The sequence below is a fragment of the Glycine max genome, chromosome 5 (genome assembly GCF_000004515.6).
Source record: "Glycine max cultivar Williams 82 chromosome 5, Glycine_max_v4.0, whole genome shotgun sequence".
Classification (NCBI taxonomy): Eukaryota; Viridiplantae; Streptophyta; class Magnoliopsida; order Fabales; family Fabaceae; genus Glycine; species Glycine max.
Genome location: NC_038241.2, coordinates 10513749 through 10585837, shown reverse-complemented (window position 1 = coordinate 10585837; position 72089 = coordinate 10513749). Strand labels below are relative to the sequence as shown.

At 35.4% G+C, this 72089-nt stretch overlaps 5 protein-coding genes across 12 annotated transcripts; 4 read left to right on the top strand and 1 right to left on the bottom strand.

Moving 5' to 3' along the window:
- The first annotated feature begins 6745 nt into the window (after positions 1 to 6745).
- Positions 6746 to 11782, top strand: LOC100808993 (sulfite oxidase). 8 transcript variants are annotated; one of them, XM_041015326.1, is made up of 10 exons: positions 6746 to 6957; positions 7058 to 7120; positions 8569 to 8605; positions 8706 to 8787; positions 9106 to 9224; positions 9341 to 9436; positions 10375 to 10485; positions 10572 to 10673; positions 10876 to 10923; positions 11449 to 11782. In XM_041015326.1, exons 2-10 carry the CDS (start codon positions 7107 to 7109, stop codon positions 11488 to 11490), a joined length of 651 nt encoding a protein of 216 aa, XP_040871260.1. In that variant the 5' UTR covers positions 6746 to 6957; positions 7058 to 7106; the 3' UTR covers positions 11491 to 11782. The 8 variants fall into 8 exon arrangements, with proteins under 8 accessions (XP_040871260.1, XP_014631444.2, XP_040871259.1 ...); XM_014775958.2 differs by having other exon boundaries at positions 6747 to 6957; positions 11446 to 11782; XM_041015325.1 differs by having other exon boundaries at positions 6872 to 6957; positions 7058 to 7218; positions 11446 to 11782.
- Positions 11783 to 21729: 9947 nt separating this feature from the next.
- On the top strand, positions 21730 to 22311 carry LOC113001654 (uncharacterized). Its single transcript, XM_026128549.1, has one exon. It carries the CDS (start codon positions 21730 to 21732, stop codon positions 22309 to 22311), a length of 582 nt encoding a protein of 193 aa, XP_025984334.1.
- An 8302-nt stretch (positions 22312 to 30613) lies between these two features.
- Positions 30614 to 31662, top strand: LOC102667302 (protein MAIN-LIKE 1-like). Its single transcript, XM_006580668.1, has 3 exons — positions 30614 to 30745; positions 30832 to 31491; positions 31612 to 31662. The coding sequence occupies exons 1-3, from the start codon at positions 30614 to 30616 to the stop codon at positions 31660 to 31662; spliced, it is 843 nt and encodes a 280-aa protein (XP_006580731.1).
- Positions 31663 to 40792: 9130 nt separating this feature from the next.
- Positions 40793 to 47006, top strand: LOC100775478 (uncharacterized). Its single transcript, XM_014775533.3, has 7 exons — positions 40793 to 40899; positions 41087 to 41266; positions 42572 to 42707; positions 44335 to 44419; positions 44536 to 44583; positions 45736 to 45836; positions 46704 to 47006. Exons 2-7 carry the CDS (start codon positions 41101 to 41103, stop codon positions 46843 to 46845), a joined length of 678 nt encoding a protein of 225 aa, XP_014631019.1. The 5' UTR covers positions 40793 to 40899; positions 41087 to 41100; the 3' UTR covers positions 46846 to 47006.
- Positions 47007 to 62986: 15980 nt separating this feature from the next.
- LOC100776024 (ATPase family AAA domain-containing protein FIGL1) lies at positions 62987 to 69771 on the bottom strand. Its single transcript, XM_003524565.4, has 13 exons — positions 69332 to 69771; positions 67818 to 67956; positions 67291 to 67677; positions 66643 to 66881; positions 66074 to 66201; positions 65859 to 65977; positions 65688 to 65780; positions 65365 to 65466; positions 65090 to 65192; positions 64193 to 64276; positions 64018 to 64113; positions 63502 to 63629; positions 62987 to 63420 (listed from the first exon to the last, which is right to left on the bottom strand). The coding sequence occupies exons 1-13, from the start codon at positions 69589 to 69591 to the stop codon at positions 63319 to 63321; spliced, it is 1980 nt and encodes a 659-aa protein (XP_003524613.1). The 5' UTR covers positions 69592 to 69771; the 3' UTR covers positions 62987 to 63318.
- Between the last annotated feature and the right edge of the window lie 2318 nt (positions 69772 to 72089).

Genomic DNA, 72089 nt, shown 5'->3' with positions numbered 1-72089 from the left:
TGATCGTCACGCGAGTATAAAGTCTGCTGTCGCTAACGAACATCTTGGTTGGCAACCTCCCCACGGTTATCATGTGTACTGCGTGCGACACATAGCCAGCAATTTCAATCGCAAATTCAGCAACGCGAAACAAAAAGAGATGTTCAAGAAATTGGGTAAGGTTTATTTTATACATTAATTTAATTTGAGTTTGATGTCTACGTACAACTTTTGATGATAACAAATTTGATGCAGCGTACACTCCTTGCAAGCATGTGTGTGATCAAAACTTAGAAAAATTTCGTCAACTGAGTCCAGCCATAGCAAGATGGATTGATCGCATTTCAAAGGAAAAATGGAGCATGGCTTACGATACATCTGGACGACGATATGGTCACATGACAACCAACCTATCAGAATGTGTGAATAAGGTGTTGAAAGATTGTCGCAACATTCCAATAACAGCGTTGGTCAAGTCAACATATAGTAGGTGCCGAAAGTACTTTGTTGATCGTGGTCGCCAAGCCCAAAGACAATTAAGAGAAGGCCAAGTTTATTGTTCTAAGCTTGTTACAGAACTTAGGAAAAATCAAGAACAAGCTTGTTCGCACATCGTTCGCGTGTATGATATCCACTCGACAAGGTTTGAAGTAGAGGAGACCTTCAATCCTATAACGCAACGTGGCGGACAAAAATGGGCAGTTAACTTGAATGGCCATTATTGTCAATGCGGAAGGTATTCTGCGCTTCACTATCCATGTTCACACATTATTGCAGCTTGTGGTTACGTGAGCATGAACTACTACCAATATATAGATGTTGTTTACACCAATGAACACATCTTAAAAGCATACTCTGCACAGTGGTGGCCTCTTGGGAATGAAGCGGCAATTCCTCCTTCTGATGAGGCATGGACACTAATCCCTGACCCAACTACAATTCGTGCGAAAGGTCGGCCAAAATCAACAAGGATAAGGAATGAGATGGATTGGGTCGAACCATCTGACCACCGACAAAAATGTAGTAGATGTGGAGCTGAAGGGCACAATAGGCGCTGATGTCCAATGCAATCTGACCGTGGGAGTAATTCATTTAATTAATTTATGTATGTTACATGAGTGACTTGTATTGCTTTAGGTTTTGTTCAATGTATTTACTTGTTGGTATTCAATGAAATCGTTAGTTACTTTTTGTTGAATGTGTGCTTCTAATGAAATAAAATTACATTTAGAAGTTGAAATAAATGGAGTGGATCAATCGAGGTTGAGTGACATTGGTGTTGATCGTTAGTTAGAAACGTTAATGTCTAAGTATTTTGTCTACCTTAGTTTTTTTTAACTATCTACAATGACAAACTATGGACTTAGTCATTATGGTTTAGTGTCTAAGTATTTTGGTTTAGTGTTTAGGGTCTAAGCCTTAGGTTTTAGTGTTTAGAACTATGGGATTAGGGTTTACGCTTTATGTTTTAAGTGTTAGAAGTTGAAATAAAATTACTTTTTTTTAAGGGTAAGGGTTTAGTTCTTATTTGTTAGGGTTAGGCTTAGTTTTTTTATTTTAGGGTTAGGGTTTAGTTATGAAAATTTTAGGGTTAGGGCTAATTTTTAGGGGTTAGGGTTAGGTTTTTTTATTTTAGGGTTTAGGGTTTAGTTCTTATTTTTTAGGGTTAGGCTTAGTTTTTTTATTTTAGGGTTAGGGTTTAGTTGTGGGGAGTTTTAGGGTTAGGGCTAATTTTGAGGGGTTAGGGTTAGGTTTTTTATTTTAGGGTTTAGGGTTTAGTTCTGAACATTTTTGGCTTAGGTCTAATGTTTAGGGGTTAGGGTTAGGTTTTTCTATCTTACGGTTAGGGTTTAATTCTGAACATTTTAGTGTTAGGGCTAATTTTTAAGGGTTAGGGTTAGGTTTTTCTATTTTAGGGTTAGGGTTTATGGCTAAACATTTTAGGGTCAAGGCTAATTGTTAGTGGTTAGGGTTAGGTTTTTTATTTTAGGATTAGGGTTTAGTTCAGAACAGTTTAGGGCGAAGTGCTTATATTTTACAGGTTAGGGTTAGTGTTTCTATTTTAAGGGTTATGGGTTACTTTTTATGTTTTATGGGTTAGGGTTTAGTTCACATTGAAGTTCATCGTTACTTAGAAACATTAGTTTTTTCCTTTTGGCTACCTTTGTTATTTGGTTTAGGGTTCATTGATTATTATAGTTTGATACGCGACATAAATTCTATCCATAAGTAAGCCTTAATAAACTGAATATCATACATTACGCCATGAATGTCAAATTACAAATATACAACAAAGCCTTAATAAACGGAGACATGCAAATCATTCATTTTGGTGTCCGTGATGCCGTGAGGATGTGCCACATGGTCGATCCTATCTTCGTGCTTGGCGATCAGGATTTCTTCTGCCCCGATGCCTCCCCGCTTCTTCTTCGTCAGCCTCCGCAGAAAATGCGTGACGCAAATCAACACCGAATAAGTCACCCGTATTAGGTATTTGTTCCGGTACATTCCATTGTGTTCCTAACGGGGCATTAGGTGTTGGAATTGGGCCATGATATTGTTGTGAAGGGGTCATTGTGGGCCATGAAAAATGAGCTTGTGTTTCCGCAAAACCACCGAACGATTGCTGGCTTGCAGAAGTATCAGTGTGATGATCCTGAAAAGGATACTGATACATCTGTGTCGGATACTCAGCAAATGTTTGTGGCGTGTAATACATTCCATGGCCACGCTCCGCCATTTGTTGGGAATATTCTTCCGCTTCAACAGTGTCCCTTCTTCTGTCTATCCCCTGAGTTTCAATACTTGACTGAAGCATGTGAAACTGTTGTGCGGGAAATTGACGCTCTGATGCGGGACCATGTGACACTGGCTCAGTGACTCTCTCTTGCTCTTCGGATAAAATTGTAATTTTTTCCACATAAGGCACGAGATCATCAATTGTCCATGTATTCCTCCCTTGAGGAGACACCATGTATTGTAATGTCTCCGCAACTTCAGCCTGCATTTATAAGGGTAAGAAAATTAATGGCCATCATTAAATAAAAGTTCAAGTTAAAATTTGAAACAAATTAAAAAATACCAATGTAGCCGTCTTTGCATTTTCTGGGTCAACAAACATCTTTGTCTTTCGCCTATACCAGACCATGTAGTCCGAGTTAAAACTCAATAAGCCTTCTTGTCGGGGATAAGCGTCGACCCTAAATGCATGGCGATTATTCCACTGCTGGATCATTGGGGCGAACAATTGCCCCCAATTTTCGTCATGTTTCCCTTTTAATGTTATGCCATGAATGTTTAAGGGTTGTGAAGGAGACTCTGGAACTGGTTGTTGCATCCCAAATTGTCTCAACACTCTGTCCGGTTGGTGCCACTCAATAACTTGGAAACAAATTAGTGGCACCACCGCGTACCACGCGAGACTTCCGACTAAACAAACGGGAGGCAACAATGATATAACGGTTGATGGGTAAGGCTCCCACACAAACAAACTGCATATAACAACATAGTTGTGAACATTGTAGTAAAATAAGACATAATTTTGTATTTTACAAATACAGTAGCATGGTTCTTACCTCATGACGTTTCATAATATCCAACTTGCGACGAAAAACTTTCACATCATCATTGCCGATATGTTGGTTTCCACGTCGCAGCCACCTACAAAGAATAAAATTTAATATACCCTAAAACCATTTATTCTATTGAAATGAAAGACGCTGTTAAAAATGACTGACCTGTGCCCTAGTGGTATATTTTCTATTTGGGAAGGAGTCCTCTTTGGAGTCAAGGTTGGACATCGTTCCCATGCCCACAATTGTAGTAAGATGCACATACCTCCGATTGATTTAGTTTTATAATTGGTGGCACTGCACATCTCTCTGTATAGAAAACCAAGTACATCAGCTCCCCATGCATATCTGCTACATTCTTCAAAGTCACGTAAAAATTGAAGGTACCTTAGCGAAACTCTGTTACTGGTTTTGTCAACGAACAAGACACCTCCAATAAATCTCAGTATCCATGCACGGGCAAACCTTCGTACTTGTTCTTCGTCGTCGTCATTATTAATTTGATCAAAATGGTGAGCCAACCAACTTAATTTAATCACACTACCTTTAATTTCACCTTCTTGTGGTCTGACTCCCAATAATTCCTCACATAAATAAGCCCAATCAAGATTTGTTGGACCGATTAATGGTAAACCATCCACACTTATACCTAACAACACAGAGACGTCTTGTAGAGTGATAGTACACTCTCCGCATCTCATGTGAAACGTATGTGTTTCCGGCCTCCATCTTTCTATCAGAGCACTAATTAGTGAGACATTTATTTTTAAGTATCCCATCTTGATAATCCACCCGAAACCAGATTGTTGAAGAAAAGGAAAAATTTGTTCTGGAATTTGTTCTTCCCCTTGATACGTGGGGACAACTCGTCTGATATGTAATTTTCTTTCTTCTTCCCCATTCCAAACATGTTCTGAAACATGCTTAGGTTGCATCCATAATACATCAGTATCGATGGGGCCAGATTTAATGTTAATATGTGATGAAGATGATGATGAAGATGTCATTGCTACTGCAAAATAAAATATAATACATGTGAAGAAAACTTTAATTTATTAGTAAACTTTAAATATATAACAATAAATTTGTAAAAAATCAAACTGGGCAATTTTTAATATATTCTATACATAAATTAAAATACATGTGAAGAAAACTTTAATTTATTAGTAATTTTTTTTCTACAATTAACAAATAAATAATTGAATAAAATATGGACTAACAAATTATTTATAATACAAACAAATATTGAAATGCAAAAAATCATTTCAATAATATATATACAAAAATAATAATAATGTACAATGTATCATATATTTAATCACTTAAATTTTCTAAAACAAATAATATTAACGTACAAATTAAAACTAACAAATAATATATATATCATTCTAACTAAAAAATAATTAACTCAAATAATATTAAATTATCAACTCATTTATTTAAAATACAAAATTATAATACTAAAAAGATAAATTTACGTGTGTCAAGTGTCTAATATTACAATTATTTATTTAAGTGTCAAATATTTAATATTACAAAAACTATACCTAAAGCTAATATTAACTTGTGTCTAATACTAAAAAATCTAATATTACGTATGTGTATCATGCATGTATATATATTTATTAGACTAAACTATCATCCGTCTAAATATATACCTAATACTACAAAACTAATATGACATGTATAAAATTTAAGAATATACACAACAACTAAATATATATACACGTAATATTTTTATACTAACTAAACAAATATATAATATTCTTTTCAATTATACTTACTCATACAATTTTTTTACGAGAGATTAAGTTATAAAATAATTTCTTATTTAAAACTCATAAGAATAATTAGTTTTTCAACCCCCTGCAAAATACATCATATATTTTAATTCTACGAATAATTAAGAATACAATTAATTTAGATTATATACAACATATGTAGTATACAAATAAAATAAATTTAGAAAAATAATTGAAACAAGTTGATAAGAAAGAATAATTATTTTAGAAAACTTTATATTTCTTGAGTTAGAATATATTTTATTTTACAGATATTTCTAGAATTCATAATAAAATTCTCATTCTTTGATAAAAAAAAATTAATAATAATATTCTATGCTATGCTGTAATTACTACTAATACTAAAATATTATATACAATAACCAAATAACATCTAACAATATATACAATAACAATAACTAAATAAAATTTTAATTCTAACTAACCAAATAATATTTTCATACTAACTAACCTAACCAAATAATATTTTCATACTAACTAACCTAACATTGAAATATTTATTAATAAGTAAAAAATAATAACACAATAGCTACTCATACGAACTAATTTAAACTTAGAACTTTTGTTAATAATAACTAACCTACTATTTACATACTAACTAACTTAGAATATTTGTTAATACTAATACTAACTAACTTAAACTTATAATATATATTAACATATTTACTTTGAAAATACATACCAGGAATTTAAGGGCACTTAAAGGGCACTTGAAGGATGAAAGCACAAAACAGCACAGCAAGCACAACACAAACACAATAATCTCTCAAACTCAAGAAGAAAGAAAGAGAAAGCAAAGTAAGCTGTGTAAGCGTAAAGAATGAGTTCAACATTTTTTTTATAGCTGAAAAATTAAACACCAACGTTCAATTTTTTTTAACGTTCACATGCTATATAGTATAGCCTTTTCAGAACTGAAAACTAAACATTGCAGGGTGCAGACCGTGAAAGCCATCAACGTAAACCCTAGGTGCAGGCTTAGGCTTTTCAGAACTGAAATAAAGCTTGAACACGTGAACCATGGGTGCAAAGCTTGAACACGTGAACGTGCAGTCTCATCAAGCCTATCCCGCAGAAGCCAGTGGCGGCATCCCTCTCTCCCCCGTCCCGCAACAGCCACTGGCGGTACCCCCTCTCTCCTCCTATCCCGCAGAAGCTACTGGCGGTACCCACTCTCTCCCCCTATCCCGCCATTGCTGTTGGCGGTACCCCTCTCCCCCTCTCTCCTAGTCAGCCTATTCAAGCTTCCCGCCAGTGTTAATGGCGGCACCCACGTAAGAAACTGACCCCCTCTGTAATTTGTTATAAATGAGACCCCATTCCGTAAATAGTTTCTAAAAGAAACCCTGTAAAATAAATTTGCCGAACCCTTCTCTTCTCATCAATGCCAAGGCAACCCCAACTATCCCTTCCTCTCTCCTTTACCCCAAAACGCTAATTACTGTAATTAATTACCACTTCATTGTTTTTTGTTTCATTTTTTCTCAGGAACCTTTCAATGCGGAGCCACCGCGTGCTGCGTTGGTTGCCTCTTATGTCACCCCTTCCGATTTCTTCTACAACAGGAACCACGGCCCTATCCCCATTGTTGAAGACATCAACAGGTCCCTTTCTTTCTTTCTCTTTAACCTTCTTTGCTGTGCTTTAAAACCTTGTGGGTTTAAGTTTGACTCGTTTTGCGATGCGTTTGCTTGCTTGGAACAGATACTCCGTGACCGTGTCTGGTTTGGTGGAGCGTCCCAAACAGCTCTTCATGAAAGATATCTGGTTAGTGCGTTCGTGCGTCTTTGGAATTCAATTGCCACAATTGGTACTCTTGCACAGTGAATGTCAGAATTCCTTTTAGGATTCGCCATGATTCAAAGGTGAAGGTAGAGTCGATTGTCAAGTTAGTCCTTGAATGATGTGAATTGTGCCTGAGGTTTGTGATTGGTGATCAAGGTTTTAAATTGCCGTCATGGTCGTGGTCGTGGTTTCCTACTTTCCTTATATGGTGGGAAATTACATACAAATGTGGCTGATGCAGCCACAATTGCAGTTGTATTGTGGTTGCAGAAACTTCAAAAACTTTGACATTGTCGCCATAATTGTGGTAGCGATTGGAAGTTCAATAATTTTTTTGTGCAGCCTAATCTAATGTATTCATATTTTATTCGGAAGTTCCTAGATGAAACTAATTTTACCTTTTTTTTTATAGAGAAAAAGTATTATTATGTGCTTACTCTATTTCAAATCCTGTGAGCAGTCATTAGCATTTATTAGGCAATATCCCGGCAATATAATATACTGGTATTTTATTTCTTTTTTATTTTTTCGAAAGGTCTATTTTCTTTTATTAATTTCATTGAATATTAGTTTGAATAGCAGAAAAAGGAGAATTTTTTTTTAAAACCTTGTTCATGACTAAATGCATATTTAGAGACCACAGGTGTAATTTCAACTTCCGAGGACTAGCGTGACATTGACTTTATCTTTCAAGCATGGTTGTTAGAGTTTTATGGTTCACAATACGGTTTGAATGCAATTTGGCTGGCAACCATGTAATGAAGGTTTTTGAATTGTGTGGTACATGGATGAATTCATGTGTTTCCTCGTCACCAATATGAATCACACAATTAAGCAATTTGAAGCTTTTTTTTTTTAATTTTTACTTTGGTTTCACCAGCCATATCTTATAAAAGAAATTGAAAAGTTATGTGAGCTTAAATTGTTAAATGAAAAGGAATGAAAGTAGTAGTGTTGAACACAGTTTGATTATTGAAATGCTCTATTTCATTCTTCTTAAACAAAGGTTTCATGCTATCACTCCTGCATTCTGTGCTCTATTTGGCTGTTCTATTTTTTCTGTTTTCAGTCTTCAGAAATAGAGGCTTCTTTTTCACGGGGCTTGTATATTCATTTTCTAGTTATAATTATTACTTTCATGATATATTCCAAGCTGTTTTTCATTGTGTCTATAAAATTTATGATTCGATACGATTTATGTTTCAAAATTCAAAAATTAGCAGGACAGGTGATGATTTTAATTATGATTCAATAGCCTTTATTCAAGACTTATTTGACTATTTACTTGGTGGAAGTTGGATAAGTCAAAGTGATAGTGGCCTCTCATTTATCCAAGAGTTAATAACAACACAATCTGTTCTGAAAAAAAGAATTCTGGATTTAGTATTTTTGTTGTTATGCAAGAACGTGACCATGTTATTTGATGACAGGATGCTTCCAAAATATTCTGTCACTGCCACGTTGCAGGTGTGTGTTCTTTTGCAGAACTTGGATTGAATTGGAGCCATGTCTATTTTGGTTCTTTTGTTGTTGATGGGATGGTTGCATCCTGCAATGTATATCTCAGTGTGCAGGTAATCGAAGGACTGCTATGAGCAAGATCAAAACAGTAAAGGGAGTTGGCTGGGATGTTTCTGCTATTGGAAATGGTTAGTATTGTCAACTTTGTTGGATTAGTGAGATGAAAATTGATGTGATCAAGGAATGAAGAAGCTTGAGTTATTTATGTTTCACCTTGAGTCTCGATGGACTTTTTCTGTTTGGGAAGGAAGTCTAAGTTCTGGTATGAGAAGGGGGGAGGGGATGCCAACATGTAAGTAAATCAAAGTGTGCTAGGATTGAATCTCTGGATTAAGTATTTCACAAAGCAACTACGATGTCCCTTGAGTGCTTAGCTACAAACTAAATTTTTTAATATAATAAGTCTTGTGTGCTAATCACTGTTTCATTATATTTGCCTTTCTCAGCTATTTGGGGTGGTGCCAAATTGTCTGATGTTCTAGAACTTGTTGGAATTCCAAAGTTGACTAGTGTCACTCGATTTGGTGGAAGACATGTGGAATTTATAAGCGTTGATAAGTGCAAGGTGATGACTATGGCTTGTATGTTTACTCTATAGACACCTTGAATTCATTTTGATTACTTGTACCATTCAATTGAAAATGTTCTGTTGATTCCTTTCAATATTAAAAAAACTTATAGGAGGAAAATGGGGGTCCATACAAGGCTTCAATACCACTCAGTCAGGCCACAAATCCTGAAGCAGATGTTCTACTAGCTTATGAAATGAATGGTGAAGTAAGTGAATCTGACTTTTTGTATGCTATCTTCTTGCAGTACTAAAGTTTTCAAGTTTTTTGTTTCTGAGATTTATTACTTTCTATAAGAAACAAATATAAAAAATATTCTCTATGATTCATGCCACACAGTAGGTTTCTCATATTTTTATAGAAGAGCTGCAGGTTTCATTGTTTAATTTGTCAATAAGAATGATATGAAATGTATTATAATCCAAAACAGTAACACCTATTTATTCCAATAAGTCAAGCACTAGTGAAATACATCTAATATAAATCAAGTATCTTTTTTACCTGAGATTGATAATTTTTGGGGAATAAAAATCGAGTAATTTTTTTTTTGTTTATATAAAATAAATATAGGACACTAAAAATAAAGAAAAATATATTATTCTTTATTTAGATAATGTCCAAATTTTTTATCCCTAAAACCCCATAAATAGCTTGAACTGTATAGTAACAACAATCAATTTTAGCTTGAATGGCTTGTAGAGGAACCCTACCTTCTCTGATCCACTCAACAAGTGCAATTTCTTTTCCATCGATATGTCCTGCATATACCCTATAAATTCAACTTTAGCTTGAATGGTTTGACGAGGAACCCTACCTTTTTCTCTTTTCCTACATTTTCACCCATACCCTATAAATTCTCAGTAGGATAAATAAGATTAGCTATCAAATAAAATACTCAGTTAAAAAACATCTCTTCAGGGGTAAAGTGATGAACATCTAGGGAGATGCATGAGTAGTAGTGATCGTAGGCTAGCTTTGTTGATCAAACCATAAGCATCTTTAATCTTTGTCCTTTGTAAAACTTATCCATTGTACTTTCAGTGGGAAATTACAACTGGATTTTTCTTTTTGGTTTTGATTGGTGAATTATGATATTATATTAGTTAGTGTTTTCAGCTCAGTTAATAACCCATTCCCTTTCATTAGCCTCTTAACAGGGATCATGGGTATCCATTACGTGTGGTTGTTCCTAGTGTCATTGGGGCCCGGTCTGTTAAATGGCTGGAAGATATCAATATCATTGCAGAAGAATGCCAGGTCTAATATATATGATGTAAAATGGTATTGACATTTTAAAAATTTCCTTTCAAAGTGGCCTATAACTTCACATTATCATGTATAAGGGTTTATTCATGCAAAAGGACTACAAAATGTTTCCACCATCAGTGAATTGGGATAATATTGATTGGTCAACCCGGAGACCGCAAATGGATTTCCCAGTTCAGGTATGCTGATTATTTTACTCTTTCTGCTTTACCTAACTTAATTTTTAACAAACAAAAACCTATCAATTAGTATTTTTAAAGCAAGTTTTGTACATTTAATGTATTACAAGCTGAGAATCAGGCCATGATGAACCAAGCAGAACAAGTTTGTGTTTTTTTATGCAAACCTTTTGTAACTAAAACTTATTACTTTTCGTGGCAGTGTGTTATATGTTCTCTAGAAGACGTGAGCACAGTAAAGCCTGGGAAGGTTAGTTTATTTAATCACGCTTATAATGAGCTATTCATGCATGAATGTCTGTGGGGAGCATTATTTCTCTGCTTTTAATTTACATGAATGTGTTTTTATAATCAGAAATTCCAAAACATGCCAATTTTGCTTTGTTTTTTCTTATCTTGATCTCATTTACATGGCATGCACATTGGGAACTTTGACTAAGCTTTTCAAGTGCTCAGTTATCATCACTGTATGTGGCATTTGCTCCAAAATATATTGATGTTCGCTAATCTATTTCCAGTTCTAAGAAAATTATTTTTGTTTTCCTCAAAAGTAATTTCAAACAATATTTTAAATTTGTTTCCTGAAAAAGAAAACGCATCCTTTCTCAGTAGAAATGAATTTTCAATACACACCTGTCCACCTGAACTCAAATTTTGGCATATGTTCCTTTTGATGATTTTTACCTCTTTCTTTTTCCTTACATATTTTGTCCATTTGGTCATTAACTCAAATCTTAATTCTTGCATTTCGTTGTCCAAACTGGCGAAACAGCAGGATCAGGAACGTTTTGCCGTCCAAACTGGCGAAACAGCGTGATCAGGAACGTTTCACCGTCCAAACTGGCGAAACAGGGTGCAGCATAGGGGCAGGTTGCAGGCGTAGCGTGCAGTGGGTAGGGGCCAGCTTTTGCTTGTTTCGTTGAAGGTGGGAGGGAAATTAATCCTCCATTTAAATTTTGGCCCCCCACCCTCTCCCCCTCCCCTTTATATAACACCCTTCCGTGGTGGTGGGGAAACGCTGGTGGTAGTGGCAAAACGCTTCTATCTACACATTGTTGGTACCGGTAATATGTATTTTTTGTGTTGTTATTTAATTTTTTTTGTTATTATAGAGGTGTATGATATATTTATTTTGCATTATTATGTATGATAAATTTATTAATTTTTATAATATAATTATTTTTAAAAATTATATTTAGATTACTTTTAATTGATTACTAATGTAAAAAAATAGACGATCTTTATAATAATACATGGAAATTAAACTCTTAAAAAATTAAAATTTTCCTAATCTTATTGTTACCATGCAGATTATCAAGGACTTTTCTATTAGTAATATAAATCATGTCAAAATTTCCTTTTTTTTCCTCGTTCGTTACATGCAGATGGCCATGAAGGCTTTTCTATCTATATTACCAATGACCAAATAACTAACGAGAAAGTCCACTATAAATATTGAAAGTGGCATTGATGAAATCATGAAAAGGCTTTCATGCAATTCTTTGTCACTTATTGTATTATATTTTATTTTGCAGTATTAATGGTATTTTCATCATCTTCATCAAATATAAAAATTAAATCTAGTCCAGTTGACGATGACGTGTTATGGGATGCTTATTTCACAACATATTTGAAATGAGGAAGAAGATAAAAAAAATTATACATTAGACGAGTTGTCCTAACATATCAAGGTCAAGAACAAATACCAGAAGAAATTGTTCCTCTACTTCGGCAATTTGGTTTTTACTGGATTATGAAAATGAGATCTTTAAAAATAAATGCAACATTAATTAGCGTCTTCATAGATGCCCAAAACACATATTTTTCACATGAAATGTGGAGAGTGCACTATTACTCTTCAAGATGTATCTGTTTTATTAGGTCTCTGTATGAATGGATTACCATCAATTGGTCCAACAAACCTTGATTGGGCTGATTTATATGAAGAATTGTTAGGGGTCAGATCAGAAGAATGTGAACTTCAAGGTGCAGCTTGATTAAATTAAGTTGTCTGACTCAGTATTTTTCAGAATTAAATAACCATGACGGCAACTTACAACAAGTTGAAAGGTTTACACGTGCATGGATCCTAAGATTCATCGGAGGTGTCTTATTTGTTGACAAATACAGTAGCAAAGTTTTTCTAAGGTACCTGCATTTTTTACAAGACTTTAGAGAGTGTAGGACGTATACATGGGGGCACATGTTATCGTACTTGGTTATTTATATAGAGGGATGTGCAGGGTCACCGATTATAAAATTAAATCAATTGGAGGTATGTGCGTCTTAATACAAATGTAGGCATGAGAGTGAGGTACAAATTTGGCTCCAAAGAAGATTCTTCCACTAATAAAAAATAAACCAGTTGGACACAGGTTAGTCGTTTAAAAAATTAGATTTCATTTCAAAATTATTAATAATGTAACTTATATTAATTTATCATTTTTTTTAGGTGACTACGACGAGGAAATCAACATATCGGCAATGATGATTTGAAACTTTTTTGTCGCAAATTAGATATTATGAAACAACATGAGATAATAACATTTAAATGTCATATTTTGCTGAAAATAAACAACATTGGAATTATATGCAATTTGTGTAGGAGCCATACACAACAAATCAATGTTACCTCCAATTTGTTTAGTTGAAACTGTAGCGTAGTGTACGGTGGTGCCACTAATTTGTATCCAAGTTATTGAGTGGCATCAACCTGATAGAGTGTTGAGACAATTTGGAATGCAACAACCAATTCCATGGTGTCCTTCGCAACCCTTTAATATTCATAGCATAACATTGAAACAAAAACATGATGAAAATTGGGAGTAACTGTTAGGCCCAATGATCAATCAAGGGAACAATCGAGATGACTTTAGGGTCGACGGTTATCTTCAACAAGAAGGCCTATTGAGTTTTAACTCCTACTATAAGGTGTGATATAGGCGAAAAACGAAGATATTTGTTGATCCTAAAAATGCAAACATAACTACATTAGTATTTTTTTATTTTTTTATGAATATTTAAGTTCAAATTATTTATGGAATTTTAGTCCATTAATTTAAACACCTAATAATTGCACGCTGAAGTTGTAGAGACATTACAGTACATGGTGTCTCCACAAGGGAGAAATACATGGACAGTGAATGATCTAGTACCGTATGTGGAGAAAATAATCATTTTATCTTGAAAGAAAGAGAGAATCACTGAACCTATGTTACATGTTCCAGCAACAAAACATGAATGTCTAGCACAAGAGTTTAATATTCTCCAATCAAGTGTTAAAACTCAAGGCATAGCCAGACGAAGGGAGACTGATGAAGCGGAACCATATTTGTATCCACAGCTGGTAGAGCGTGTCCATGGAATGTATTACACACCACCAACATTTTTTCAGTATCCGACATAGGTATCCATTCAAAGGTCATCAAAGTGATATTTCTGCAAGCGAACATTCATTAGGTGGTGCTGCGGAGACATATCTCAATTTTTCATGGCCTACTATGATCCCTTCACAACAACATGATGCTTTAATTCCAACACCTAATACCCCATTAGGTACTCAATGGAATGTGCCCGGAGCAATACATGGATGAATGATTAGGTGTTGATTTACGTCACCAATTTTCTGCTGAGGCTGACCAAGTTGAAGAGGGGAGACATCGTGGCAGAATAAATCCTGATAGACAAGCACGAAGATGGGAACGCCCATGTGATACATCCTCACATCATCACGGACATCATGACGATTGATTTTCAATTTACTATTTAAATATTTTATTATATGTTTTTAATTTAAATTTTAGACTTCTATTATCGTTTATGTTATGAATATTTAGTAGTGGATGCAGATTATGTCGCACACAAAAATATAATAATAAATAATTAAAAAAACAAACTGATCATGGATAGTTACCATTTCATTGAAGTAGACAAACAAAATACATAAATCAATTAATTTAACAACTTTCACTTTCAGATTGCATTGGACATCGATGTCTGTTGTGTCCTTCTCTTTTACATTTACTATATTTTTGTCGGTGCTCAGATGGTTTGAGTCAATCCATCTCATTCCTTATCCTTGTTGATTTTGACTGACCTTTCGCACGAATTATACTTGGATCAAGAATAAGTGTCCATGAGTCATCAGAAGGAGGAATTGTCGCTTCATTCCTAAGAGACCACCATTGTGTGGAGTAAGCTTTTAAGATGTGGTCATTTCTGTAAATTAAATTTGAATCAAGCTTGTCATGATCTTGTGTCACACTCATATTCAGACATGTGTATGGTACACCCCATTGTGTCACTTTCCATGAATCAATTTTTTTTAGATAAAATTGCCCTCATATAAGAAGGGCAAGGACACTCTGCGCTTTTATTCGGGCAACAAACGATATATTTGTGCGATTTGATTTCGAGAACTTTAAAACTTTGATACACCTTCATAACATATTGTTTCAGTGCATTTTTTATCGCATCTTTACTAATAAAATTCATACTAATATATAATTCTTGCCCAACATTAAAACTCGATGACATCTCCAAACCGCAAATGTCCTCCTCATCAGGATGACTCCAATTGATATTGTTATAATGCAAAACATCATTCCAAAATGGATTTTGAATTCCTTCTACACCTAATAGTTAAAAAAAATAAAATTCAGGTCAATATCACCAAAATATTTATTTACCATTAAATATAATTGTTATAAAGTGATTAATGTATTCAACTATTTTTTAATTTAATTAAATATACCTTCTTTTGGTTGAACAATTGTAACCGGTTCAATCATGTGGGTGATTTTATCATCTGTATCAGATATACCATCAACACTATCATGTTCATCTAAAGACTTTTCAACGTATAAATTAGACACAAGATAATCATCATCATCATCTAAATTGCTTACATTTCTTGGCAGTTTCGACTCATTATTTCTACATGATCTAATAGAATTTGCAAAATGAAATGTAGAACCACTAATAGCATCCTTTTCTATGTACAATTCTATAACTGACATTTGTTCTTGTTCTTGAAAACTTTCGATCATAATTTCAACATCTTCGTCATCACAAATTTGCAACGCAACATATTTTCCTGAAACAAAAATTCTACAACTTGTTGTTATGATTAATTATTTAAATATTTTTTTGTAGGTATATTTTGGTATATGATAAATTCGGTTATAACAGTCTTATATTTCAATGGAAGGGTATATGAAGAGAATGATGGTATAATATTTGAATATAGTAAAAAAAGCGGTTCAGATTAAACGTGAAATAAGTTTTATTGCTTTAAAAATACCTTCTCTTGGTTGAACAATTGTAACTGGTTCAATCATGTGGGTGACTTCATCATCTGTATCAGATATACCATCAACACTATCATCTTCATCTAAAGACTCTTCAACGTATGAATTAGACACAAGATAATCATCATCATCTAAATTGCTTACATTTCTTGGCAATTTCGACTCATTATTAGATAAATTGTTTCCACATGATCAAATAGAATTTGCAGAATGAAACGTAGAACCACCAGTAACATCCTTTTCTATGTACAATTCTATAATTGACATTTGTTCTTGTTGTTGAAAACTTTCGATCATAGTTTCAACATCTTCGTCATCACAAATTTGCAACGCAACATATTTTCCTGAAACAAAAAATCTACAACTTTACCTTATCTCCAATTTTTTTTAAAGCAATAAAACTTATTTCACGTTTAATCTGAACCGCTTTTTTTACTATATTCAAATATTACACCATCATTCTCTTCATATACCCTTCCATTGAAATATAAGACTGTTATAACCGAATTTATCATATACCAAAATATACCTACAAAAAAATATTTAAATAATTAATCATAACAACAAGTTGTAGATTTTTAGTTTTAGGAAAATATGTTGCGTTGCAAATTTGTGATGACGAAGATGTTGAAACTATGATCGAAAGTTTTCAACAACAAGAACAAATGTCAATTATTGAATTGTACATAGAAAAGGATGTTACTGGTGGTTCTACGTTTCATTCTGCAAATTCTATTTGATATAGAAATTCTTGGTGGGATATAGACATTCTTACTTTCTCCATTTTCACTACCTTGGACTATATATACATTAATTACTCTTGTTTGTTTCCTTTTAATCCTAAACCGTTGTTTTATTTCTTCTCCACTTCATTTTTGTTTTGGTTCAGAGGGATCACCCCTCTAATTGAGTCGGGCACATCTTGTGGCATCTCTATTTAATAATTAATATCTTTGTCTAATTTGCAGGTAGATTCTACTGCAAATGTCCAACTTGAAAAGGTTGAAGACATTTGGAACCTTAGAGGGATTTTAAACACTTCATGGCATCGGGTGAAAGTTCAGGCAAGTCACTCAAACTTGTAAAAGTAACACCAATTTCCCAATCGAGCCCTTATGAACCTCCCCTCCCCCCAACAATGAGTTTAGTGGTTTTTGAAGCTTCTCTTAATGAACTATGAACACTGAAAACACTGAACAGGCATCACAATCAATTGTTTAAAAGTCTTTATACAAATAAGCTATAAGTTAGGGGTTATAAGTAATCCTTACTCGGATTTCTCAGAGTTTTGCATGGAACATTTGTACCTTCATTTCTTCAAGGAAATAATTTGAGATCATGAGCATGATGCGTTTAGCACTTTGAATTTCACTAATCTTATCATTTTCCTCGCACCTTCAGCTTTGTTGCATCTAGGCATTTTTTTTGGTATTGTGTGCTAAGAGGAAACACAAAAACGGGGAAATTACATCCTTAAGAAAGGCGTAGTAGCCAAAGTGTTAGCAACAAGACACAGATTAGCAGAGAAGCACCCACCAAGGACAAGCCCAAGAGAAATGTCAAGAAGCCAGCCCACTTTCAGGATTACATTTGAATTACACAGAATATTCTTGCTGAGTAGATAATAGGATGATTGCTATTGTAATTCTGTTATAGGAAATTGGTTTGAGACAATAACCAATTCTGGTACATTTCCATTTTCGAGTTAGTTACAGGGTAGCTGGATAATTACTGAATATTCAGCTTTATTATAAAAAATTCCATGTTATAAATACAACATCAGAAATAAAATCAGCAAGAAGAATGTTTACCATTAGCTTGTAGCTCGTAGTTGACAGTAAAACGCATAACAGTCTGGTCCGACCTGCCTCCATGCCGGAACATAACACCCGCCAGACCTCCCTCGAACGTCTCGAGGAGGCCGTCCTCAAGCTCACCCAACACCAGGCCACCCTCTCTTAAGCCAACATAGACCTCAATCAAAAACTTGATTCCGTCCTCGACCGTCTTGCCGCCCTCACCACAACCCCACCCTCACCCAAAACTCCCCCGTTACCACCTCCTTTCCACCATTCGCGACCACACATGAAGCTGGAAGTACCCCGCTTCGATGGGAAGGATCCTCTCGGCTGGATCTTTAAAATTACCCAATTCTTCGACTACCAGGGCGTCTCCGATGCCGAGCGTTTGACCGTGGCCTCCTTTTACATGGAGGGCCCTGCCCTCTGTTGGTTTCAATGGATGTCGAGGAACGGTTTCCTCACATCCTGGCAGGCAATGCTACAAGCATTGGAGACACGCTTCGCCCCGTCGTACTACGACGACCCCTATGGAGCGCTTTTCAAAATTCAGCAACGCGGCACCGTGAACGAATATCTCTCGGAGTTCGAGAGACTCGCCAACCGCGTCGTCGGACTCGCACCACCCCTGTCGCTCAGCTGTTTCATTTCGGGTTTGAACCCCGAATTGCATCGCGAAGTTCAAGCACTGCAACCTATGTGCCTTCCCCAGGCAATGGCCTTGGCCAAGCTCCAAGAAGATAAACTTCTGGACCGCCGCCGTAACCATCGCCACAATTTCCCGGTTTCCCCTACCCCTCACCACCCCAACAACCCCCCACCTTCATCCTCAACCTCAGCCACAAACAAACCCCCCATTCGACGCCTCACCCCTGAGGAAATGGCCCTGAAAAGAGATAAGGGGCTTTGCTACCACTGCGATGAGAAATGGTCTCTGGGGCATCGTTGCAACCCCCGCATTCATCTTTTCATCGCAGCCGAAGACCCCGACACACCCTTCACCTCAGAGCCACCAGATTCCCCTCCGTCATGATGACCCCTCTCCCCTGCTGAGTTTGAACGCCTTATCTGGCATGCCTGCACCGGAAACCTTTCGTGTTTACGGCACCGTTCGTCGCCATCAACTTACAATCCTCGTGGACGGTGGCAGTACGCACAATTTTGTGCAATTACGCGTGGCGAAGTTCCTTGGTCTCCCCTCGACTCCGATGACCCCCCTCCCCGTTATGGTGGGCGACGGTGGCGTCATCCATTGTGACTGCCGCTACCCTCAGGTCTCCATCACCATTCAGGGGCACCAATTCACCACTGATCTTTTCGGGTTACCCTTAAGTGGGGCTGACCTAGTACTTGGGGTCCAGTGGTTACGGGCCTTGGGCCCTGTTACTACTGATTACACCGCCCTTTCAATGTCTTTTACACATTTGGGCCTCCCCATCAAACTCTTTGCAGACGTCCTGGTTACACCCCCACCAGCATCGGCCCACCAGCTTCGCAAGATGCTTCGGACACAGGCCGTCGCGGCCCTGTTTTAGCTAGGTCCTGCTTCTTCCTCCCCAATCACTAATTCCCCCACCTTACTTCTAGCCACAGAACCACCACCCCCTGCCCTTACCCCTCTTCTGACCAAATTCCGCCACCTCTTCCAGGAGCCATCCCAATTACCCCCAGCCCGACCCATTTCCCACCATATTCACCTCACTCCAGATGCCAAACCAGTCACCGTTAAGCCTTATCGTTACCCACATAGCCAAAAAACCGAACTCGAGAAGCAAGTCCAGACTATGCTAGATTCCAGTTTGATTCGACTGAGCCATAGCCCCTTCTCATCCCCCGTCCTCCTCATTAAAAAAAAGGATGGCAGCTGGCGCTGTTGTATCGATTATCGCGCCCTTAACTCCATAACCATCAAGCACAGTTTTCCCATGCCCACCATTGACGAGCTTCTTGACGAGCTTGGTGCGGCCTCGTGTTTCTCCAAGTTGGACTTGCGCCAGGGATTTCACCAAATCCGTAGGGCAGAGGAGGACATCCACAAAACCGCCTTCCGCACTCATTCCGGCCACTATGAATACTGCGTTATGCCCTTCGGGCTGTGTAACGCCCCGGCAACGTTCCAAGCAACCATGAATGAAATGCTCAAACCCTTTTTACGCAAGTTCGTTGCGGTGTTTTTTGATGACATATTGGTCTACAGCTCATCTTGGGACGATCATCTTCTTCATCTCGAGGCTGTCTTCTCCGCCCTGGCCCGTGATTCCTTCTACCTCCGCGAGTCCAAATGCGTCTTTGCTAAGCCCCGACTTCAGTATTTGGGCCACATTCTCTCTTCCAAAGGAGTTTCCCCAGATCCTTCCAAAATTTCGGCTATCCTCGATTGGCCAACCCCCACTACTACCACTGCTCTCCGTGGTTTCCTTGGTCTGACCAGCTTCTATCGCCGTTTCATCCGAGGTTATGCCCCATTGGCCGCCCCACTGAACGCATTACTCCGTAAAGACAGCTTCCTTTGGACTGAAGATTCCCAACGCGCCTTCGACACACTCAAACAGGTAATGACCTCGGCCCCCGTTCTTATCCCGCCGGATTTCACGATTCCGTTTTGCTTAGAAACAGATGCTTCTGGAGTCGCCGTCGGCGCGGTTCTATCCCAACATGCTCATCCAATCACGTTTTTTAGCAAGACTCTCTGCCCCAGGCTGCAACGTTCCTCTACCTATGTCCGGGAACTCCATGCCATCACCTCCGTCGTCCGTAAATGGCGTCACTACCTCCTCGGCCATCCTTTCACTATTATTACTGACCATCAGAGCCTGAAGGACCTGATGAATCAAGTAATCCAGACTCCCGAACAACAGCAGTATCTGGTTAAGACCATCCAATACCGGGCTGGCTCCGACAATGCAGCAGCAGATGCTCTTTCTCGGGTCACCCCCGCCGGCCAATGCCTGATTCTCTCGATTCCCCTTCTCGATTGTATGGCTGATATCCACCATTCAATGCAGCAATCCCCAGCTTACCACGAATTACTTGCCACACTCCACCAACAACCAGAGGCCCACCCTGACTATTCCATCACTTCCGGCCAAATTCACTTTCGCGGCAAGCTTTGGCTGCCCCCCGACAACCCATTCATCCCCATGCTCCTTGAAGAATTCCACTCCACCCCACTGGGTGGACACATGGGCGAAAAGAAAACGCTGTGCCGCCTCCGTGACTCCTTCTACTAGGATCACATGCACCGTGATGTCCACCGCTTTGTTTCTCAGTGCAGGATTTGCCAGCAAATTAAATACAAGGCCCGTAAACCCGCTGGCCTGCTCCAACCTCTGCCAATTCCCTCTGTCCTGTGGGAAGATTTGTCGCCTGATTTCATCACCGGCCTCCCGCCGTCACACGGCTTCACCGCCATCCTAGTGGTCGTCGACCGCTATTCCAAGGGTACCCACCTCGGCGCACTTCCCCCAAAGTACTCTGCTCACAAGGTTGCATGTCTCTTCTTCGACATTGTCTGCAAATTGCACGGTTTTCCCCACAGTTTGGTCTCCGACCGAGACCCGATCTTTCTCAGTTCATTCTGGCGCGAATTATTTCGCATTAGTGGCACCAAACTCCGGTATAGCACCGCGTACCACCCTGAATCTGACGGCCAGACGGAGGTCCTTAATCGAACTCTGGAGCAGTACCTCTGTTCGTTCGTTAATGACAAGCCTGCCCTCTGGCACGCCTTCCTTCTGGCACGCCTTCCTTCCTTTGGCCGAATGGAGCTATAACACTTCCACTCACTTCGGTACCGGCCTCTCCCCGTACGAGATCACGTACGGCAAGCCACCCCCAGCCTTTCCACCATATACAACAGGCACCTCGCCGGTGGAAGCTGCAGACTCCATCTTGTCCACCCGACAAGCTCTACACACTAAGTTACAAAGTCGTCTATTGAAAGCGCAGATGGCAATGAAGAACCATGCTGACCGCCACCGTCGGGATGTCCATCTCCAGCCAGGTGACTTGGTCTATGTCCGCCTCAAACCATATCGGCAACTCTCCATGCGCCCCCACTACTCCAAGCTTGCCAAGAGGTTCTATGGTCCTTATCCGATCACAGAATGTGTCGGGCCTATGGCCTATCGCCTACAACTCCCAGCGGATTCCAAAATCCACCCTATTTTCCATGTGTCCCTCTTAAAACCCCATCACGGCCCGCCTCCGCCTGTGGATGACCCCGTTCCACCTACACAGGTCGATCATCACCCACTCGTCGAGCCCCTCTCCTTCCTTGATTGGAAATTCGACACCACCAAGGACCCACCTTCGCACTCGGTCCTGGTTCAATGGCGTGGCCTCGCGCCGAAGGACACTTCGTGGAAGGACTGGGACGCTCTTCGATCAGTTTACAACCTCGGGGACGAGGTTGTGTTTCCAAGGGAGGTTGTTGTTAGCAACAAGACACAGATTAGCAGAGAAGCACCCACCAAGGACAGGCCCAAGAGAAATATCAAGAAGCCAGCCCACTTTCAGGATTACATTTGAATTACACAGAATATTCTTGCTGAGTAGATAATAGGATGATTGCTATTGTAATTCTGTTATAGGAAATTGGTTTGAGACAATAACCAATTATGGTACATTTCCATTTTCGAGTTAGTTACAGGGTAGCTGGATAATTACTGAATATTCAGCTTTATTATAAAAAATTCCATGTTATAAATACAGCATCAGAAATAAAATCAGCAAGAAGAATGTTTACCATTAGCTTGTAGCTCGTAGTTGACAGTAAAATGCATAACAGTAGCCAAAGCTCAACCATATCATGGAATTTTTTTGGTATTGTATGCTAAGAGGAAACACAAAAACGGGGAAATTACATCCTTAAGAAAGGCGTAGTAGCCAAAGCTCAACCATATCATGAGGGGGAACGTCAACAATAACTAGAAAAACATTGCCATGAAGGCCTCTCTTAGATAGGAAATCCGCACATTGGTTCCCTTCTCTTAGGGAGGGACAAAACTCCAAGCTCCATTCTTTCCGTTGGAAATCCTTGATATTAGCAATTAACGTGGCATATGCATGGCAAGGTTGAAGGGGCTGTTGAATAAGCTTCATAGCAAGGGCCGAATTAGTCACACAAATTATATTGGAGTAGTGCATGTCCCAAGCTATTTTGGGCCCCTGAAGAAGACCCATGAACTCGGCTTTTAAGATATCAACATCACCCAAACGCCCATAGAATCCTTGAATCCAACAACCATTAGAGTACCTAAGCAAGCCACCAAAACCAGCACGACCAGAATCAACCACACAACTACCATTAGAATGGATGGTAATTTGATTTCCATTCGCTTGGATGTACTAGACCCACAGTTATTGCCTCCAACTACCTTACTCCACACCATACGAAGGCTGATCCAGCACAAAAAATATTGATGCACAATAGTAATGCGGCCCAACTGCTGAACTTGAGAGTGAACCCTGGATAACCAATTGGTATGATTCCTCCTCAGAGTAGCAATATTGATGCACAATAGCCTCCACACATGCAAAACATTCTGACACTCACAAAAAAATATGATGAAGATCCTTAATATCCGCCCCACAAATCGGACTTGTAGACGTCACCGCAATATGCCTTCTCACCATGAAGGCTTTACTTGGTAGGGCATCATGCCCAAGCTGCAAAATAAAGAACTTGACGTTCTACAGCAGTGAACCCTTCCAAATCCAATTCCAACTTCCCTTAACCATGCGACCAAACTTATCTAGCAGCCATGCATACCTTGATTTGGCCGGATAAGTGCATGAGAGATGCATCTAGGCATTTGATTTAGTATCCTAGTAAAATTTAAACTTCCTCAATTTTTTTCTTACAATATTGACTCATTACGACACGCGCTCGAGTGAAAAATTACAAAAGATGAGTTGAATAACCTTAAAGCATAGGAAGAATACATTTTTAATTAATGCTTGAAAGGCATGTGCAACAAGTCAACAACTCGAATAAATATAGGCATTAAAGAACTCACATAGAAATAAGTCATGAAGAAGGAACCTCTAAGAATGACTACCTGCTAAGTCTAATATACACCAAAGATCATTTTTTTAATGAAGGTTTTAAATGTAAAAACATTTGTTCCTTTATATTGTAGTCTTTGCAATAAAAAAAACATTTCTAAAAAGGATTGATGCAAATGGTAAAATGAGCATGTAAATGCAAATATCACAAGAAATGAGGTTGAATTGTGAATTTTACTAAACTTAAAACCTTTTTCGAAAATAATAAAGTTATCGTATGATAAAAAAAACTAAGCAAACAGATATCAGATCTTTGCAAGGCAAATCATACGATAGTTTCAGATCTTATAAAACAAAGTTTTTCGAAAGCAAAGATCCAATTCAGACCTTGAGTTAGTTTAAAGAGCAGAAGAGAAAATAAATAGAATAAGGCACAAGAAATTTATACTAGTTCGTCTCAACCACCGAGACTACGTCTAACTCTTGGCAACACACCAAGTTCCACTAACTTCAACAAGTTATAAGTATCTATCACTGTCACTTTTGGCTCCTTGAATCAAGCTATACACCAAGCTTGTTACAACCAATATTCTTTATCCTACCAAGTCACTATGGGCTCTAACATAAATTAGAAGATGTTTTTGTTTGATTGCACAATGACTAAACTTGATAGTCTTACAGACAGATATACACTTTCAACACTTAGTCTTTTCTCTCAAGATAATCAAAGTGTTTTGAGAATTTTTCTAAATTTTACAAAAATTTACACAAAGAACTTATACAAAAAGAGTTTAATAATGAGCTCTTTCAATTCGTTCTTCATGTTTTCAAAGCTTCTAGTATTTATAGGCATCCTTCAATCAAGTATTTGTTGTCTCTAAACAAACATATTTCCTCTCTTAAACTTGTGTTTGAAGAATGTGGTTGTCGGGACATTAAATGCACATACTTTTTCATGTTGAGAAAACCACTCTTCATCGCTGGAGTGTTTATCACAACAATAGGAAACCATTTCCTTTTGCATCAGAGTAGGTTTGTGCATCAAAACTCTTTTTTTGATGCCAATTGAGGAATTTCAGAGTTTGACTTCATTTATTCTTCGTAGGATTTGATAGATCCTAGGAGAATGTCTCTGCAAAATAGATCTCAGACACATAGTATTAAATGAAGTCTTAAATACCATCTTTAATGTCGTATCAAGTATTGATTTTATCTTACTATCATCTGAAACATCAAATGCATGTAAAACATGTCTTGATAGCGCATAAAATACAACTTTTAATCTTTGTATTTATTTACATGTAATAAAAATAATTTATGATCCTGATTCGTCTTAAGACACAAATGTCTTTTGACTTAACAGAACCTTTTACCACTTAGTTTATAAACCATCCTGTAATATTGTGGATAAATATGTATGAATGGTGAAAAAAATATGTGAAATGCTTAGACAACTTTGTTGAAAAGGAGATTGAAATATTTGGAGGCTCAACAATAACATCTAATGTATTAAAAATATTGGACAAACATGATTTTGCTGATATGATCAATAACATTGATCACATGCAGTGAGAATTGAGAAATTGTCCATTGACATCACAAAACTAGTGAATATCATACATTCTTTGGCATTGCGAGTTCAAATAACAATTAAAATTTTATATTTTTAACTGTTTCATAAGAGCACAAACTCTTAAGTACAATTTACATTAAATGAGATCATATCAAATATGGTTTACTTTTGATAGATGATATTTTTTCTAGAATGAGATACATTTATGAAAACCATTTCATTTTTGTGAGCGAACAAAAATAGTTTGTTATGGAATTAATCCTTAGCTCTAGGTTATATATCTTTTACAAAATTTAATAAATTGTTATTAATTTAATTTTTCTATATTTTCATACATTTTTAGAGAAATTATTTAATTTAAAAGTACTTTTAAAAATCAAAATAGAAACATATTAACTTTGAATATAGATGAATAATAAAATATCAAAATAAATTGTTATTAAGAATATTTTTAAAAATAAATATTCATAGAATATTATACTATTCATACGATAAATAAATAAAAATCATAAATATAAACTCACTGTACCATTCATAAAACAATGTATTACCTTAAAATAAATAAAAAGACGATAAACTTCAAAACAACATCTTACCTCAAGTTAAACAATGATTACTTTTTTGAGAATGAGGTGTGCTTATATTAGGGTTTCTATATTAGTAGTTTAATTACATCCTTAGGTGGGGTGGGGAAATTGCATTAGGGACAATTATATCTTTTCATCCCAAAATTCAAAAGTTGGTAGTGCCAATAGTGGTTCTTCCACCACAATGGGTATTTTTTGTTTGAAAATTACTATAATTGGTATATTTTAAAAAGACTTAATTGCAAAATTTGTTCCCTTATTTTGTCTACTACACTAAATCGGTTTTCCTGATTTTTAATTCACTATTCGAGTCCTCCTGTAATTCAAAATACACTATCTTAATCTCATTTTAACTGTTGATCGTTAAATTTTAAACATTGAAACTAGAAATTTGACCAATATTTTCTTAAAAAATAAGAACTTAAAAAAATGCTTAAGGACTAGAACCATGATCTTTGAAGTAAGAAGCACACTCTTTTACCACTAAAAATTTGGTGCAAAATATAGTATTAATAAAAGTTTTATGTGAAAATAGTTCAAAATTCAAATTTTATTATTTTTTAATTTATTATATTTTATAATCTTACATATTATCTTTTAAAATATAATATATAAGCTTAAATTCTAATTTCACATAAGTTACAACATGTATATTTATATAATTTTTTTATATTATATTTTTCTTTTAAAATAATACTTGTGATTTAGTGATAATATATTTTTTTTATCTATATTAAGATATTTATTTTATTTATTATAATATAGATAAAATAATAATGTTAATAAATTACATACATAAATATTTTAAAAAATAGAAAACACTATCATTTTATTTAATTATTTATCTTTACTATATAATTTAATTCTTTAATTTTTTTACCTGATTAAATAAAGTTAAATATAAATAAAAAATACTATTATCATAAATAATAAGAATATCTTAACATAAGCAAAAAGGTACTGTGGTTAAATCACATATATAAATATTAAAAAAATAATAAAATATTTTCATTTTATGAAATCATAATTTATATAAAAAAATATACATTAAACATAAAATTTATATTATATATTTACTTCATAAAATAAGTTTTAAATAGTGATAAAAATATATAAGATTATAAAAATATAATAATAAAAATTAAGGATTTCAGTTTTTTAAAAAGAAAAAAAATTAGAAATCGTGCCTTTGCATATGATTTCAATCAGAAAAAAAAATAAAAAAAACTGAAATCGTGCCCCTGCATACGATTTCAATCAGAAAAAAACTGAAATCCTATTTTTGCATATGATTTCAGTGCTTACAAACTTTTTTTAAAATAAATTAAAAGTAAAATTATACTTTGATATATGATTTCTTTATATAATAATTTTAAAAAAATCGTATATTAAACTACAATTTATCCATTTTGATAAATTTTTTAAAAATACCATTACCGTAATTTATCCTGGGGACATGCTAGGTGCACCCAGCAATATTGCTGGTGCACCCAGCAATTTATTGAATGGACCATTTTGTCCTTCATTTAAAAATTTAAAAAGTTGCTCCTCCTCCGAAAGAACCACTTTCATTCTTCTTCGTGCAGCTTCTTTTCTTCTTCCCCACGAGCCTCGTGCCTCTTCTTCTCCGCGAGCCCGGCTGCTTCTTCTCGTTGGATCAGATGTGATTTTCCTTCGAGGTAGGTGTCCCTCAGCCATATCAGGGACATCCTTAGTCATGTAAGGAACGGAGTAATTCAAAAAGTATTTTTAAAACATTTTTTTTTCCAAAACAAGTCTTTCAAAGGGAAAAAAGGCTCACATTCATTTTCTTCTACATCATATTCAAACTTGTCCAAATAAATAATAAAGTAATCTTGACTCAAACAAGGTTGTATAAACTTCATACAATTAATATAGAACTTATATCCTAATGTCACATCCTATCAGAGCGTTGTGTTCCCGTGTCCTCTAACATGAGGTTCTTCATAGTCATCCACCTATTTATCTGCTCCCCGAACACAAGTTCAAGATCATCACAGGATCCAAACATAACAACACACAAGGAGTGAGTTATCACATTCCTAACTAATAGAGAAACAAGACAATTAAATATACATATTATATAAATGAGATACCACTTGCTTAAACATAACTCATGTAATTTCACCACTTTGTCATTCAAAATTCACTTTTCAATCATCAATCACATTACACAAGAATCCCACACTCCGATCAAGATATAATAACACATTACCTTCATAATAAACAATTAGCAAGCGTATGCAACAATTATGCTAAGACTCAATCCTATATGCAATGTGGTACCATGTCAGTGAAAAATCACCCTGTGGCGCTTAGGAGTACATAACAAGACACACCACACAATAGGTTTGTCAGGTCACTCTTACTAAGTAAGATCATAGGGAGACCAATCAGGGTCACGATGTTTTGCCAGAATGCTCCAACCATATGGGATCAGCATAGGTTTAAAGGAGCACTCAAACTCAGTGACCCTCAAGGCCTACACTCCGAAGAGTCCGTCAGGGCCTCTCCCTCCTGATTCAGGTCCAACCCCTAAAATAATTTTGCATACAGACACTGCTCATGAATTATACAATACCCACGACCTCACACTCGTGTTTTAAACACGTTCAACACAATTGCGCTATGATTTAACACTGGTTCCTAAATAGGAAACTTACATTTTCTCTTTAACATTGCGCATCAACGTTTTTCTCAAGATAACACTGGTCGAGTTATTGTACAATTCATAGCTTACAACACAAGTAATTTCACATCAAGTGTTAACTACACACTTATCCACAACTAAAACTCATTCACAATTTCACATCTCATGGTATCACAATCCACCATCACATGTTTACACGTATCTCACAAATTAACACATGTTCAACTTTACACTTATACTCAATCTCAATAACAATATTATAATCTCAAAGCAACATGTTATTCCACAATTTATCACATATTCCATTTATAAACACTGCTCATGAATTACACAATACCACGACCTCACAGTCATGTTTCAAACACGTTTAACACATTGCGCTACAATTTAACACTGGTTCCTAACTAGGAACCTACACTTTCTCTTTAACACTACGCATAAACATTGGTCGGGTTATCGTATAATTCATAGCTCACAATATAATTAATGTAACATCAAGTGTTAAACACATCCACTTATTCACAATCAAATATCATGCCCACACTTTAACATCTCATAACATCACATCAACCATCTCATAACATCCCTAATGATATTCATAAGGTACAACATACACATGTTCATCAAATTTAACCATAATATTCTCAAACTCCAACACTTAATAATTTTTTGAATCATACTATAACAACTCTACAATATTATTTACCTAAATTATTAATATAAATAAATATATAACTACTTCTATATATATAAACTAGCATACATCATATTGGATCACAAATTTCAAAGTAAGCTTTCAATGCACAAATTCTAAATACTTATATGAACACTTTGGTCAATTTCAATTATGATATTAATTTTTAAATTATATAAAAAAACCTAAAAAGCAAGAAAAGAAAATACAAAATCAATATCTCACTCTAAATTTCTCCTTACTTTATTTCATCAATTCATGTTAATTAGAAAAATGCTCGATTTATAGGGTTCACACTCGACACAACAGCATATCAATTTCACAACAATTGGTTTGTCAAACATATATAATTCACACTTATAATTATAAGGATAGAATAAGAAATGATGGAAACATCCAAAAACTCATTCCAATTGATACTCTAAGGATCCCTACACATGTTATCACTAATCCCCAATTGTGAATAACTCATCCCTTACCTCTAAGCGGACTCACGTGTCTTTCGATAGCGATAGCGGCATCTCTAGCGGTTCCCTAAAATTCCTCCAGTTTTTCCTCCGACTGCTCCGATAGAATTTCCAAAAGTCAGAGAAACGGAGAAGGGATTGAAGCCTTCATTTGGACTATCTTCATGTGATTCCTTTTTCTCCCTCCACGAACATTATCTCGCAAATCCCAACGGTCAAAGCGTGCGCACTTGAATTTAGAACAACATATCCAAATTTCACGACATTCCAACGGTTAACAAAACCGAGATCGTAGTTTTACCAAGACAGCTCTAGGTTTCTGCGGGAAAGAAAAAGGCTTCAATGCGAAGGATATTTCTCTCAGCTCAATCATAATATCAAAATTCCCAACGGTGAGAATTCTCAGAATTGTGTTGCGAACATGATGTTTAAATTTAACGACGATCCAACGGCGAATGAGTCCAGGATCATCATTCTTCTGAGACAAGTTTAGTGGCCTGCGGGAAAAAGAGAGGGTTTTGGGAGAAGAGAGAAAAAAACAAAATTGATAGGCAGAGAAGACTGAGGAGTGAGTCTGAAAACTGACCTAGCATGTTGCTATTTATAGCTAGGGGTATTCACGACCTATTATTTACTCTATTTATTTATTTTTATTATTTTATAAAAAAAGAAACTCTATTTTATTCTTCATCAAATTAATAATAAAATACTCTTTTTATTTTCTTTCAAACCATTATTTTATTATAACTATTTTTCTTTATTTATTTAATTATAAAACATCATTATTCTCTAAAATTTAATTTACGAAAAAAATGGGATGTTACACATGAGATGACTGCAGACGTACATGGTGCTGAGGGGTCACATGCTGATGATGCTGAGGGATTTCCAGGTGGGCCACGTGACCCATCAGTGCTGACATCATTTGCGGACCATGTTGCACATGCCATTTGGAGTGGACAGGTATTTTAATTTGTTAATTATTTGTCATTGTTGATTTGCTTGTCATTAATTTTTTTTATAATTTTATAATTTGTACTTCAAATCAGGAACGTCCTGAGTTGAAGTTGGTGTCGCACGGGAGGAAGGTGACATTAATTGGGAGACCAGTGTCTGAGATTGAAGGATTGGTTGGTGCCACAAGATTAAGTCCATTGATCGGGTGTTCAGTTGTAACCGGCAATCCTGGACTTATATCCGCATTTGTGGAGAGGTGGCACAGCGAGATCAACTCCTTCCACCTTCCAGTAGTAGAGTTGACGATCACACTGGATGATGTGTCGCCACTCCTCCATTTGTCTATCAGTGGCGCGTTCTATAGCTTTCATGCTCTTTCTGTGGACGAGGCGATATTTTTGTTGACCGAGTTGCTTAAGGTGTCTGTTGAGGAGGCTAGAGCCGAGACAGCACGATCACGTGGGGCATACGTACGGCTGGGATGGGTTCGAGACATCTATGAGATGAGATGTGAGGCCCGGTGGTGGATTGTGGCAGCTCGTGCTTATCTGCTGCACTTGGTTGGTTGCACTTTTTTTGCTAACAAGAGTGCAACATATGTTCATGTGGTGCACCTAGAGGCTTTTCGCAACCTGGGTCAGAGTGGTGGTTATGCCTGGGGAGTTACCGCGCTGGTTCATATGTATGACCAGTTAGATGAAGCTTCTAGGACCACTACACGACAGATTACGGGGTACCTGACTTTATTACAGGTAAATTTTGTGTTTTTAAATATGTTACGTTGGATTATGATTTAAACATGTTTTTATGTTATGTTAACCTCATTTTTTTTGTATTGTTGGATCTATAAGCACTTTCCTAGTGTGCATCAGTGTGTCACAGATGATGCATACCAGCAGACGTCCCCACATGCTTACCGGTAGTTGACGTCGAAGGCGCATATGAAGGGAATTACAGGAGCACCATATTGGGCATGTTGTGATGCTTTGACAGTCACATATGTGTGCTGGTTGCCTTACAATGAGCATCGAGGGGTTAGGGGCTTTGAGCTGATTTCATCATTCCAGGGTCAGCTGAGATGGGGTCCTATGGTGGTCACAGCTCGATTGGAGAGGGTGCTACGGCAGTTTGGTTACATTCAGAGCATCCCTTCGTCGCCTGTTAGCGCTTCATTGTCATATGATGATATAGATGACAGGTGGATGCATTTCGCGGACCACGTACTAGCTGTGGGTGAGCTTTGTGTAGTGCCTGAGCAGGTATCTGCGGATTACATGGAGTGGTTTTTTCGGATATCTCACCCATTCATGATACTGACCCAGGCAGGTGACCAGCCCAAACATGCACCTACCGCAGACCATGAGGAGTACATGCAGCCGCCCATCCCACAGGTTCCAGTGGCATTTGACCCCCCTCCACATGCAATGGTAAGATTATTTGTGCGTTTAATGTTTGATGAGTTGTTATTTATTTTAAATTTTATAATAAATGTTTTTAATGACTGTCACAGGATGATTACGACGGCTATGAGGCGATCGCAGAGAGGTTGGAGCGTGTGCTTAGCCTTAGGATGGTCATTGCAGGCACAGAGTTACATGATATTATGCAGGATTGCCTCACGATCGCCAAAGGGGGTGCCAATGCAGATGGAAGTGTCAAGGCTCGACAGAGACGGCGTACAGAGCATTGATTATTGTTTTTATGTTTTGTTTTGTAGTTGACATAATTTTTTGTATTTGTTACACATTTTAGTTTAATATAGTTGACTTGTTTTGCACAATTTATTATTTTATGATATTAACTGACGCATCGATTCCGATTCCAATCCTGGTCCTTAAGCGAAGTTTTGGACTATTTTGAATTTTTTATAAAAACAGTGAAGCTAAAATCATGATTTTCGTTCGTAAGAATGACATTAAAATTATTTTTTTTAAAAGAGGCAGAAAAAATAGAAATCAGACCCTTTTTTTATGTTTAAGTACCCATGTTTGGGGTTTTTTTTGGAGGGTGTGCGACTGGCGTAAGACATTGGAGGGGCGCTATTTCTCATTTTTGGACGTCAAGGAACCCAAAAAAATTATTGTTGTTCCCTGGTTCCATCAAATAACACCTAAAAAAAGAGGCAGAAAATCCAAAAAAATAGGAATCAGACCATTTTTACATGTTTTAAGTACCCATGTTTTGGGTTTTTTTTAAGGGTGTGCGAGTGGCGTAAGACATTGGAGGGGTGCTATTTCTCATGTTTGGACGTCAAAGGACCCAAAAACATTATTTCCGTTCCCTGGTTCCATCAAATAACACCAAAAAAATAGGAATCGGACCCTTTTTACATGTTTAAGTACCCATGTTTGGAGTTTTTTTTGGAGGGTGTGCGAGTGGCATAAGACATTGGAGGGGCGCTATTTCTCATTTTTGGACGTCAAGGAACCCAAAAAAATTATTGTTGTTCCCTGGTTCCATCAAATAATACCTAAAAAAAGAGGCAGAAAATCCAAAAAAATAGGAATCAGACCATTTTTACATGTTTAAGTACCCATGTTTTGGGTTTTTTTCGAAGGGTGTGTGAGTGGCGTAAGACATTGGAGGGGCGCTATTTCTCATGTTTGGACGTCAAACAACCCAAAAAAATTATTGCCGTTCCCTGGTTCCATCAAATAACACCTAAAAAAAGAGACAGAAAATCCAAAAAAATAGGAATCGGACCCTTTTTACATGTTTAAGTACCCATGTTTGGGGGTTTTTTTTTTGAAGGGTGTGCGAGTGGCGTAAGACATTGGAGGGGCGCTATTTCTCATGTTTGGACGTCAAAAAACCCAAAAAAATTATTGTCGTTCTCTGGTTCGATCAAATAACACCTAAAAAAAGAGGCAGAAAATCCAAAAAAATAGGAATCGGACCCTTCTAAGTATGTGTAAGGTCTGAAGGTCAAACAATTAAAATAAATTATCTTTGGACCATTGAAATAACATATTAAACTTTATTATGGGATTTAAACACGCCGTAAACAGGTAAAGGTTACATCAACAAAAAAGCAAAAAAACAAACATTGCATTCAGTCGTTTAGCGATGTCGCAGTCACCTCGTCTTCGAATTTCACAACATATTTAGTAAAGACAACTAAAATTTCTATTGGTCCATATTTTTTCCAGTAGTTAGATTGTATTAACACCTTCAGCAGTTCTTCATTGGTCTTCAGCTCATTAATTTCATATTTTATAAGCTTATATGAATACTCAAAGCGACCTGGTTGGCGAAAAAACAATCGTCTTACCGTTGGTGATTCGTGAATTCCAAGAGGGGAAATCCCTTTAGGTGCAACTTGCTTTATTAAATCCTTTAGTTCATCGATGGTACATGTTGAAGGAATTTGAAATTTCTTAGGATTTTTTCCTATGAACGCGCATCCAACAAATTTGTTCTGCAGTGGCATGTTCCATTTCCCGTTGTAATACAGGATCGTGTCATGAGTATGGGGCATAGTGAGTTGAAATAAGTTTATTACTCCATCTGGTGTTCTTCCAATGGTGCATAATAACTCAATCGGACCAACACACGAAAATTGATCATTACACATTAACATTGTGTTGACATCATCATCATTTATCAATTTCATACACTGAAAGCGAATTTGGTTACCTGTATGGGTGAATGGTTTTCGGTAGTGAATTTCATCCAAAAATTGTTTGTCGGATAGCTGAAGGGTATTGTGTATTCTGATTTTTCGGCTTGCAAAATCACAGTTGTTTGGTACTTGAATGGGCACCGGAGTCGAAGTTTGGAAGTAAACCCCAGTATCATTGTGAATAATCGATCCATGTGGAAAAATGAAACCCAACCTTGAGTTGACAATCGTCTGACTGCTAGTTTATGCTAAAAATGACATACTTTGTGTATCAATTGGGAGATTATGTGAAAGCAAGATAATGTGTGATTTATTAGTCGTGTCTCATATATATACTTGGTTGTCACCGACAGATTGCTTCACTTTTTTTACAAAAAAATAGACACGCGTGAACATGTTTCGTGTTTATGTTTCCTTCAGAATGTGTAGTCAAGTCAGTCAATGTGGTGTCGCGCTCAAACTTTAATACGTATGCATGTCATTATGTGTTGTCAATTATGACAATGATGTAACGTACACGCGTAAATGATTTTTGTTGGACCAATTATTTTTTTGCTTAATGAAACGAGTACTTAATAATATTAATTGGTTATTAATGGCTTACAACAAATTATATTGCATAATGAATACAATTACATAAACAATGCATGTTTAGTCTTCATTTAGGTTGAAATAGTGTCTTTTGAATGACATCAAGCTTATGTATTGCTGCATTCTACTAATATATGGAGTTGTCCACTGCTTTGCCTGAGAATAACAATTGCTTGACCACAACAACGTTGGAGGAGGTAAGGGATAATGGCCTTTCAAATAAACTTGTTGTACATGAACAAAGATTATATCATGCGGTGACCGACTCAAATGAACCAGGCAAGTCATTGCATAATTGTTATACTAACTATATGCAATGTACCTGAACAAAATGATTTCCAAATACGTGACTGACACATATCATGCGATGCCCAGAAGAATCAGGTGGTGGTTGACTTCTAAGAGGAAAAAACTTCATGCTTTGTTGTCGGGACAACGATACAAGGATTACGTTATACCATGATGCAATCACATATCCCATCTCCGTTATATCCATCCACTTGTCCACACTAACCTGAATCAAGCAAACATACACATGTAAGTAATTTAAAGTTTTTTATTAAAAAAATAACCTAAAAACATACCTTGGAAAACCCATCAACAAGTAGGGACAGCTTTAATTGTTCAAATCTCTCTGTGCCACCGAAGAGGTTCATGTACTCATGCGACCACTTGCCAAGTTCTTTAATCAATTCGTTACGCACTAACGGCCATGAATCTTCCCCCATACCTAATAAAGTGGCAATGGACCGATATCCACAGTTACCGTCCGCTTTCACATCCACAACGTCACGAATGAAACCTTGAATGAATGGCGAAAATTGATCAAACATCGGGATGATCGTTGTTGGCTGAGGCGGTTCAGAACATGATGCACTACGTTTGACTGAAGAGTTGCTGCTTTGAACAGAATGAAAAGCATCAACATACTCCCAGTAAGACGGATCACGCTTTGTGGATCTTTGACTTCTTTTCATCGGTTTCTTCGGTGCACCTTTAGTGTTGACCTTTGACGGAGGAGGGCACATAGAGTTATGATCAGGGTATGCAATTTCTCGAAGTTTACTCTTCAGAGTTACTTTGCCAGACACATCAAGTTCCTCAAACCTTTTAGATATGGTCTCAATCTCTTCCTTGATGCTGACTTCCGCCTCACATAACCCTTGGTCTGAAAAGCAAAGTCTCCTCCAGAAAATATGGACTGACTCCACTGGGATGCTGCCAGCAGTATACCTAGAAAGCTCACATGCACAAGGAAGACCGTGCGTGCTTCTCATCACACAACCACAGGAAGAGGGATTGTTGCCGAGATAACATAGACGGTCAACCTCAGAAGCAATCTCATTTAAAGCGTCCCTTGAAACCATCCCAAGAAGCCTCTTGTATAAGGTTTTTTTAAATACATGCTCAACCACATGCGTACTGGTTTCAAAGGATGCTTTAATTTCAACGTGTTGCAGCGTGATCATGTTGTTCATGGCATCCCAAACACTACACAGGTCTCCAAGGCTATTTTGTAGTACTCTTTTTAGAGCCCAATAAGCTGATTCAACCCTACATTTAAAATACACAACAAACATGAAAAATATACAACAATTAAATACCATTTATTAATAATCCTTACTAACAAATAAAATCAGTTCTTAATACCTGTTTGTTGTTGTGTTGCCTAGGTGCATGACCTTATTCGTCCATGTTGTAATAAATTTTTTCTTGTGGGGGATAATCCATTTGTCGTTAACATAGTCAACGAACTGTGAATGTATGTATACATGATTTTGATGATGTCAAAGAAGAATCTAACAAGGCTGCTTCAAATGATAAGCATTTGCTTCAAGAATAATTCAAGATTGCTTCAACAAACAAAGCCTTGTTTCAAGATTCACTAAAGACCAAGTCTTGCCTTAAAACAAAGTGCTTTCAAGACATGCAAGACTCTGGTAATCGATTACCAGAAGACATGGTTGAGAAATAGCTGTTGAAAAAGATTTTGAATTTGAATTTTCAACATGTAATCGATTACCATATGTCTGTAATCGATTACCAGCAACGGAACTTTGGAAATTCAAATTCAAAAGTCATAACCCTTCAAATTATAATTGTGTAATCGATTACACAAACATTGTAATCGATTACCAGTGGAGAGTTTTCAGAAAATCTGCCAACAGTCACATCTTTTCATTGCATTTGTGAATGACCATCAAAGGCCTATAAATAGGTGACTTGGGCACAAATTAAAGAGAGAGTTTTTTTGATCAAAATTTTTTATCCTCTCAAAAGATCGAGAGAGTTTTTTGCTTGGCCAAAATGTTTTATCCTCTCAAAAGATAGAGAGAGTTTTGCTGGTCCTAAATGTCTTATCCTCTCAAAAGACAATGAGAGAGATTCCAAAAGAACTTCATTGTCAAATGCTCTCTCAAAAGAAATCCTTGACCAAACACTTGCAAAATCTATAAGGATTCTTACATGATCTTCATTGTAATATTCTTCTCTTGAAGAGAGAATTCTTCTTCCATTCTTCTTATTCAATGAGATTGGTTAAGAGACTGTGAGTCTCTTGTTGTAAAGCATCTGAACACAAGGGATGGGTTGTCCCTGTGTGGTTCAGACTTTGTAATGGATTTTACAAAGATAGTGGAAAACTCAAGTGGCTTGCTTGAGTACTAGATGTAGGCACAAGGGTGTGGCTGAACCAGTATAAAACTGTGTTTGCATTCTCTTTTCCCTTATCTTATTTATTTTGTTGCAATCAATTGTGTCTTGCATGTTTAAAGAACATTGTTAAATTGATTGTTGTTACTTTTTCTGCATTCTAAGCCTATCCCTCTTAAGATTATTGAGGCCACAAGGTCCAACACGAACATCGGCCAAGGCGAACAAGCAATTTGAAACTTCTGAAGTGACTCAGCGAACTGGTGTTTAGACGGACAATCAACCAAAGTACCCCAGTTATCCATTACATAGTCCCAGGCATTTTTTTGACCGATTAAAGATTTGCACTTCGCCTTCACATTCTTATCGATATGAAACCTGCACAACAAATTTGTACACTCTGGGAACATAGTTTTCACTGCATTCATTAGTGCTAGGTCTCTGTCAGTGACAATAACAACAGGGAGGCGATCGTTTCTTAAAAATAGACTTCGAAATCATTCCAAAGCCCATACAATATTATTAACAAGCTCAACCTCCATATATGCAAACCCAGCAGAGAATGTCATCATCGTTGGTGTCACCCCAACAAAGTCAAGTAGTGGGAGTCTGTACCTGTTTGTTGTGTAGGTACTGTCTATAAAAAACACCAGATGACATGCATTGCATAACTTTACTACATTTGAGTGACACCAAAATAGATCACGCACCACAACTTCATCCTTCAATCTATGCAAATGAATGTATTGATCACGTTCGAGAAGCTTCATCAGATGTTGCATTTCGGTATCAGCTCCTTTTATTGAAGAACGATATGCACTTCTTGCATTGTAAATTTGCTTTATCGTGGTGCAACTATTGGCATTGTGTTCCTTCAACGTTAGCAAGATGTTTTTTGGTTTCACCATCGACTTTGTCATATCAGCAATAATTTTCTTTTCATCCTTAGTCAATCGCCCAGCGTATGGATGTCCAACTAAGGACTTGACCAATTCATGATTGTGAATCCCACATATCAACTTCACCATCCAACCTTCCCCTCCATGCACTGGTTTCCCACGAAGCCTGAAGGGACAACCACATTTCCTACTCCCAGTGTCTTTTCTAACGAATTCTTTATTCCTACACTTGTACATACCACTCCTTTCACACCCAATTAAGACAAATGAACTTCTTTCTCTACTATCGATATTTGTGTCAGACCTCATAATCACTACAACAAATCCATTTTCATGGCAATTGTTCGAGCCCACTGCAAAACATCATCTCGAGTACCAAATACCTACAACGCAACCCCAACATTTTAATTTTTATACAAAACATCAATTCAACCAAATGACTCAAACTAATTAACATGATTACCTGAGACGTATTAAAAGCATTTGAACAATCAACATGTGGTTCATTCACACCACATTCTTCTTCATTATCATAATCACAATCCATATGAACTTCTTGTGACATCGTATAGTCATACGTCCATTGATCTTCGTCCATCTTAAGGACATATGCATCATACACAAGTACATTCAAATTATCATATAACCACATCCAAAAATTGACTACATATTAACTAACAAACATATTAACAACTAATACAAATACATTCAAAATTTATAACTACATTATTTACTTAAACTAAACTTAACACTATAATAAACAACTAATAAAACATTTTTCTACTACAACAAAATACAATTATTTTACCTAAATCATTTAATATTATACCAAAATCATTATACCTAATTAAACCAATTATCCACAATTTAAAATACAGATATTATAAATTATAATATTCATATATATATATATTAAAACAAAATTAAAAAAAAATTAAAAACTAACATTTCGGAAGAAGTTCTTCCGAAAGTTGATCTGTCAACTTCCAAAAGAAGTTGTTCTGGAAGAAACTTTCGGAACCACTTCTTCCAGAATTGCACATATTAACTTCCGGAAGAACAACACTGAAATTTCGGAAGAAGTTGTTTCGGAAATTTCTTCCGAAAGTTGCCACATCAACTTCCAGAAGAAGTACTTCCGGAAATTCATAGTTCTGATTCCGGAACAACTTCTTCCGGAATAAGTTGTTCCAGAATTTCACAACTGTTCTTTCGGAACAACTTCCTCTGGTAGTTCAATGTTCTTCCGGAAAAAGTTTTTACCATTTTACTGTTCATCTTCTCTAAAAATCTACCCAGAAAACGCAAAAAAAACCGATAAATGCGTACCTCCGACGAAATAGGAACAACAACGACTAATATACAAACGGGACCACCAATATTTAAGCTTCACGGAACAGCTACTTCACGGGACCACCAAATCTTCAAATACGGAACAACTACTTCACGGGACCACCAAATCTTCAAAAACTTTTTACGGAAAAGGATAGCAATACCAAGAACACCGGGATGAAGGTGAAACCAAAAAGGTGTTAAACGGAAAAGTAGCGCAGTAAATTTAAAGAAACCAACATAGGGACAAAATCGTCATTAAATATGCATTAAATATTATTTTATTTTTAGTTATTATTATAAAATTAAATTTATTTTTACTTCACGTTATTATAAAATTAAAATTATTTTTTTATTATATATTAAGTTTTGTAATACAAGTTATCATAATAAATATTTTATATTTTTTATAAAATATACGAATTAATTAATTTTTATGATTCAAATTATACTAAATTGTCACACAATTTATTATTTAAATTTACATGCACGTAAAAAAGGAATTACAAATATTAGTCATAATTATATTTACTAATAATTTATGTATAATAATATTTATTTACTTTATAACGTAATTTATTTATTAGAAATGAAATTATTAGAAAAATATTGCATTTAAAAAAAATCATTTACAAAATCACTTCCGGAAGAACCTTCTTCAGGAAGAAGAAGGTGGTCTTCCGGAAGAACCTACTTCCGGAAGAAGAAGGTGGTCTTTCGGAAGAACCTACTTCCGGAAAAAATTCCGGGAGTTCTTCTGGAAGCTCACTTTCTTCTTCCGGGAGTTTTCCAGAAAGACGTCTTTCGGAATTTTTTCTGGAAGTAGGTTCTTCTAAAATAAGGAATCGCAGAAGGATAATTTCGCCCATTCACTGTTTGCTGGGTGTCCCAGCAATATTGCTAGGTGCACGTAGCATTTCCCATTTGACAATAGTAGTGCCCAACAAAAGCCCATAGCCCAGTGACCCCACTGCCCCGAACTTGTGTTGGTGCCCTATGCTACTTTTCACTGCACTGCTTATTCGTTCTTCTCTCTGTCGACCTAACTTGAAGAATCCAAACAGGTAAGAAACTTCGCAAAAATCTCATCTTTTTCCCAACCCATTTTCGTTTTCGCTTTGACAGTGCCAGCAATCTGCATTTCAAAGCTTATAAAAAACGTTTATTTATGCTTAGGGTGGTGGTGGGCATGACCCTATCTTTGTTGTGAATTTTTACTGTTATTATTATTTTATGGTTTGGAAATAACAGGTGTGTTGTGGAAGATGAGTGGTGCCGTTAGGGCTGCATTGAAATCCACCACTAGTGTTTGTGCACTTGTGCAGAGAAGCCATGGCCTCCTCCCAATGAGGTGCTTCTCCACTGAGGCAGAACAGCCACCTCTGAATTCAACGCCCCGCCCTCCTCCGTTCTTTGAGACTGACCATTCAGGTACCACCTTTTATTTCTCCCATTTCTGTTGGTCTTCAAGTTGCATTAGCTTTTATGAAATATCATTTGCGTTATTTGTGCTGCTGCTGCTGCTACTACTATTAGAGTATTATTATTGTGATTATTATTTGGAGAATGAGATTCCTTGTTTCTATGAGGGTACCAGTACCTTTAGGATATGTTTGGGAATGAGGTTTTGGAAGAGAAGGGAGGGAAGATAAATTCTTTTTTTTTTCATTTTCTTTTTTGGTAGAGATCATATGTATCCTCTACGGAACAATCTTGCATGAGTCAGGTGAGACTATGGGTGGCAAAGCTCACTCTTCAAATATTTAACTTAGCTTGATACGCAATATACTATTTTTAAATTAAGAGAGTTATATAATGTTTGTAAAATTAAATAAAAGATCAACATATTAAGTGTATGTTAATCTATTGGTTTTGGAGGAGAAAAGGAGTATTTTATTTTTGAATTAAGAGAGTTGTATAATGTTTGTAAAAATAAACTAAAGATTAGCATAATAAGTACATGTTAATCTCTTGTAAGAAAAAGTATATGTTAATCTATATTATTTTATTTCTTTAGTTTTAATTTTAACTTTTAAAAAATTATCAAATTAGAGAATGTTTATTAGAAATGAAAAATCTGTTTTTCCCTTGCTTCCCCTCCAAAACATTACTCCCAAACATAGTATGTTAGGACAGAGGAATTTTGGAGGAAAAGCAAAAGGTGAGCTAATTTTTCATTTTTAAGTAAAAGTAACTTTTTTCAAATTAGGAATGCAATGTTAGATCATCTTGTAACCTTCTAATCACTATGTATATATTTCTATGAAGTTTATATTGGATCCTGGATAAAGCTCATGTTCTCTAATTGTCAATTTCAAATAAGTTGTTGAATATTTATCAAATAAGTGGGATGCCAGGCAAAATCCTCCTCCTTCATATCATCATCATTTTCACTGTTGGTGTTTTAAGTTTTTGCTAATTCCCATGTCTATTCGTGTATATTGCTAAAAATTAAAGCCCAAATAGTTTACTGATTTGAGAATTTGAAAATAATAAATGCATGAAATTATAGGAATTTGGCATACAGGATTAATGCTAGTGACAATACATGTCTTCTTGCATTTGGCCAACTAAAATACATTTGGATTTTGAAAATGTGTTAATGGACATTTCTAAATCATTCACTTCTATCCATGTAATTTAAATAATACCTTTTAACACTTTACAGTTCTTTTATTAGTTTGAGTCATTTCCATCCAAGATAATGACTGTTTTCGTTTCTCTTTCTTTCATTAGGTTTGACATATGGTAATCTGCTCGGCGTTCGTAAACATGCACTGAAAACAGATATCATCAACTTTCTTGAAGGTTGTAATTTGACTCTGGAGGATGTTAAAATGGATTACGACCGCAGCTATTCCCTAGTTTCAACGTAATGTATTCCATCTTTTGTGTTGCTTTTGGGGAATTGTGAAGGCTTTAGTATTTCTCAGCATAGAAATATAATCAGTTGAATTTCTTGCCTATCACAGTGAATTCCATTTTCTTTTTGTTGACTTTCAAAGATGTTTGGGAGAACGAAAGGGGGAAATCAATTTCAATATTTACTTATTTGTTACATGTCATGGTCTTAGATATTGGAGTTAGGGCTTAACTCAAACTACAAAACTGAGTTGTAAGGTGAGGATTGTCATAGATATATAAGCTCTATTTAAGTCATCTCTTGTTGATGTGAAATTAAACACTACTTTGACGCTGCAATTAAGGAGGGCTAGGGATAACCACAATTAAGGTGGCTTTCCATCATATGAAATGTTTAAATTTTGTTATACTTGTCCTGTGATCGGAGTCCATGTATATCTCATTAAAGATAAGTGGAAATAATCCTATTTGCATAGGTAGAATCACAATACAAGAAAAGCAAAGGGATAGAGAGTAGCCTTTTGAGGGTCTGCTTGCTATCCTTCTCAATCCTCATCCAATTATTGCCTTCCTCTTTCCTTCCCTCTCCAACTTTTTATTCTAATTGATTTCCTCTCTTTTTCTTCCTCAATTGCCATTTGCCACATCAGCATGCTGTTATAGTCTCAGCTCTTTTGCATGACTCTCCCCATGTAATCTAGCATAGCTAATGCCCTGAAAGTGCATTATCATTGTATTTGAGTAAATGTGTCTCATCCAGTGTTGTCAAATGGTGGCAATGGCGGTGCCATGGCGGTTTGGCATGGCGAAAATTTGAAAAAACGCCCCTAAATAGTGGTGACGTGGCGGGTTTCGTATGGCGGTGCCATGGCGGTCATGGCGGAAAATAATGGGTTTTTTTGCTTTTCTTTTTGCGCGGTAGGAGTTGGGCTGACCCGACCCAACCCTACCCGATATTATGTTCGAAAGCGCAGCCCTCCCATGCAGCACAGCACAGAATGCAGCCCTCCCACGCGACCAAGAGCAACACCCCGCACCCAGCTGCAACCCCACACGCAGAATGCAGCCCAGCAGCGACGACCCCGCGTTCCCCCCGCACGACCCAGCAGCGACAAGCATCGGCGCACGACCCCACGGCGGCGACGAGCACCGGCAGGCGACCCCGCGAAGGCGACGTCGCACCGACCCTGCACCTGCATGAACGGCGGCGAACGTTGTGGCGCAAGTTTAGTGGTGCACTAGCTTTTTTTTTTGTTTAATTTTGTTTTTGCTGTTTGACACCCGTATTTTATGTCTGCAGCTTTTTTTTCGTTTTTCTATTTGACACCCTCTTTTTATTTTTTACAATCCCATTTTTATTTTTATTTCTACTTGGTTATTGTATGAACTCATGAAACTTTTTTAGTTTATTTGAATGCAATCCATTTTTTTTTTCAATTTCAATGAGTTTATATATATGTATATTTTTTTTTTGTCCACCATGACATTTACCATTTTTTGCTACGCCATCCGCCATATTTTTATGGCGGATTTCTGGCTTTCCGTCATGAACCGCCATCCGCCATTAACAACATTGGTCTCATCTTTGACTGTATACCTAAAGATATCATTTATATTAAAGTTTTGGGTATTATCAGGTTGTTGCAGTTCCCTAGTCGTGATTCCTTTGACAATGCTGTAAGAGTGATTTTAAGGAAGGGTCGCTTGTACAAATTGGACAGGGTATGCTGCTCTCTCTCTCTATATATATGTGTGTATGTTGCAGAAAACTACTAATTTTTATATTTATTTTTAATTGGCAAATGTTTTGATTTTTTGTTCTTTTTCATTGATATCAGGTTAACCGTCACATATGGGACCAAGTAAAACCATATGATGGAAAAACTGTCAGTACAGATTCTTACCTATCTTCGCTTATCTTGTTTTCACAAGAGTATTATATTAGTAATTATTCTTTGATGGTTTGTCTTATGTTTGAAATAACCAAATATTGAAATTTTAAGAAGCCTATTAATCAAAGCCTAGGTTTCAAAAGTTTTTGTCTATCAAATTTATTACAACACATTTAGAAATTTATATCAATATGGAACTAATTGTGTTTAAAAAGTTTATATGTAGAACTATTTAGAAAATTGTGATCGAGTAAAATAGGGATCATGATGTAATACAGTTTTTCCCCAGAACTGAAAGATTTTTTTATAGCTTGATTTATAAATAGTGATCACACTAATTTGGAGGTAAAAATCTTACAAATTTTAATCTATTACGAAGACCTACTTATATTCCTTTAATTCTTAAGATGTGGAGTATTTTTTTTTTATTAATTATTATTCCCTCTAGAACTTTGAATCATTTTGCTGACTTATATAATTAAGGAATGTTTATTGTGCACATTTTACAAAAATTCTTTGAAATTAAAATACCAAGGATAACAAAAAGAATCTGAGAAAGTAATTTTGTTGAATGGGGAACAACAGGAAAATCAGAATAATTCTTGAATGTCTAAAAATCTGAAACATGTACCATCTAAACCAAAAATAATTCCTCTTCAGATTTGATAGTTGTCAATGTTATAGTCAGATCAAGCTATTTAAGGCATTGCATTCTTATGCATTCTCGTGTTATTGTACTTGACTGCATCATATAGATAAAACATGTCATTTTAGAATTTCACTGTTTTGGAATGCCTTGCAGCTTTTAGAAAATTCTTTGCTAATACAAGTGTCTGGTAATTGCTATCTATGATATGCCACAAGGATTGTGTGGCAAGAGCTCTTCGAAGGTTCTAATTTTAAATTCATAACCTTCCAAGTCTTAGTACATTTGTCAGAACAACGTAGTAGTATGAGGTTACAACATCAAATTGTTTCAGTTTATTTATGCGGGTGACTTATTGAATGCATTATATATAAATCAACAGATTAATTAGATTTTCAGTATGGAAGGACTAAGATTGTGGTGTGAATCCCATGAAAGACTTTATTTGTGTTATGCTTCTATTTACCACTGATGCATCTAACAGTGTGTGATTTTGTCAGATCTTAATTCAAGGAATGCCTCGAGCAGGTACATATGAAGATATAGGGCGCATCCTGTCCGGTTTCGAATTTGATTCCTCCTCCGTTAATGTGTTTTTAAGGTTAACATCAAGTATACTTTAAATATATTTTGTATTTGATTTTAAGATTAAATATAGTTTTAGTCCTTGTAAAATAAGATAATTTTTGGTTTTAGTCTCAATAAAATCATTTTCTTTTGGTCTCTCATCTATGAAAATGTGTCATGTGTGGTCCCTATTTCCATATACGTGTCACCAAAAGGAGAAGAATTTTTGTGAAGGACAAGGATCACGCATTTTCATAAACGAGGGACCAAAATGAGATAATTTTATTTTGAGGGTCTCAAAGCAAACATTTCTATATTATAAGGACTGAAATCATGTTTAACCCAAGGCGACATTTGTTTCAAGGTATAAAATTGTATTCCAAGGAATCTCATCTCCAAGTATATTATGCCTAAGAATTATTCCCATGAACATCTTTGACATTAATAATTTCAGAGAAAAAAATAAAATTTATTTAATTAAAAAATAATGATGAAAATAGAAATGTGGAAGAATGAAGTGGAGATAGGTAATTACTAATTATTGTAAAAAATAACTTCTATTCTCATTAGAATACGAATTGCCCATCATCTCTCTAATTGCCCATCGTCTTTCACTGGGAATAAGAAGTAAAAAAAATATGAATCATTTATATTCTTGGGAATCAACCATTTCACGGAATGTTTTTTCAAAATTTGTACCAAATATGAGGAATGTTGTATTTTCATGTACACTTTCCCACGGATTTTTTTCTTTTTGGTGAATGGATGATTTATTAAAGCCTGGAAACCTCTAGGAAAGGCAATACAAGCTACATCTGCTCGGAGAATTTTTCTTGATACCTTGAAATAAACTTCTTGATTTTATGATTGTCTCAAAATGTTGGTTCTTTCTTGTTTTCAGGCCCGGAGGTGTGGCGGGTGCAGATCCCATTAAACTGGCCACAGTACGTTTCAATTCAAGGACTCAAGCAATGAATGCATACATAGCAAAAAATGGAACGTTTTGCCAAAACAATCGCATTTGGATACAAGTTATCCAGTAATACACGCCCCTTACTGGCGCTAGTGTTACAGTACTGCTTTGGTAGAGTGTAGAGTAGTTAAAGTTACTTTTTTCCTTGGTGATTTGAAATTTCATAATGTCTTCGGTTTAAAGTGATGCAAGGAAATGGCTACCTTGAATAAAAACATAGTTGATTGGTAATTGATAGAGTTTGGTTTTTCTTCGTATTGAAATGTTTTTTATATTAACGATGGAGTCAAGGTTTTTCAATGACTTGAAAACGTGTTGTTGATTATATGATAATTTGAGTTTACAAATTCTATATATCAATGTATCTTGGTATGAGAAACATGCTACATTTGGCTTTTTTTACCAAAAGGGTTATATTTTTTCATTATTCGGGAGTAAGTTTTAAAAAATGACCTAAAAGGGAATAAGTTGTAATAGGTGTTATGACTTTTGAGTTAGAAATTGTAACGCTTGTTATGACTTTTTATTTTAGGACTTCAAAGTTGTAAGGATTTTGTTTTTGGTTTTATAAAGTTGTAAAACCTTTGTTTTTTTTGTTTATGACTTTAAGTCATAAATAACTTTTTTTAAAAATGTTTAAGTTATTTTTTTTTCAAATTTATAATTTTTTTACGGTTTATTTTTTTCTTATTTTTTTAAATTTTTAAAAAATTATTTAAATGTATAATAAATAACATTAATTTGACTTAATAGTATATTTTTTATGGTTTTATTTTATATGTTATTAATTTATTTCAATATTTTATTATTTAAAATATGTTATATACTTTTAATATTATCTTATTTAAATGTTTTTGTTTATTTAAAATTTAGATGATCTATTAATAGAAATACATAATAAAATTAAAAACAACATAATTAATACATTAATATAAAATACGCAATACAAATATGAAAGAAAAACATAAGAAGTAAAAGTTATATTAGTCATGTACTTATTTGTATAGATAGTTAGTACATTATGTTCTTCACTTCTACATAAGGAGCATTTTTTAGACCTATTTGGAATTAGTTTGTTCATCTCACTATATATTCGAATAGTGATCGGTCTGTCTGATGTCTGTCGTCGTTTCGAAGGATCAAACATAAAATGTGAACCTAAATATTGAGGCCATGTGTCTTCACTTCTAAGGGAATGAAAGTGATGTTGATAAACTTTGAAAATGTTTTTCAACTTGTATACAGGGTCAACAAAGTCATCATAATTTGAATTGCAAAAAGCGCACGCTGCAATTGCATGTGAGCAAGGTAATCGAAGTGCTTGAAATTGTCCACAATAACACAATCATTCATTTAATTTGACAGTGCATGCCATTGCTCATCGACCAAGCCGCGTATTTGCAATTTCTTGAACCTCAAACTCCCTTATTTCTCTAACATACATGCGAACATAATGCGAGCAACTTTGCCTCAAATCGTGGTTTTCTCATCTCATATCCTATGCCAAAAGATAAAACAATGAGTAATAAATATAGTGAAGATGTAATAAAGCAAGAATATGATGCATGAAATAAGAAGAAACATACCCATATTGATGACTTGTTTTTTTAAGTCAACATTTTAAAACTGTTTGTTAAAATTTGATGCAATGTGGTGAATGCAATACATAAGCGAAACATCCGGTCCATTCCACCCAACGCATTTTGATTGTAAAACTGCTAGCAAACCGGTTCCCTTGTCTGATATAATACACAAATTTGGTTGTGGTGTAACATATCTCCGCAAATAATACAAGAACCACATCTAAGCTTCTTTAGTCTCTAAAGCAAGGTTGTGGTCCCCGATACAACATTAAGGAATAATGAGAACTCTAACAGGTTAAAACCTAAAGCAAGGTTGTGGTCCTCGATACACCAAATCAGAAATTGTATTCTTTTCTCTCCATCTGGCGAGAAACCTAAGGTACTAAAAGGAAAATGATGATTTGGTTGAGGAAGAATACAAAACCAACAGTTCCTCAGACTCATCAATTCCGTTGTTTATCATGGATCCAAGTATTTTTCACAACCCCTCTTGATAATCTAACTTAATGTGTTTCCGATGATTATTGGTATTTTATTAAGATCCCTAAAATATCATATAATTGGTATCAGAGCCACCATTACTGTTAGATTATTGGGAATTAAAGTTATTTGGTTTGTGTTATACCTGTATTTTTTCGTTACATGAACCCTAATTTTATTTTGGGATTTTATCTTTGCAATTATAGTTATGATTGTAAGTTTGGATTTTTTTTTTCTTTTCGATCACGATATAATAATCATCATATGCATGTTCATGTTTTGTGTTCGGATTTCATGAGAACAACTTTTTTTTCTCGCTTCAAAATAATCATCCATTTTTGTTTATCGTTCACATGTTTGTTTTTTTTTTTTATGGCTGTTGGTTTTGTTTCCATATGCATGCCATGAATCCATGCCATACATGTCATGACATGATATACATGTGATACATAATCTTTGGCTTTATTATATCATCATAAGAAAACCCCTGTTGCATATCGTTAAATGCAATTTGGCTTTTGCATTTTATTTTTGTTTTCCTTGTTTCTATTTGTGAATTATGTGTGTTAATGGTGATTCCCATTATGTTTTGGTGTAAATTCAGAAATTACAAACCCTCAAAATTATTCCTTTTTTTTATGTTCTGTAATTTTAATTGAGTTGATTGAAATAATATATTGTCAAAGCAATCTTTATTGCGTAAATTAATTTAATTAAAATTGCATAGATATTAGTATAAAATTATTTATGCGAATTGTGCTTAACCCAAAGGAAGACACAATTTGGCCAAATAAGTTTGTATCTGTAATGATAAATGTGTGACAATTATAAGATATTTTCATGTGAATTATAGTCCGTCCAAAGAAAGACTGTTTTGAAATAATTTATTATCAATATTTGATCATTGCGTTGAGAGTACCAATTACAAATTAATTTCTCTGTCCAAAGACTGTGAATTAATGTTGTGCTGGGTATCTTGTGATGGGTTTGTTATGTGAACTATTTTGCACATGTCTTGTTATATATATATATATATATATAACTTATTGGCTTATTTGTGAGCATGTAATTATTTTATTATTCAGTTTCTGTTGCTAGTGCTGCTCAAGTGAATAGTATTCCCATGGCTGAATGAGACAAATTTTAAGGTCTAGAAGGAAGCTGTAGAAATTGTTCTCGGCGGTATGGATTTGGATTTGGCACTGAGAACTGAACGATCACTTCCACTACGGAAGCCTCCAATGAGGTAAAAATTGAGAAATGGGATCGTTCCAATCGAATGTGTATTTTGATCATGAAGCGCTCTATTTCAGAAGCGTTTCAGGGCTCTATTTCTAAGGGTGAAAATGTAAAAAAATTTATTGATGAAATTGAATAGTACTTTGCCAAAAATGAGAAGGCAGAGATGAGTAACCTTTTGGCTAAACTCATCTCCATGAAGTATAAGGGCAAAAGTAATATAAGAGAGTACATAATGAAAATGTCTAACTTGACATCTAAACTGAAAGCATTTAAGTTAGAGCTTGGTGAAGACCTGCTTGTGCATTTAGTTTTGATCTCACTTTCTGTACACTTTGGGCAATTCAAAGTGAGTTATAACATTCAAAAGGACAAATGGTCCTTTAATGAACTTATATCTCACTGTGTGCAAGAGGAAGAGAGGCTGCAGAGATACAGATCTGAAAGTGCTCATTTAAGCTCCACCCTCTCAGAATAAGAAAAGAAAGAAAACTAAGGGTGCTGCTGAAGGGTCTTCTCAACAAAAGAAACCAAAAAAGGATGAGGAATTTACCTACTACTTTTGCAAGAAGTCTGGACACATGAAGAAAGAGTGTCCCAAGTATGCCACATAGCATGTAAAGAAAGGTAAATCTCTTACTCTTGTTTGTTCTAAAGTTAATTTAGCTTTTGTACGTAAAGATACTTGGTGGGTAGATTCTGGTGCTACTACTGACATAAGTGTAACCATGCAGGGTTGCCTGTGGAGACGACTGCCAAGTGATGATGAAAGATTCATATTTGTTGGCAATGGCAAAAAGGTTGCGGTGGAGGCAATAGGAACTTTTAGATTGCAGATAAAGAATAGATTTTATTTGGATTTGGTTGAGACTTTTGTTGTACCGTCTTTTAGATGGAATTTAATTTCTATTTCTAGTTTGGACAAATTTGGTTTTTCTTGTTCATTTGGAAATAATAAAGTTAGTCTCTACCAAAATTCGAATTTGATTGGTTCTGGTTCATTAATTGATAATCTATATATGTTGGATGTTAATTGTTCCTATAATGAAATACTGCAAACAAATTCACGTGGTACAAAAAGGAAATTAAAAGAGAATTCAGCCACTTTATGACACAAATGCTTAGGTCATATCTCTAAACAGATAATTCAGAGACTTGTGTCGGATGAAATTATTGAACCTTAAGATTTATCAGACTTTGAAGTCTGTGTTGAATGCATAAAGGGAAAACGAACAAACATAAGGAAATTAGGCGCCAAAAGAGCTAAATACATCTTAGAACTAGTACATATGGATATTTGTGGTCCTTTTCCAACACCTTCTTGGAATGGGCAACAATACTTTATCTCGTTCATATATGACTACTCTAAATACGGTAACCTTTATTTGATACATGAGAAGTCTTAATCCCTAGACGTTTTTAAGAGTTTCAAGGCTGAAGTTGAACTTCAACTTGGAAAGAAAATTAAGGTTATCAAATTTGACCATGGTGGTGAGTACTATGGTAGATATGATGGATCAGGAGAACAACATCCAAGACCTTTTACACTTTTTCTCAAAGAGTGTGGAATTGTTCCACAATACACTATGCCAGGAAAATCTAGCATGAATGGTGTTGCAGAATGACGAAACTGAACTCTTAAGGATATGGTGAGAAGTATGGTTAGTTATTCTTTTTTGCCAAAGTCACTTTGGGAAGAAGCCTTAAAGACCGTAGCTTACATCCTTAATAGGGTGCCAAGTAAAGTAGTTAATAAAACCCCTTATGAACTTTGGACTGGCAAAAGGCCAAGCATTATGCATTTGCATATTTGAGGTTGTTCGGCTGAGGCATGACCTTATAGGCCACATGAAAGAAAGCTGGATTCAAGAACAATTAACTGTTATTTTGTTGGCTATGTTGAATGCTCTCGGGGCTATAAGTTTTATGATTCCACTTTAAGATCAATATTTGAAACGGGAAATGCAAGATTTCTTGAGGAATTTGAGTTTGGGAAGGAAAAGAACATAAGGAAAGTTGTCTTTGAGGAAGAACCTGTTATTGACAGTGCTCAAGTCCTCATACCTATTGTTGTTCAAGAAACAACTCCAATAATAGAAAACAATGTTCAAGAACCTGTTATTGACAGTGCTCAAGTCCTCATACCTATTGTTGTTCGAGAACAAGACAATGATGGGGTTCTTCCTTAAATACCTATACAAAAACCTTAACAACCTCAAGAAGTGTCATTAAGGAGATCTGATAGAGAGAGGAGAAGTACAATCCCTGATGATTATATTATCTTTCTCCAAGAACATGAGGATGACATTGGTTTAATAGAGGATGATCCGATTAAATTTTGTCAAGCCATGCGTAGTTCTAACTCTCAAAACTGGATCAATGCCATGAAGGATGAGATGAAATCTATGCAAGACAATGACGTTTGGGATCTCCTCAAATTGCCTAAAAGTGTGAAACCTATTGGTTGCAAATAGATATTTAAAAGCAAAAGGGATTCAAAGGGAAATGTCGAGAGATATAAGGCTCGTCTAGTCACTAAAGGATTTACCCAAAAAGAAGGCATTGACTATAAAGAAACCTTTTTCTCCAGTATCTTCAAAGGATTCTTTTAGAACAATAATGACACTGGTAGCTCACTGTGATTTAGAGCTACATCAGATGGATGTTAAGACTGTTTTTCTAAATGGTGACATTGAAGAAACAATTCATATGATGCAACCAGAAAACTTTGTATTAAGTGACTCAAAGTCTATGGTTTGCAAACTAAATAAATCCATCTATGGTTTGAAACAAGCTTTCCGTCAATAGTATTACAAGTTCCATCAAGTCATTACCTCATATGGTTTTGCGGAAAATGCAGTTGATGATTGTGTATACCACAAGTTTAGCGGGAGTAAATACTCATTCTTGGTGTTATATGTCGATGATATACTGCTTGCTAGCAACGATATAAGCTTCTTACAAGAGACTAAGAAATTTATGACGAAAAATTTTGAGATGAAAGATCTTGGGGAAGCCTCTTTTGTATTAGGAATCAAGATACTAAGAGATCGCTCTCAAGGTATCCTAAGGTTGTCACAAGAGAGTTATATCGACAAGGTCCTAGATAGATTCAGCATGAAAGATAGTAAACCAGGAGATACCCCGATAGCTAAAGGAGACAAATTTAGTCTCAAACAATGCCCCAATAATGACCTTGAAAGAATAGAGATGCAAAAGATTCCTTATGCATCAACAGTAGGAAGTCTAATGTACACTCAAGTTTGCACTCGTCCCGATATAGCATTTGTAGTAGGAGTTCTGGGTAGATATTTGAGAAATCCTGGAATGCAGCATTGGAAAGCAGCAAAACGTGTGATGCGTTACCTAAAGAGAACAAAAGGATACATGCTCACTTATCAGAAGCCTGAGAATTTGGAGATCATTGGGTACTCAGACTCTGATTTTGTTGGATGTCAAGATAGTAAACGCTCCACATATGGATACATATTTATGCTGGCTGGAGGAGCTATCTCTCGGAAGTCTGCTAAACAGACTCTCATAGCTTCTTCGACCATGGCTGCGAAGTTCATTGTTTGTTTTGAGCCATCCAACCATGGGATATGGCTGAGAAATTTTGTCACTGGTTTGCATGTGGTCGATGGCATTGAAAGACCATTAAAGATTTATTGTGACAATAACTCAACTATGCTAGCCAACCCACTTACGAAAAGTTTGGTACCTAAAGTTTTTCATGAGCACACTGCTCATATGGGATTGATTCCTCATAGTACCTTAGTTTAGTGGGAGTCCCATTTATGTTCCATATATGCCATATGTTTTTCAGATATTTGTATAGATTGATTTTCTATAAAATAAAGTTGAAGGTAATCATTTCATTTTGAGCTTGTTTTGTTTGCAATATTTATATTGTGTTTGGATTGATCTCTATAAAGAATAAAGTTTGGACTAGTTGGAAATGAACATGAATGAGATCACATTGCATGTTATTTTCATGCCGCTTATCCATATTTGATCTATGTCATCAAGTATACGTGACATTGGTGATCATTATGGCTCAAACACATTGGATTGTGAGAAAAACTGCAATGGTTCTGTGTTACTATATAAGATGGACCAGATTGTTTAAGGAAAGTCTAAAAGTAAATAACATACGGTTATGGGCCTAAAGACTTTTGTAATATAAACGATTAAGGTTAATATGAAGCTCAAGTGGATGATTGTTAGGAATTTTATAATTCCTAATTAATTAATTAGTGTGGGCTACATATTATATTTATCATTTATATTAGTTATTTACATTTATGGGCTTAATAAAACTGATCTAATTTGGTGAGTGTTCTTTTTCCCATATGGTTCCTTTTCCTCCAATCTTCAACAAATATATTCAAGGGAAATGAAACACCGGAAAGCGCATCGAGTCTTCAAGTATTTAAAATCAAAACGGAGTGATCCGAGTATCGAACTCAGGGAACTTGCTTATTAGATAGAGTTTTATTCAGAAGTAAGGCATTGTTGGAACAACATTGATGATCGATGGTTAAAAAAATAAATAAACTTCTTCTATGGTAAAAACAGTAAATGCAAGTAAGTAAAAGTTGACAACAATAGGTAAAAAACGTTGGGTCTTTCTAACAAACAAGTTGATGCATATGAGGATATTTCTCTAATCAATCATGCTCTTGTGTTCTATGCTGTAGCCTAAAGTACTAAACCTCGATCCCTCGTAAGTTTAGACTAATTTAACCTAAGCTTTGTCCGCAGATCCCTCTTGTAAGACTAGGCTTAACTTAAACAGCATTATCGTAACAACATATTCAGAAAACCAAAACTCCAACAATCCATCCCTGGTAATGTGGTTATTCAATCCTGCTTCTATCAAGTTCTAAGGCAACAATACATTTCCCAATGCTAAAGTCACCTAACTGTACACACAAATGGGTGATTAGACCAAAAGCATGCATAAATTAAGCATTGAAAGAAGCATTGAACACATAAAACACAATTAATTAGATATTAAAGTAATTACATCAGTTATTCCTTAGAAATCCCCAACAAGGGTGTTTAGCTAGCCATTACAGAAAAACCTTAACACAAATGAGATTGAGAGTACAGAATAATTGTTCCTTACACAAGAAGGGGGATCCCTACTCCTCTTCTCAACACCTCACAATCACTCTACAACTCACTAATCTCTCTCTGATTGAAGAACCCTAGGCTTCTCTGCAAAGCTGCTCCTCTCACTGCCTCCAGAGCTTCTATCTCAAAATTAGCACTATGGTGTACTTGCTCTGGAATTCTATATTGCTTGCTAAAATTGTGTACCCTAATTCTGCACAAGACAAACTTTAAATAGGCTCTGAATCTGCGATGTTGAGCTTAGCGCCACCCTCGCACTTAGCGCGAGTTAGTGGATTTGAGCTTAACGCCAGTCATGCGCTGAGCCTGACTAAAGACAACCATCGTGCTTAGCGAGCGGATCTCGCACTTAGCGCACGGCCTTGATATTTATGCTCTGCCAGATTCTTCTGTCGCCCTTAGCGTTGGATGCGCGCTGAGCCCAAATGGTGAGCTGAGCGCAACTGCTACTTATAGCACTTCAAGACTTAGCATCTTTTAACCTGAAATTGAACAAATTTCATCATTAAATCAAATGGAGAATATTCTAGAGACAACTATAACAATAAAACAAGATTTATTTACAAATCCCTACAAAATAACTATAAATTAGGGAAACTATACAAGTTTTGGAAAATGTTTTCTATACAAAAGTTAGTCATATAAGACAACTAACAGTGAGCCTATTGGACTATCATCAGAAATTAATATGGGCTTGATAAGCGGAAACCAATTTGGCCCGTTAGGGAATAATGAGCACTCTAACAGGTTAAAACCTAAAGCAAGGTTGTGGTTCCCGATACACCAAATCAGAAATTGTATTCTCTTCTCCCCATCTGATGAGAAACCTAAGGTCCCAAAAGGAAAACGGCGATTTGGTTAAGGAAGAACACAAAACCAACAGTTCCTCAGACTCATAAATTCTGCTGCTTATCATGGATCCAGGTATTTTTCACAACCTCTCTTGATAATCTAACGTATTGTATTTCTGGTGATTATTGGTCTTTTATTAAGATCCCTAAAATATCATACAACACTCCCTCTCCTTTGATAAGGATTTGAGTACTCTTGATTTTCTTAAAGTTGGCTACTGATAGTTTCAAAATATGAAGATGACTCACTTTGATTGCTTGGTTCACCATGTTTATGAAAATTGTGTTGTTGCTCGTCATCACTGAAGTTGCTAACATTATCTCTTATTATGGGTTATTGGCTAGTCATCGGTAAAAAAAAGTAATTTATTAGTGAAATGACATCAATTTTGTGTATCTATCGAATAAAAAACCTTTTTAAAAACTGTTAAAAAAAAAACGAAAGTGTAGAAAAAGTTTCTAACTTTGTGTATGTAACACTAAAAAAAATATACTAGTAACACTAACACGTCGAAATGAGAGAATCAATTGGTTGTTTAGATGCAACAGATGCAAAATTATGTAAATGTTAATTATAAGTGTCAACTACACCTCCTTTTATAAATTACATCGAAGTGAACAATGTTTTAAAACAGCGAATACTAACTAATGCATCCACTATCAATAAAAATAATAATAGCTACCATAAAATAATAAATTCTTTAACTAATTTAATATTCTAAAAATTAATTAATGTAAATAAACCCTAAATTAATAATAACTAAACACTAATATAGTAAAACATAAAATAGTAACTAAACAAAATTAATTTAACATGTATAATAATTTATCTAACTAAACCCTAAATTAATAATAATTGAACACTAATATACTAAAACATAAAATAGTAACTAAACAAAATTAATTTAACATGTATAATAATTTACCTAACTAAACCCTAAATTAATAATAACTAAACACTAATATACTAAAACATAATTAATTCAACAAGTGTAAACCAAACTTACCATGCAGTCAACGTAAAATATATTGATATATATAAAATGATTTAAAATGAATAGTGAAGTCGCGTGATCTTCCACGACTTCATTAATTCACACGCGCCCTCCATTTTTGTTGATGCTTCAATCTTCACCATTCATCCGAATAGTGAAGTCACAGGAAGGAGCATGACTTCGAAGTCGTTTGTTTCTTCTCGACTTCAACAAGCTTCAATTTGCAGCTGTTTGGTTTACCATTTCGCGTGTTTTCATTGCAGAATGCAGTGATCTTTTCGCCCGTTTAATGCAACAACATTAGTTATTAGCATGTAGTTAAAGTGCTGCAAAATGCTGAATAAAACTGCACCATTTTGATTTTACATGAAGCTTGTTTGATGTAGTGTGTTGTTCAGTCAATGCGCAGCAATGAAAAAGCCGAAAACAATAGTGTTTAGCACTCATGAAGCTACCACATGGTTTCCATTTATGATTGTCGTGAAGCTAGCAATGAAAAAGCTAGGACTGAAAAAGCCCAAAACTACAGTATTTTAATGTTTGCACATGGTAGCTTCAGAAGAGGATGTTGAAAACACTAATATTAAAGCTTTGTATGCTTCAATAAATTGCACCCGTGAAGCTTGCACATGCGTGAATAGTATAAAAGCAAAGTGGTGTTAAGAAGCATGCACATGCTACTCAAAGTTGGTATATCGTGAAGCATGCTTATAGGTACATGAAATGATGTATCAGATTGTGGAATCTTGCCACTCATAGTTCCTATCTCGTGAAACATGCTTATAGGGTCTCTTACATGAAATGATGTATCATATCGTGGAATCTTGTCATAAATAAAGCTAGTCAATAATAACTTATGTTGCCATAAATAAAGCTACTCAATAATAACTTGAATCACGGACCACTCAAACATGCTTTAAGTTGTGTATATTGGACTCCAGCAAGTGTGAAACAATATTATACAAGTTAAGATATCAGAAGGTCATACTTTGGCAAAAAACCATTGTGTCAACCATTACCTTACACCACCCTCCTTTCATTCTTCTCCATTCTTATTTTCATCCTTCTATCCATTTGTTTTGTTCTTCATTGTCAACCAATAACACATGCACAACTCGGACCATTTGATGGCTCCTTGTTGCGCTTACAAGACAACCATATTTCAAATCAAGTGTGGGAAGGCCAAGAGAGTATGATTCGTCCGAGGTATAATTATGTTTGGGCTTTTACCCACTTGGATCGAATAGATAATTGATTCAAAAATCTAATCATTTTAGCTGGTTTCGGTCATGTTATAAATGTCGAAAAAGTTGATATTAACCAACATTTGGTTAGTGTGTTGGTTGAACGTTGGAGAACTGAGACTCACACATTTCATTTTCCACATGGAGAGACAACCATTACTTTACAGGATGTGGCCCTACAGTTGGGCTTGAAGATTGATGGATTGTCGGTAACCGATATCATCATCGGTGATGTACGTGTTGCTTGTCAAGCATTACTAGGGGAAACTCCACTTGATAAGTATGTAAAGGGTAAAATGATTTATCTAAGTTGGTTCCGGCAAAATTTGGAGCAACTTCCCGTTGATGGTGATGATGTTGTCATTGCACAACATGTAAAGCTCATATCATAATGCTCATAGGCGGCTGTTTGATGCCAGATATATCAGATGCAAGAGTTCATTTTATGTATCTCCTTTTATTATCAAATTTAACTGAGGAAAGTCATTACAGTTGGGGTGCAGCAGTATTAGCATCCCTTTTCTGAGCTCTAGATCGGGCTGTGAAGCCGGACCAAATAGAAATCGGTGGATGTTTGTTGTTGCTACAGTCATGGGTGAGGGACCGTGTTAGTCGTCTTATACGACTAACTTCTGTATAGAAAACTTTTACAAAATGTATATAAATCTCCCAATTTATGGTTATTTTTGGTAGGATTGTAAATATTTATAGTTTAGTTTTCATATGTGCTTAGTAAAAGCCTTCCTTATGAATTTAATGTAAATTTCACCTCAATTTCAAGTAAAAAGGAGAAAATTATGAAGGTGCAAAAGTTGCTATCTCGCTAAGCCTGAACCATGCACTTAGCGAGACCAAACCGCTAAGCGAGACAGCAGTGGCTTAGCGATTGAGGACAAGCCTAAAGAGAGTTCTTCCACGCCAGCACGCGCCTAGCGTGTATGCAGCTCGCTAAGCCAGACAGTTGTCTCTTTTGCGCTAAGCGCAAGATTGGTGCTAAGCCAAATCTCACTTACTCGCGCTTAGCGCGAGAATGGCGCTAAGCGCCCTTTCGTGGAAAGGAAGCCCTTTTTTAAGCCTGATTTGCAGAGAATGAAAAGAGGCGGAAAAACACACAAGAAGGACTTGCCATCAGAGCTTGTGGAGTGAAATATACAGAGGCTAAGAACAGAGCAAGAAGCCAAGTTTTGATCTTTTAGGAAGATTTGTGAGTTTTTGAGTGATTGTGAGATTCCTAGAGGTGGAGGAGACATCCCCACTCCTTTGTAAGCAAGCAATTTCTCTTAATTCCTCTTCTTCATTGTTAAAGGAGCTTCCTTGCCATGGAAGGCTAAACCCTCAATTGGGGATTCTTGCTGAGTAATTGATGTAAACTCTTTCCCTATCTAATTAAGGTTGTTTTATGTGTTCATTGTTTCTATCAGCACTTTATTATTGCTTGCTTATGGCTTGATCACCCATATGTGTGTACTGTTAGGAGCTTTAGCATTGAAAGATGTACTGTCTCCTTAAAACTTGATAGAGCAGGGTTAGGTTACCGTATGTCTGGACACGGAGTGAGGTAATTTAGTTTTTATTATGCTGTGATCATAAAACTGTTCAATTAAGCTAACTTCAACAAGAGACATCTGCGAACGAAGTTTAATTAGAATTAGGCTAAACTCACGAGACATCGGTGTTTAGTACTTTAGCCTTCAGCATAGAACACGAAAACATCTTTAATTAGAGAAACATCCTTAATTGCATCAATTTGCTCAGTAAGAGGACCCAACGCCTTTAGATATGTGTTTTCACACTTACTTGCTTACGTTTATTGCTTTGTAATTAGAATAGAATATACTTTTACTTTCATTCACAATCATGATTTCTGTTTGCAAATGTCTGCTTATTGAACAAACCTTTACCAAATGAACAAGTTCCCTGAGTTCAATACTCGGTTCACACCGTTTTAATTATTTACTTGACGACCCAATGCACTTGCCGGTAGATTTCGCATCCACACAAACAAGTAGTATCCCAGAGCGAAACACATTAGACCGCATTAAATGTATTACCCCAAAGATAGATCACTTATCCATGAAAGAAATACAAGAAGGACTCGGATTTCCTCTTGCACGAAGGTGTCTTGTCCAAGGACCAAAACAAATATTCTCACCAATTCAGTGAGATTGATACACATCATATTTGATAGGCTACATATTAATGAGGTTCATTTTTCAATTTTGATGACTTAACTATTTTTTTTTGTTTTCTATTCGATTATAAATATGTGACAATAATAATGTATGTGTTGCAGTTCTTGTGGACTCTTTATGACACACCAGAAATAAAGCCATTAATTAATGATGTTGAGGTATCAATGATTGTTCGAGCAAAATTCTTTCTCATATGTTTTGCAATTGTGGAATGGCATCCAATAGATAGGGTCATGAGACAATTTGGACCGCGACAAATTATTTTAGATGACCCACCAAACCTAGATCAACTCCACGACATAGATATGAGAGGGAAAAAGAATATTTTTTGGCCTCACCATCGTCACTGGATTTCCAAATGGAATCATTGGAATGATCATATTATTCATAGTGAAATGGACCAAAGTCTTTTGCATGAAAATTCAGAATACATGCAATGGTATATATGTCGAACTAGACGATATATATCGCGTGAAGGAACACTATCTATTGAGGTTGTAAATCTACTTTACAATTTTAAAAAATTATTGATATTATTATTTATATTATTTCTAACTTTGTAAATTTGAATCACGGTATTATCCTGGTCATCACCAACATCAATCATATGAAGAACCCAATGTACCTCTAGTGCATGTTCCTGGATTTATGTCCCAACATCATCCATCACAAGCACAGTATCAATCAGCAGCCTTCTCTGGATACGCGTCTCAAGGATGTGAACAAAGTTTTCAACCAGTAGGGTTCTCATCATATATGCCTCAATACTCATTTCAAGTCCCTTTTATCTCAAATGTTTTTGGTGGCCCCTCACAAATGTTTGCCACCACTTTCAACACTCCACCATCTGCATGTAATCTACCACCATCGACTTCTTGTTATCGTCCATCATTACCTACTCAAATGCGTGACATGGGTCATGAAGATGAGGAGGATGATGATGATAACAACAATAACGATGATGATGATGACAACGGTGGTGATTAGTTTCTCAACAACAACACACAATTACACGTGAGCATCCTAGAACAAGAGGAGGTAGAAGTTGTAGACCAAGAAGACAACAAACATAGGCAAATCCAGTCTAACAAGATGAGAGACTAAGACACATATGTAGAAGAACTCGTTGTGGAACATCATCTCACTATTAGTTTAATAAATATGTAATTTTTATTTAAATATAGTCAATTTTTAAATTGAAGTGTTTCAAATTTTTAGTATCTCTTTTTAATTTTATTATGTATTTTATTAATAGATTATCTAAATTTTAAATAAACAAAAACATTTAAATAAAAAAATATTAAAAATATATAACATATTTTAAATAATAAAACATTAAAATAAATTAATAACATATAAAACAAAACCATAAAAAATATACTAATAATAAGTCAAATTAATATTATTTATAATACATTTAAATAATTTTTAAAAAAATTTAAAAAAAATAAGAAAAAGAAAACCGTAAAAAAATTATAAATTGAAAAAAGTAACTTAAACATTAAGAAAAAGTGATTTATGACTTCAAAGTCGTAAACAAAAAAAAAGGTTTTATGACTTTAAAGTCGTAAAATAAAAAAAAAATTCCTTACAATGTTGAAGTCGTAGAAAAAAAAATTCCTTACAACGTTGAAGTCGTAAAAAAAATTAATTGAAGTCGTAAATAATTTTATGACTTAGTTAAAATAAAATAAAAAGTCGTATCAAGTGTTACGACTTCTAACTCAAAGTCGTAACACCTGTTACGACTTACCCCAGGTAATTTTTTAAAACTTATCCCTGATTGAAAAATAACGAAAAAATATACCCCTTTTGATAAAAAAGCTGCTACATTTCAATATATATCCATGATTTCATGTTACCCAGTTCTTTGAATAAATATGTATCATGGATATTATGCAAGTGTAGAAATTATTGTCCAACAAATTATGTTAAAGTGACCCATTTTCTTTTCAAACGAAATAAGAAAAAAAATGCCTTTTCAGTTATATTTTTGTTCAAATGTTGTCAAAGTTCTTGTATGCTTTTTCTTTTTGGTTTTTCTTTTTGGTTTAGACTATAGGTGTTTTCTTCTAGAGGTAATTTTATTTGAGTCAATTAGGATCATTATGAATAACAAAATTCTCACACAATTATGTATTCAAGACTCGAATCCAAGAATAGTAAAGGTGAAACAACACACATCATGCTTTGATTGGTGATCAAGGTTCTTATATGCTTATATTTTCATTTCATTTACGTAAAATATAGCTCATTTATCTCAATTCTTATAATTTTTTATTTTATTTTAAGAATGAAATAAATTCTTTATGCGCTTATTAAAATTTGTACTGGCCTGAAAAGGTGTATTGGCTTCATTCTTAGTATTGAGATGAATTTAGAGTTATATTTATTTAAATGAAATGGAAACCAAGCTACAAGAATTAGTATTTAGTACATTTCAGTGTCTTAATTAAGCAAAAGAAACAACAAATGCTCAGACAAACAATACAATGAAGTTCTGCAGATGTTTTAGCTATAGCTAATCCTGATAATTGAACATGTTCATAATCAACATCACAGAAAATGCTGCCTGTAAAACATGCTGTGTGCTTGAGACCTAAATTCTTAAAAACATCGTCATCATATTCAACTTGCACCAATTGAATTTTATATCTAATGGGTTATGCAAGGCGCGATGAGAGTTGATTTAAACATAAAGATTACCATACTGCAGGTATTAAGGTACAGCTCTATCTGACTGATGTAATTGCTAGTAGCTACCATCTCTGTGACTAGCTGTTGATATGCTTAGTCTCCATTCAGTTATAACACATGCCACTACAGTGATAGGCTTCCAAATTGCTTGTTCCATTGTTCATAAGTGCCAAGTTCATTTGTGGAAACAGAAGGCCTCACCTCTTGGAGGGAATTCTTGAAATCCTACACAAAGTGAGTAAACCATTTTATAATTAATCAAGCTGAGAAATTTTCAGGTTTAGGCACATGCTGCATTCTGCATACCTGAAGAGTTACAGGTCGCATATCCTCCTTTTTCAACTTTGTAATTTCTATACCTTGACTTAAAGCCTCTCTTAGGGGTCCCATAGAAGCATCCTTCACTAAGTTTTTCATGTCTGATCCTGAATAACCTAGAAAAGTTACCAAGTAAAAGCAAAGCAAATCAATCACCGGAAACCAACGAATTCTTTTTAAAACTTAGTGCTGTGTGAAAACAGTTTTTTCAAAAAAAAACTGAACCGAACCAAAGGACTATAAAAAATGATTCGTTTATTTATAGTGGTTCAGTTTGCTTTTTTCTCAAAATGATTTGTTTTTTTTTTTGTTAAGTTTGACTCAATTTAGCTCGGTTATCCATTTCACACTCATTTATAGTTTGGTTTGGATTTTTTTATATGTTCAGTTTGGTTTATGAACAGTTCAGTTTTTTTTTTTTTTTTCACACCCCTATTTAAACTAATAGTCAAACTGCTATGCAGAAGATACTGTAATGAACTTGAAAAAAGTATAAGTTCACACCTTCCGTAAATTTGCATATGATATCCATTTCGTCGCATGATAGCTTGAATAATCCATCTTTCTCTAGAAGGTTACGTATAATCCAAGCTCTTGCCTCTTTATGTCCAATACAAAAATGTCAATCACCTAGTGCTATAAGAGTTTGTTTAAAAAGATGTAGAATCGTGATTAGCACCTGAGCAAGGTAGGGGAATATAAAGTCGTTTAGTAAGTCTCCTTCGTGCTGCTTCATCAAGCTCTTGGGGACGATTTGTTGCCCCTGTAATGTATAATTTTTTTTACCCAAATTCTATAAGAAATAGTATGACAGCACTAGTTTATGTGAGAAAGCCTAGGTACCATCAAATTAAAACGCTAGGAAAGAAAATTTTGTTGGCCTAAGAAACCCAAGTTACTTGTATAACAAATACCACGGTATATGCTCTAACGCATGATACATAAACCAAATTTATAACAAGATCAAACTTGATTCCTGTTCATAAAATTGTACATCAGAGACCCAACAGGCAACACCCTTAATATATATTTCTAAAAACATGTAAATGGGTTAGATTATGTATAGGGATGCTGCCATTATTACCAGAAAAATCAATCATCTTGCATAATACAAAAGCAATTAAAAACACAGATAGGCTAGCTACGGGCTTTGAGAAAACATTTTCTATTTTCATTTTTTATTTTCAAAAATAATTACAAAAAAGCCACTTGAAAATTTTGAAAACAGAAACATTTTCTCAAACCACACAGGCCCTAAATTTTCCTTCCTTTTGAATAAATACAGACACTGGAAGGACTCGAGAAAGTATGACAATGATCACATTATAGACTTATGTTTTGTGATTCATTGTCCTGGATAGTGGATATAAACTGTCTTCATGCTCAAATGCAACATGTCTTAAGTTTACTAAAACACATTTCAACTGCCAAAGATGAAATTACAAATATTGATGAACTAAGGCCATGCCTTAGTTACCTGTTACTTATCACGAAAGAAACAGGCAGTGAGCTAAAATTTGAGTGTATTGCTGAGCCAAATAAAAAAGGAATTTGAAACCAGTGAGTCGGTAATAACCTATAAGCAAAATTTGCTCGCTACCACTGTCAAAGCCTTCCATTTCAATGAGAAACTGTGTCTTTAGCCGTCTACTTGATTCATGCTCACCGTCTGATTTACGCTGCAAAAAGTAATTTGCATTAGTAAGAAAAAATAAATGGCATAATTACAGTAAATTTTCACTTAGTAAAATTGCATGTTATGAAACTTCCTTGTAGATGATAATGTTATGGCTCAGAATATCAGAACCTACTATAGCAATAAACTTATTTATTGGCTATAAAATAGCATACCTGAGACAGGAGCGAATCTATTTCATCAACAAAAATTACTGCTGGCTGACGACAACTGGCAACTCCAAAAAGGGCTCTTACAAGCTTTTCACCTTCACCAATCTATAATTATCATAGCAGAGAGGGAAACCATTTGAGAGCAGTAAGAAACATTAGAATAGTTTTCCGGATTATGGTTACACGACCTAACTAAAACAGCAGAAAATCATCTAATCTATGTTTTGATAAACTTCACATTCACATCACAAGTTATTTAACTTTAACAGAAATATATCAGCAAACCTTCAAAATAGACAGCTAAATCATAAGCATATCAAACTTACCCACTTGCTAGTCAAAGAACTTGCGGATATGTAAAAGAAGGTTGCCTTCGCCTCCCCTGCTATGGCTTTACCTATCATTGTTTTACCAGTTCCCTAGCATTCAAAGGATAAGAGAGATTAAAGACCAGAGTCTTTGCAATTTATATCACCATAAGAGGAATTTGTACTTACTGGGGGACCAAACAGAAGCAGACCCCTCCCAGGGGAACGACAGCCCATGAATATGTCAGGACGTTGCAGAGGATATACGACCATCTCATTGACACATTTCTTGGCATGCTCCAATCCAGCTGCATTGTCATTAAACGACATATACTTAGTTTCATAAGTATGCAAACTTCCAATTTGATGAACTAAGCAGAAAGATGAACAGCTTTTTGTATTACCTATATCATCCCACCGGACATTGGGATCTCTGTCCATAATCTCGTTACTAACATGTTCAATGAGGCGAGGATCCAAATTCCTCAATTTCTCAGGAAGCTCACCATCAGGACCACATAGGATTTCCAGACTACAAGCATATGAAGCATATTAGGAAGTGAAAGCATATATCATCCAACCAATCATCAATCATGATTGAGATCAATGACTTATTGGGAAGAGAGGAAAGGATTTAAAGTGGGGCAAGTCCAAAAACACTAGTCTCATATTAAACATTCTCTTAATATTTGCATGAGGAATGAAGGAAAACATCACAAATTTAATATGTACATAAAATTAAAAGACCTAAAGACTAGAGTAGCAATTTAAGGTAAGGGTTGATCCCCCCCACCATTAGATGAGCAGATTGTAAGATCGAAAGACTTTTTGAGACAATGTCTACAAAAGAAAAAAATTGAAAGAATATTGTCATTTGGACTTTGGAATGTAGTACACAAATAGAATGAATTTGAGAGTTGATGCAGATGGAGAGCAAGAACTTGAAGAGTAATATGATGATTGTACTACTAACCATTTCTTTGTAGAGTCATCTAAAGAATCATCACATTTTCCAGCAATGCGTGTGCTTGTATTTCCAGCATTGTTCCCATTGGATTTAATCGGGGGAACAAAATTACCACGGACGCCACGTCGTGGAACACCGTATGATCTTCCACCATACAGCCTGTTGGCAGAATTGTTATCACATTGTGGTGAGACAGAGGCACTGGGTGAACCGCCTACTCCTCGCTTCTGCTTTGCTTCCATTTCCTGACCCAATAATTTGAGGGCATCAACATTGCTACATACAAAGAAATTACCACAAGAAAGGAATAGGAAAAGAAATATGGCATATTAACTCAGATAGAAGTTATCTGATTTATCTTGCTAGAAAGCTTGCTTGATAGCCACACAATAATAGAGGGTGTTTCCTTATAAAGCATGAATGTTTAAGTCTAGAAAGTACATCATTCTTAATAGGAGAATAACATGCACGTGAAAAAAATTCAGTGCACTAAAAAAGATAAATTAAAAGTACATGCAGCAAATTTGACAGAATAGGATTGAAATGCTTATAATTGTAATCTAAAAAACAGTCAACACATCATCCCATCCTAATTTGCCAAACTCATTGACAGAAAAAGGGAGAAAATGGACAAATAAGGTAAAATAATTATACCAGCTTTGCTCTAGCAGTAACAAACCCGTTACCACAAGCATCAGGGTTAACATCCTCCTTACTTGAAGGTGACTTCACAAATCCAACTCTGGGGCTATTGTTTTCCATGTGTACACGTTTTGTGGAGAATGTGTTTCCAAAAGCTCTTTCTTCTCCTTCAACTTGCAAGATAGAAGAGAAACCTGGACCCTTTGTATGGCTGGCATGAGATTGAGGCCTATCAAGACTCATGCAGTCCTCAGAGCTATTATTTTTCATGTTAAAAATACTCTTGGAACCATTGCTAGTCCTCAAGCTTCTTTTCCCATACATGGATGGTAACTTAGTTTGCACCATTTGCTTTGAGGCTTTGCTGCCCGCTTTGTCCTGTTTCCCCAGGTGATCAACCTGAATTAATAATTTTTTAAGAAATCTTATATTCACTAACCATAAACTCAAGAATCTGGAAGAACAGAAAACAATAAAAAGTTGAATTGTACAATAAATAAATTGATTTTAAATACAGTGTGATTGTCAGCATGTCTTACCAATTGATTCTCATCCTTTTCTTTAGATTGCTTGACAAGAGCTTGGAAGTACTTTGAATTCCGAATCTTCTCAATGTCAATATCTCCTGTTGTGCCAAAAATGCGTCCTGGAGATTTCTTTGCTTGTTCAAAAGCTTGGCTAAGAAAATAAAGAGGAACCAAAATGTTGAGAAGCATAAAGACAGCAACAGAAAAACAAGAGAGAACAGATGGGAGAGTAAACTAATATTCAAGGTTTTAAAAACTATCTGCAACCACAATTGCAGCTACAACATCAAGATTTTTGGAGTCTCCCCACCAGTATGGTGACCGCATCAACATATTTGTCTGCAATATAAAAATTGCAACAAAACTACAACTGCAACCTCGAGTGCAATTTAAAAACATTGCGAATATTGATTCAACATGTGAAATTTGAGTTTTCACACTGTGTCACAACTCTCAAAGTAACCAAGAATGGCTTTTCACCACTTATAGCATATTGGTTTTTAACTTCAAACACCAAAATCAAGGCTTGAGTAAAATATACCAGAGAAAATTCTTTTGCTCAGACCATCACTATGCAAACAGAAATCCAAACACGCTATTGAGTGTGTCTGCTTTTCCATTTGCACACAATGGAGAAGCATATCTCTTAGTGTTTCTGAGCAAACATTCCTTGGAGATTTTACCAACAGAAAAACAAACATACAGTAACTTATCCGACTAACCTCGAATCTTGATAAATTCTGATTGAATTCTCTCAAATTTTTTTGCCCAAACCATGGCTTGGGACTTTGCAAACAAAAATCTTAACTTAATAATTTCTAACCATGGCTTGACTCATCCAACAACTATCCTCAAATCTCAATAATTTTTAACCGCATTCTTTCAATTTTACACAACTTTATTTTAGACTTACGAAAGTCACTCTTAATCTTTCTCCAAACTCTTACCACCTTATTTCAATTGTGGCTGCAATTGCCAATTCTGTTGTAATTGCTGAATAACACGAACTGCAGCCAATGCAATGTGAAATAATTTTATCTTTGCACCACATATAAGTGTGCCTTTTAAGTTCAGAAGATTCTAAAACAAAGATATAGGCTCTATTTGGATAAACTTCTCCGTATCACACTTATAGGAGAAGAAAATAAGAAAGCAAAATGAAGTGAGATTCTCTCTAAACTAAAATCATCTTGTGCACTTAATTTTTACGGAAACTCTCTCCACTAACTTCTGCAAAAGCTGAAGCGCATAAGTTAACTTTAGCCTATGAAGAAACGCAATTCATCATACAGCTACATCCACAATTTAGAACCTTCTCATGTGACTGAAACTTATCAAAATAAGTCGTATGTTAAATTTATTAATTAAACCATTTAATTTCGACCTAATGCTTTCAAATTTTCAGCATTACTCTAAGCAACAACAAAAACCTTGAAATTCAAAACCAAATCATGCCAATGTTCAAGAGTATAATACATTGCCGAATTTTTGTAATTTTTTTTAAAAACAAAAAAAACCAAACTCACCGATCAGATTGAGGAGTGAGGGATTGGCGAGCGAAGTGGAGTTTGGCGAGAGCGTCGCGGCGAATCGGTTGGACGAAGGCTTCGTCGACGTTGGAGTGGGAATTCACGTCGAGGAATCCGAGGAGACGAAGCGCGAGGATGTAAGCCGAGGAGAAGTCGTTGTTCTCGAGAGCGCGCTCTGCGCCGAAGAGAAGAGATTGCAGCCTCTTCAGCTTCTCCTCCACTTCCATCCTCCAACACTTTTCCTTCGCTTCCTCCATTGTTCTTCCTTTTTTCACCTTCGCACAGCAATAACAAGTAACAACCACCGTGAAGAAAATGGAATATGGTGGCAGAAATATTTTTTATTTGGATGCGTTTTTTCTATTTGATTAAGGGTGTTCATCATCTCCCGCCATTTCCCCCTGGTTCTCCAGCGGGGAGAGTAGTAAATTACCAAGATTAATTTTAAGTATAAGAAAAAAAGGAAAATGCCATTTCATTTTTTATTAGTATTTAAGTAGGTCACTAAACCTAAAAAAAAGTAGGTCACTAATTAAAATAATTATATATATATATATATATATATATATATATATTCGTATATTTATCAAATAATTACAATAACGTTTATTCTGATTCTTGTTAAGCAATTGTTGGCAAGGCAGGACTTTAACTTTGAAGCTTAACACCATATTCGGGAGTCTTCAAAAAATTAAAAGAATGGTCCACCCAGAGTGGTGTATACTGATTGATTCTGATTTTTTTTTTACTGCAATACCAGGTCAATAGCATCGATTCTAGGATTAGGCTACCGTAGAGAAGTTTACAAGTGGTGCACAGTAGTCTCTATACAGGCTTAAATATTTGTTTTATAATTTAAAATTTATAAAAATATGTTATTTATATTAATTTTATTTTTATAAAATAAATTATTTGTTTTAGAATTAATTATGTAAAATTAGATTTTTTATTTTTTTAAGATTTTGTTTTCAGTGGGTCAATGCAATTTATTTTGATATGTACATTGATTTTCAACGATTACGTAGTTTTATTTTGAGATTTTTGTTATTGTATTAGGTGGTCTATGCCTACATATATCTTGTTTCTAAATTTTCCTTCTTTCTAAAAAATACACAAACAAAATAAACAATTTGCTTTTTTTCTCTCTAAATTTTGTCTTTTCCTTTTTTATAAAAAAATTGTTTTTGAGAGCTAGAGTATTCATGTTCAGAAGGCTCACGATCCTTTTGTTGCACACAATTGAAATCAACGGGTTGTCATATCTTAAGAGATGAGTGCAATCAAATTTTCATGCCGGTGTAGTGAGATTGTTTTCTCTCTAAGGATAACATTTACGCGCTTCAATCCAGGCTAATTAAAAATTTCTCCCTTAACTTATTTTCCTTTGTGTTTATTGTATGATATATTGCATTGTTGATTCATGTTATGTCAACTGCAGTTATTTTCCTACTGTTGTTTTGTTATTTAGTTTAAAACTTTGCATTTTCTTCTCATTTATTTCTTTTATTTTATTTTTATTGTCTAATCGTCTTAGAGAGAAAATCTACTTTCTTCTTGTATAGTCTTTTATACATTAGGAGTTTTATCAAAAAATGTATGTCATGAATATGATTGAGTCCCTTTCTAGTAAGCTTGAAAAATTAATGGATGAAAACACAATATATTATGCTCCATTAAAAATATTTTTATTATATTATTTCATTTCTTTAAATTTTAAATTAGTGGGAGATTGTTGGAAAATATTTTCTTATGATTTGAAATTTAAAATAAAATATACTTTCTTTATCAATTATGTTTTTTAAAGATAAAATGCTTTTAGAATTAGTCTCCATGAAAAAATTAAAAGCATCCCACTACTTCCATTCCTATGTTAGGAAGATATCTTTACCTTGGTCAAATACTCCTCTGAACGTTACACGTCTTTAAAATTAGGAAGTTTTGTAACATCCCATTTTTCGTAAATAAATTAAAAATGCTTTAAAAAGAAAATAATAAAGTTTTAGAAAATGGTGAGGTTTTTATAATTAAATAAATAAAGAGAAATAGTTGTATTTAAAATAATAGTTTGAAGAAAAAAATATATTTGATTTATTCATTTGATAGGAAATAAAATAGAGTTCATTTTTATAAAATAATAAAAATAGATAAATAGAGTAAATAATATGCTATGAGTATCCTATCTATAAATAGAGACATATTAGGTCAGTTTTCACTACACTCTCTACGCCTCCTCTTCCTCTCAATTTCGTTTTCACTTCTTCTCCTCCTAAAACCCTCTCTTTTTCCCGCATATCACCAAACCTGTGTCAGAAACATGACGATCTCGAACTCATTCGCCGTTGGATTGTCGTGAAATTTGAGCACCAGAATAGGAATTCAATTATGAACATTCTTACCATTGGGAATTAAGAAAAAAAATGTTTGAGCGGAGAGAAATACCCTTTGTATCATAGATTTTTCTTTTCCCGCAGAAACCCAAAACTTTCTCAGTAAAACCATGATCCCAGACTCGTTAACCGTTGGATTGTCGTCATATTTTGATAGGTGGTTCGTGTTTCGTTTCCACACATTGTCACCATGGGGATTTTCAAAATAACATCTGTGGATGGAGAAGTACTGATCGCACGTAGACAGTGGAATGGAGGCTTCAATCTCTTCTTTTTCTCTCTAACGCTTGAGAACCCTATCAGAGCAGTCAGAGGAAAAGCTTGAGGAATCTCAAGAAACCACTAGAGATGTTGCTATTGCTGTCACA

Excerpts from the sequence above, each read along its gene's own strand:
- LOC113001654 (XM_026128549.1), top strand. The coding sequence starts at position 21,730 with ATGGCAATGAAGAACCATGCTGACCGCCACCGTCGGGATGTCCATCTC.
- LOC100776024 (XM_003524565.4), bottom strand. The coding sequence starts at position 69,591 with ATGGAGGAAGCGAAGGAAAAGTGTTGGAGGATGGAAGTGGAGGAGAAG. Across the intron at positions 65,978-66,073 it reads TGTCCGGTGGGATGATATAG|CTGGATTGGAGCATGCCAAG; the intron begins GTAATACAAAAA and ends ATGACAATGCAG. Across the intron at positions 65,193-65,364 it reads TAGATTCGCTCCTGTCTCAG|CGTAAATCAGACGGTGAGCA; the intron begins GTATGCTATTTT and ends TACTTTTTGCAG.
- LOC102667302 (XM_006580668.1), top strand. The coding sequence starts at position 30,614 with ATGACTGCAGACGTACATGGTGCTGAGGGGTCACATGCTGATGATGCT. Across the intron at positions 30,746-30,831 it reads ATGCCATTTGGAGTGGACAG|GAACGTCCTGAGTTGAAGTT; the intron begins GTATTTTAATTT and ends ACTTCAAATCAG. Across the intron at positions 31,492-31,611 it reads GGTACCTGACTTTATTACAG|TGTGTCACAGATGATGCATA; the intron begins GTAAATTTTGTG and ends AGTGTGCATCAG.
- LOC100775478 (XM_014775533.3), top strand. The coding sequence starts at position 41,101 with ATGAGTGGTGCCGTTAGGGCTGCATTGAAATCCACCACTAGTGTTTGT. Across the intron at positions 41,267-42,571 it reads CTTTGAGACTGACCATTCAG|GTTTGACATATGGTAATCTG; the intron begins GTACCACCTTTT and ends TTCTTTCATTAG. Across the intron at positions 45,837-46,703 it reads TCCGTTAATGTGTTTTTAAG|GCCCGGAGGTGTGGCGGGTG; the intron begins GTTAACATCAAG and ends TCTTGTTTTCAG.
- LOC100808993 (XM_041015323.1), top strand. The coding sequence starts at position 8,150 with ATGCTATCACTCCTGCATTCTGTGCTCTATTTGGCTGTTCTATTTTTT. Across the intron at positions 10,674-10,875 it reads AAATGGATTTCCCAGTTCAG|TGTGTTATATGTTCTCTAGA; the intron begins GTATGCTGATTA and ends TTTTCGTGGCAG. Across the intron at positions 10,924-11,445 it reads GCACAGTAAAGCCTGGGAAG|CAGGATCAGGAACGTTTTGC; the intron begins GTTAGTTTATTT and ends CTGGCGAAACAG.